Source organism: Lactuca virosa, chromosome 2, assembly GCF_052849685.1.
Source record: "Lactuca virosa cultivar CGN04683 chromosome 2, Lactuca_virosa_CGN04683_v6, whole genome shotgun sequence".
NCBI classification, from domain to species: domain Eukaryota; kingdom Viridiplantae; phylum Streptophyta; class Magnoliopsida; order Asterales; family Asteraceae; genus Lactuca; species Lactuca virosa.
Genome location: NC_136427.1, coordinates 5,732,548 through 5,804,636, shown reverse-complemented (window position 1 = coordinate 5,804,636; position 72,089 = coordinate 5,732,548). Strand labels below are relative to the sequence as shown.

The following is a 72,089-nucleotide window of genomic DNA, read 5'->3' as shown; positions in this document are numbered from 1 at the left end:
TGTTTTAATTAGATTCCATGTCGTGGCAACCATTTTGGGCCAAAAACCTTATCTCCGGACTTTTAGTTATATTCAAAGGAAGTTAAGGCTAGGGATTCCTTTACCCTTGGCCTCCATCACCCTCAAACGACTCATTTGCAAACTCTAAATCTTTTGGAAGATTCGGTGCTCTTTTGGTGGTTTTAAAGGAAGAAGAAGAAGAAGAAGAAGAGTTAGTGCCTTATCTCAGCAAGCAAACCTCACCTCCATTTGTGTATATCTTTTAGATCTTTTGCAAGTCCTCAAGTCCCCATCTTTGCTTGTATTTCTCTATAGATCTAGGTTTTATGTCATATTATTGTCCCTTTAAGGTAGTTTGAGTGGGTTGAAGAAATAAAGTTTGCAACTTTATGGTTTCTCTATGTTCCAAGAGCATTATACCTTATAGATATAGGAAGTGGTGGTGATTCGGTATCTTTGCTTGAATTTTAGGTTTTGTGCACTTTTTGACCTAAATATGAGAAAGGACATGCATGAGGTATGCATGTCCATAAAGTGCATTTTTAGGTTTCAAGGTGATATGTATGTACTTTTGGAAGTTTTAGATTGAAGATCTCATGGATTAAGTGCTTAATGGTCTAGTCGCTTGCATAAAGTTACCCTTTTGGACTTTTTAGATCCAGAATTGAGGAGATGTCTTAAAGGATAAAGTTGAAAACTTTATCCATTAAGACCATGGGAATGACCAGATCTGAGCTTTGGAGCTCTTGAAATTGGAAGGAGTTGGATTAAGCTCGTTTGAGTTGTTTACGGTGTAGCCTTAGGTTGCCACAACGTGGTGATTGTGGATCTATCGACTGTCTTGATGTTTTGTGCCCACGACGTGGCCAAGGAAGGCCACAACGTGGAGGACAACTTTTGGCATTTTTGACCTCAGCTTTGATCATCGACTTTAAGGGTTGGCTTTTAACCCATTGACTTTTAGTCAAATGCTAGTTTTAGCAAGATGGTCTAAGTATTTACTGTGTCTGATGTTATAGGTGGTGTTTAGCAATTGTCTCTTATTTTGTGAGCTGTTGACTTTTAACTTCATTAACGAGGTGAGTCTTCTCACTGTACTATGTAGGAAGCTAGCTGTCTATGTGACTCTTGCCTGTTATGTTGGGTTGAAATATATCCTAGGGCTGGGCCCACTAATATTATGTTGGGTTGAAATATACCCCAATGTTGTGCCCACTAATGTTATGTTGGGTTGAAATCATGGTTGTAGAAATCGCCAATCGGCTACTAACCGGTGGACTAGCGCTTATGGATTAATCGGGTAGGCGGTGATTAATCGGGAGATTAATTGGAGACCATTAATTATTAAAAAAATTATTCAAAAATTTATAAATATAACTTTAATCCTACAAAAAAGCGATTAATTGGCGATTAGGTCCGATTAGGTCCGACTTTGACCTGCATTGACCAAACCCGATTAGGTCCGATTAAGTCCGAGTAGGTCCGATTAATTCCGACCTTGACCTGCATTGACCAAACCCGATTATAGTGACCGATTAACAATATATCTTATCGGTGTAGGTCCGATTAGCGATTAATCGGCCGATTAGGCCGATTTCTGCAACACTGGTTGAAATAGACCCCATGGCTGGTGATGTGTAAAATTCACTCTAGTCTTAAATTTATAGGGTTGAAATTACCGATGCTAGAATTTACTACACGACTTAGGCAAGTGTACCTAATTGGAATTGTAATATAGCAATGGTAAGAACGGATGTCGAACACTTGGGGAAACGAGTATGATTTACGTTTAGACTATTTGTCGCTAATTAACTTAAAAGATAAGAAACTTGGGGGAATTTTTAGTAACGAGACAAATAATGAGAATTTTAACGATTAAAGTGTAAAAACAAATATAGAACAAGAATTGGTTTTAAGAATCAAGAATGATAAGGATGCTTTCACTTAGATTTAATTCCACCTTTTAATAATGAATGATTTATATTAAGTGCAATGGATATTATTAGTTATTTACCGATTTCTAAAATTGGTTAAAAATCATGATCTAATTTTTACCGTTTTGATAATAAAATTAATTAAAACAATTGTCATGCAATTAATAATTTTATTAACAATATTTAATTCGTATCATGCAAACACTTGATCAAACTATTAATTTTAGTGGTCGTAAAACTAATAGGAAATCGTAAGTTGGTCGTACGATATAAAATATACATGTTAAATTTTTAGTATTTTATTTTGCCCAATTCCTAGAATATTGTCCTTTACTAGTCATAAATATCAATGGTTATGAAAAATTTATGATTCAAGATAATATAATTAAAGTGATCTTTTAAAAATATTAACTTAGTTATGGGAAAATTAATTACAAAAACTTAACATATACAAATAAATGATCAAATATGCATGATAAAATAAATAACAATTAATATCCGAATAATATAAATCAAATCATATTTTCAAGGTTTCATTATCCAAGTGAAAGCAAAGAGAATTTAGCTCATAATTAAGGTTACAACATACATAGAAAACATATTGAGAATGTTAAACATGTCGATAAAACAAACCCGATGTAGTCCCTAATGCCACTGCAATCTTCAATTCCTTAGCTTTTTGACTCTTGAATCCCCAATTGTGGTTCAAAGGTTGGATGGAATTTGGTATAGTGGTGATATGGTAAGAAATTGTATGGAGAAATTTGTGTATCAAAGTGTATGATTCTCTCTTTTTTTTTCCCTTGTGGTGAAAAATGGTGGTATTTATAGTAAAAATTGGAAGAATTAAATACCAAAAAGAAATAAATTGAGATTGGATCTAATGAAAAAGAATTCAAAAGAAATAAAAAGATGGGAATAAAAGGTTGGAAAGTTTAAAGGTGGTGAATTATTGAGTATTGGTTGGAAAAGAATGGGTTTAAAATAGGAAAAAGTGGAGAAAAATTGGTTAAAAATGGAATGGAATCGGAATTGGCAAATCTGGAAGCCAAAACGACGTCGTATTGCCAATGAATAGTACCGGATCGAATTTGGGTCGGAATCCGGGTCGGAATCGGGTCGACACGCGGACCTTATGTGAGAGGAAACGAATCGGATCTTCGGGGCGGATCGGGTCGAAGTCGGATGGATCGGGTTCGAGTGATGTCATCGATGACGTCATATACGAAAAAAGCGCGGGTCTAAAACCCGGTTCGGATCTCTGGGTCGGGTCGTGTACCGGATCAGTTTGTGAGGCGAAATGGACGCGGGGCGGACTTCGGATCTCGACTCGGGTCCTCCGGATCTGGGTCGCGAATCAGGGTTTCGGATTTTGGGCTCCGGGTTTGGGCTCCGATTTGGGCTCTGATTTGGGCTCCGAGTTTTTTTGTTTTTTTTTTCTATTTTTTTTTCTTTTTTTTCTCAATTTAAATTAAATTAAATTAATTTAATTAATATAAATTATTTAGAAATTAAATAATTAATTCCCAATAATTTATTTTAATTAAACCTCATTAATTAATTTAAATTCTATTTTTTTTTATATTTTTATTTTGTTTTCTCGTCTTTCCAACGCGGCTATTTTTTTGAATTCTTTGACTTTTTGATCTCGTTTTTTTCTTCGTGTAATTTCTTTCACTTCTTTTTGCGGATTTTTGCACATTTTCTTCTCCTTTTTCTTCAGAAATGATCTTTAGCTGTAAAATGGAATTTCAAACTTTATAAGTACCTTTTATCTTAAATCATACCAAAATATAGCTAAAAATACATAAATATCGCTCGAAATATATGTATAATTATTGCGATATCAAAATACCCCACACTTGAACTTTGCTTGTCCTCAAGCAAAACTGACTTTAGCATGTCATCATATCAAAACTTTCATCACCAACATTGTTTAAGACAATCCAACTTGAACCCAACCATTACATCGAAACCTCAATGCATACATTTGTGTCTAATGATTCTTAAAACTTCCCCAATCCTAAATACTCACAATCTTCATAAACACTTGCCCACTTCTTTTGAACAACATTCATTTTATGCATCCCTCCGAATATATCCTCAGAAATCTTTCTTAACCTCAAAGTATTTTTACTAAGTCCCCAAGCATACATATGGAAAAATAACCTAGAAATAAAAATTACAATAACTAATAACTTGGCAAATTGCCTTTATTCTAGAGTCTTCATTGATTTTTGGAATTTTTCTTCATGATATTTCTTGATCTTCATAGCTTTGTAGACTTTTCTTTGTTTTTTTTTTTTTTTTTTTTTTTTTTTTTTTTTTTCAATCTAAAAATCCTAATAAAAACATATGCTTAAGCAAGGGAACTTAACTTCAACTCTTATTGGTTAGAGATATTAGTCTAGAGTGCAATGACTACATAAGCTCTCATGGATATATTTCTGGTACACGATGCTAAACATATTATGGCCCTCAAACTAAGCAAGGTTGTGTTTTTGTTCCATGATTTCACTAGGATAGGGAAGCCACAAATGTACTATAACATACTATTGGTTCAATTAAACATTTGAGTTCGCATTGGATCATCCTACACAACGTTTGCAACTTAAGTTTCAACACAATAAAACTTTTTAATTTTTATCAAAAATGCTTGGTTTCCTTATTCGACCCCCTACCCCACACTTAAATCATACAATGTCCCCATTGTATGTAAAATTAAAGCACATAAAAGTAAAAAGGGAGAAAAAGGAACAGACTCCCCTGGGGTATTGTAGTGGCGAGGTCGAAATCCTGAATTGCGTGGGACAAGTGTTGAGTGCATTTTTCTGTTTGTGATGTTGAAGTGCATGTAAATCTTTTCTTTTTGAACCAGTTGGAGATTTAGGCAAGTGTGGCATCTGAATCTTTTTCCGCACAATTTCTCTGAACAGGTGCATTTACGTGTTACGTATAAGATTTGTACGCATCGCGTAATGCAATTGTTGGGATTCTCTTCGCAATTCTTGAATTTAATGCTTTTTATACTGGCCAAGGACACATTCCGTTATTAGATCAATTACTCCTTTTCGCTGAGTGAATTGATTTGACTTGTGTCGGCCGAACACTTGCTTCATCCTTCGAATAATGCTCTCCCGTTGGTCAGTGTTAGCTTCAGTTCTTCATCCTGCTCTTTGTGGGGAATCACCCCACACTTATGTGATGCCATTGCTCCAATTGTAATTTGCACTTCAGAAATTTACTTTACACCATTCTCACCATCACCTGTTTCTAAGCTGAAAAGTAACTTTCACAGAAAAATAAAACCATTAAAAAGCACTTTTATTGAAAACACAAACTAAAAAGAAAATGCACACCAAACATACAGAAAATAAACACACCAAATTTAAAAATCAAAACAAACATCGGGTTGCCTCCCGCAAGCGCTTCTTTTTAACTGAGTCATGAGCCAGACTCTACCCCTCACTTAATTGTTTTCAGTGAGTTGGAGGGGTATATCCTCTTTCTCTTCTTCTTCTAACATTCCTTCCTGGTAATGCTTTACTCGATGTCCATTTACCTTAAAGCTTTCTCCATTTTTTCCAATTAGTTCGATTGCTCCATGTGAAAAGACTTCTTTTATTGTGAATGGACCGTACCAACGCGTCTTCAGTTTACCTGGAAATAGTTTCAACCTGGAATTGAATAGCAATACTTTTTCTCCAGGGGTAAACTTTTTGTCTCTGCTTAATCTTTTATCATGCCATTTTTTTGATTTCTCTTTGTAGATTTGGGAGTTTCCATAAGCTTCATCCCTTAATTCTTCCAGAGCATTCATCTGCATAAGACGGTTAGTTTTAATTTCCACAGGATCAAAGTTGCATGATTTCAATGCCCAAAATGCTTTATGTTCGATTTCGACTGGCAAATGACATGCTTTTCCAAAGACCATCCTATATGGTGTACTACCAATAGGTGTTTTGTATGCAGTTCGAAATGCCCACAGCGCATCATTAAGTTTATCTGCCCATTCCTTCTTGTTACTTCCCACTGATCGTTCCAGAATTCTTTTTAAAGCTCGATTTGTGACTTCAGTTTGCCCACTGGTTTGTGGATGATAGGCCGTTGCGATTCTATGGTGAACACCATATTTTTGCAAAACCTTTTCCAGTTGGGTATTGCAGAAGTGTGTACCCCTGTCACTGATCAGAGCTTTAGGGAAACCAAAACGTGAAAACAAATTCTTTAAAAACTTGACTACTACACGAGCATCGTTAGTGGGTAAAGCTTTCGCTTCAGCCCACTTTGATACGTAGTCAACAGCTACCAAAATATATTTGTTTCCTCTTGAGGAAGGAAATGGTCCCATAAAATCGATTCCCCAAACGTCAAAAATTTCACATACTTGGATGCTGTTTTGGGGCATCTCATTTCGGGAAGAGATGTTACCGGCCCTTTGACATGCATCACATTCTTTCACGAAGATGTGAGTATCTTTGAAAATCGTAGGCCAGTAAAATCCAGCATCAAAGATTTTTCTTGCTGTGTAATTAGCACCATGATGCCCCCCAGTCGGTCCAGCGTGACATCCTTTCATGATCTCACGACTTTCTTTTCCGAATACGCATCTCCTTACTACATTATCCGCGCAACTTCAGAATAAGTAAGGGTCATCCCAATAATAGTGCTTGAGGTCCGAAAAAAATTTCTTCTTTTGTTGATGTGTCATTCCTTTAAAAAGAAATCCTGCAGCTAAGTAGTTTACAATGTCTGCATACCAAGGTACCTCTTCACCTATCATCATCAAGGATTCATCTGGAAATTTGTCATTTATTTCAGATTCCTTGAGTTCTTCGATGTTGGGATTCTCTAATCTGGACAAATGATCAGCAGCCACATTTTCCATGCCTTTCTTGTCTTTAATCTCTATGTCAAATTCTTGGAGTAACATGATCCAACGAATTAATCATTGCTTAGAGTCTTCTTTCCTGAACAAATACTTCAAGGCAGCATGATCAGTAAAGACAGTAGTTTTTGACAAGATCAAGTAAGAGCGAAATTTCTCAAAAGCATAAACCACAGCAAGCAATTCTTTTTCAGTTGTGGTGTAATTTGCTTGAGCGGGGTTTAACGTCTTGCTGGCATAGTAGATTGGCTGAAAATGTTTCTCAATTCTTTGTCCCATAACTGCTCCCACTGCAAAATCACTAGCATCACACATTAATTCAAATGGCAAATTCCAATTTGGAGCGACCATTATCGGGGCTGTTGTTAATTTTTCTTTTAAATTGTTGAAAGCATTTAAACAATCTGAAGAAAAATTAAACTTTGCTTCCTTTAACAGAAGTTGAGTCAAAGGGCGCGTGATTTTTGAAAAATCTTTTATGAACCTTCTGTAAAATCCTGCATGACCTAGAAAACTTCTGACCCCTTTTACATTGGTTGGAGGTGGCAATTTTGATATTGTCTCTATTTTCGCTTTGTCCACCTCAATCCCATTCTTGGAGATTTTATGCCCTAGTACAATGCCTTCTTGCACCATGAAATGACATTTCTCCCAGTTCAAAACCAGATTTGATTCTTCGCATCTAGCAAGCATTTTGTCTAGATTAGCTAAACATGCATCAAAGGAATCTCCAAACACTGAAAAATCATCCATAAACACTTCCATAAATTTTTCCACCATGTCGTGGAAAATGGCTGTCATGCATCTTTGGAAGGTTGCAGGAGCATTGCAAAGTCCGAATGGCATTCGTCTGTATGCAAAAGTTCCGTATGGGCAAGTGAATGTTGTCTTTTCTTGATCTTCAGGAACGATAGGAATTTGAAAGTATCCTGAGAAACCATCTAGGAAACAATAGTAAGCATTTCCAGAAAGACGTTCTAGCATCTGATCGATAAAAGGAAGGGGGAAATGGTCTTTGCGGGATGCATCATTTAACTTTCGATAATCGATGCACACTCGCCACCCTGTAACTGTTCTTGTTGGTATCAGCTCATTCTTTTCATTGATTATGATGGTCATTCCTCCCTTCTTTGGGACAATGTGAATGGGGCTTACCCATGGACTGTCTGAAATAGGGTAGATCATTCCCGAATCTAAGAGTTTTACGATCTCTTTTCTCACAACTTCTTGCATTTTCGGGTTCAATCGCCTTTGTGGTTGGACTGCTGGTTTTGATCCTTCTTCCATCAAAATTTTGTGAGAACAATAGGATGGATTTATTCCTTTGATATCAGAAATATTCCATGCTATAGCTTGCTTTCTCTTTTTCAAAACTTCAATCAACCTCTCTTTTTCATGCGGTGAGAGATTTGCAGCGATGATCACAGGGAATTGCTCATTATTTCCTAGGTATGCGTACTCCAAATGATCAGGTAAAACTTTCAACTCAGTTTTGACATCGGAGTCAGAAGGTGTTTCTTTTTTGTGTGCTTCCTCTTTTTCTGATTTACTATCCGTGTAGTCTTCTTTTTGATTAATCTCCTTTAGCAGTTTTTCCAGTTCTTCCAGATCTTTTTCAGCATCAAACGTATCTTCTCCAAGTTGCATCATGCTTTCAATGTCTTTATCTTTTACTTCCAATATCTCATTTTCCAATAAGTTATCAAAAATATCAGCAAAGAAAACTTCATCATCACTCACCTTGGAGTGCTTCATTGCTCTATCAAGACCGAAGGTGATAGCATCAGTTCCGACTCTTAGTGTCAACTTTGATCCATGAATGTCAACTAATGCTCTTGCAGTGCTTAAGAATGGTCTTCCCAAAATAATAGGAACTTCATTGTCTTCTTCCATATCAAGCACTACAAAATCTGCAGGAAATACGAACTTGTCAACTTTCACCAGTAAGTCCTCCACTATCCCTTTTGGATACGTCACTGATTTGTTTGCCAGATGGATTGCCATTCGAATTGGTTTTGGTTCAGGTAAATCAAGTTTCTTGTAAAACGAATATGGCATAAGATTTATACTTGCTCCTGAATCAGCCAGAGCATGGCTGAGACCCAAATTACCAAATTGGCACGGTAAAGTCAGACTTCCTGGATCTCTCATTTTCTGAGGAAGTTTGTTCAACATGGCTGCTGAACATTGTTCGTTTAATACTACACTTGAAGCTTCCTCCATTTTCTTTCGGTTAACAAGCAAATCTTTCAGAAATTTTGCATATTTAGGCATTTGAGCCATAGCTTCAATGAATGGGATGTTGATATGCAAGGATTTGATATGATCGATGAATTTGTGATAGTCCTCCTCCTCTTTTTCCTTCCTCAAGCGTTGAGGGAAAGGAATTGGTGGCCTATATGGTTTGACTACTGGAGTGGATGTAGTTGTCTCAACCGGAACTGGTTCTTTTTCCTTCTCTTGTGATTGTGAAATAGTAGAAGGTTCGTTAGTATGAACTGGAACTAACGGCTCAAGAATTTTTCCAGTTCGAGTTGTTATTGCTTTGACATGAGCAGTCGGATTTGTCTCAGTGTTACTTGGTAATGTTCCAGGAAATCGCTCTTGTAGTACTCTCGAAATTTGCCCGATTTGGTTTTCGATGTTCAACATCGAAGCTTGCTGATTTCTTAGAGCAGTTTCAGTTGTTGATCCGATTCTTTTCACCAACTCTTCTGTATCTCGATGTCTTTTATCAGATGCTTCTGCAAATCTGGCCATCATTTCTTCGAAAGTTGGCTTCTTTTCTTGCACAATTTGCTCTAATGGTGGGTTTTTTTGGTAGAAACCTTGACCGCTTTGTCTCCATTTCCCTTGCATCTCCATTTCCTTCTTGTATTCATCAAATGGTTTCCAGTTGTTCCGAGGCTTCCTTTCATCGTATCTATCTCCAGATGAGTAGCATACATCAACCTTTTGATTCCCATCTTGATCTAATGGACAATCTTTTTCAAGATGTGGTCCACTACAGTTGTCACAGCCGACTTGGATAGCATGAATTGTCTGATTGACCTTTTTCATGTCTCTTCCTAATGCATCCAATTTTGCATTTAATGCTGCCAAGCCATCTGAGCTCTCTCCTGTTGATCTTTTTCGGAAAGATGAATCTCGTGAAGAATGTCACTGATGTGAGTGTTGGGCGAGTTCCTCGATTATTGCTTTCCCGTCAGCTGGATTTTTCTTAGGAATGGGTCCTTGAGAGTCAACTAACTGACGGGTACAAACATCGATCCCGTTATAGAAAGTCTGCACGACCTGATGTGGATTTAGATCATGTTGTGGACAATTTTGCAGCATTTCTTTATAACGGTCCCAAGCATCATACAGTGTCTCATCTTCAAGTTGCTGAAAATTTTGAATTTTCATTTTCATCTTCGCAATTTTGCATGGTGGGCTAAATTGTTTTGTAAATTTTGATCTTAAACCTTCCCATGTGGTAATCGTAGGTTCAGATTTTATCCAACGTTTTGCAGCTCCTTGTAGTGTTATTGGAAACACTCTAAGCATGACTGCATCCTTGCTTACTCCAACAATGTTGAAGTAGTCAGCTATTTCGAGTACAGCTTCGACATGTTGGTTCGCATCTTCATCTTCTCTTCCGGCAAAAGGAGTTTCTCGTAGAAGGTGAAGAAATTGTCCTTTTAATTCGAAATTTGTTTGGGCTGGTATCGCTGGACGAATGACTCCATGATCATCTCCGTCTCTAGTACGGCTTGTATATTCCTCTAATGAAAGGAGGGCTAGATCGGTCATTGTTTGGTTTTCTCGGATTAGTTGGTGAAACGTGCGTTCGGGCTCTTCTAACGGTGGAACGAAAGTGGAATTTGAACTTCGGGTCATATATTAGGGAAATTCTATCTTAAATTGATTATATTGCATAAATTATTTATTTAATTTTTTGTGTAATACTTTGACTATCAAATAGAGAACAGACAGAGAGAGGCAGCCGGGAGGCAGGATCATTTCGGTGTATATTATAAATATAACTTTTCTGAAATCCAGCAACCAAAACCAACGTACCAATTCCAAACTCTGTTCTGGTAAGTAGAATTACTCGTATTACACGCGAATTAAATAAGGTTATTCACGCAATATAAACATGGCTCTGATACCATTTTTTTTATTTTTAAATTTTTTTTTTTTTTTTTTTTTTAATATTTTTAAATATATATATTATAATATTTTTAAAATTTTTTTTTTTTATAAGTAAATTTAACAATCTATAATTAACTAAGGAAATTTAACAACCTATAATTAACTTACAACTAAGGAATTTTATGCAAAAAATAAAAAAATAATAATTTTTTATATAAAAAAAAAAATTTTAATATATATATTTTTTTTTTAAAATTTTTTTTTTAATAAGTAAACCTAATATTTTTAATCAATTTCGTCTTTTTTTTTTTATAAATTTTGTTTTTAATATATATATATTTTTTTAAGAAAATTAAAAAAAAAAAAGTTTTTTTTTTTTTTTTTTTTTTTTTTAAATTTTTTTTTTACGTTAACTAACAAACAATAAGACTAAACCAAATAAAACCGTCTCCCCGGCAACGGCGCCAAAAACTTGATGTGTAAAATTCACTCTAGTCTTAAATTTATAGGGTTGAAATTACCGATGCTAGAATTTACTACACGACTTAGGCAAGTGTACCTAATTGGAATTGTAATATAGCAATGGTAAGAACGGATGTCGAACACTTGGGGAAACGAGTATGATTTACGTTTAGACTATTTGTCGCTAATTAACTTAAAAGATAAGAAACTTGGGGGAATTTTTAGTAACGAGACAAATAATGAGAATTTTAACGATTAAAGTGTAAAAACAAATATAGAACAAGAATTGGTTTTAAGAATCAAGAATGATAAGGATGCTTTCACTTAGATTTAATTCCACCTTTTAATAATGAATGATTTATATTAAGTGCAATGGATATTATTAGTTATTTACCGATTTCTAAAATTGGTTAAAAATCATGATCTAATTTTTACCGTTTTGATAATAAAATTAATTAAAACAATTGTCATGCAATTAATAATTTTATTAACAATATTTAATTCGTATCATGCAAACACTTGATCAAACTATTAATTTTAGTGGTCGTAAAACTAATAGGAAATCGTAAGTTGGTCGTACGATATAAAATATACATGTTAAATTTTTAGTATTTTATTTTGCCCAATTCCTAGAATATTGTCCTTTACTAGTCATAAATATCAATGGTTATGAAAAATTTATGATTCAAGATAATATAATTAAAGTGATCTTTTAAAAATATTAACTTAGTTATGGGAAAATTAATTACAAAAACTTAACATATACAAATAAATGATCAAATATGCATGATAAAATAAATAACAATTAATATCCGAATAATATAAATCAAATCATATTTTCAAGGTTTCATTATCCAAGTGAAAGCAAAGAGAATTTAGCTCATAATTAAGGTTACAACATACATAGAAAACATATTGAGAATGTTAAACATGTCGATAAAACAAACCCGATGTAGTCCCTAATGCCACTGCAATCTTCAATTCCTTAGCTTTTTGACTCTTGAATCCCCAATTGTGGTTCAAAGGTTGGATGGAATTTGGTATAGTGGTGATATGGTAAGAAATTGTATGGAGAAATTTGTGTATCAAAGTGTATGATTCTCTCTTTTTTTTTCCCTTGTGGTGAAAAATGGTGGTATTTATAGTAAAAATTGGAAGAATTAAATACCAAAAAGAAATAAATTGAGATTGGATCTAATGAAAAAGAATTCAAAAGAAATAAAAAGATGGGAATAAAAGGTTGGAAAGTTTAAAGGTGGTGAATTATTGAGTATTGGTTGGAAAAGAATGGGTTTAAAATAGGAAAAAGTGGAGAAAAATTGGTTAAAAATGGAATGGAATCGGAATTGGCAAATCTGGAAGCCAAAACGACGTCGTATTGCCAATGAATAGTACCGGATCGAATTTGGGTCGGAATCCGGGTCGGAATCGGGTCGACACGCGGACCTTATGTGAGAGGAAACGAATCGGATCTTCGGGGCGGATCGGGTCGAAGTCGGATGGATCGGGTTCGAGTGATGTCATCGATGATGTCATATACGAAAAAAGCGCGGGTCTAAAACCCGGTTCGGATCTCTGGGTCGGGTCGTGTACCGGATCAGTTTGTGAGGCGAAATGGACGCGGGGCGGACTTCGGATCTCGACTCGGGTCCTCCGGATCTGGGTCGCGAATCAGGGTTTCGGATTTTGGGCTCCGGGTTTGGGCTCCGATTTGGGCTCCGATTTGGGCTCTGATTTGGGCTCCGAGTTTTTTTGTTTTTTTTTTCTATTTTTTTTTCTTTTTTTTCTCAATTTAAATTAAATTAAATTAATTTAATTAATATAAATTATTTAGAAATTAAATAATTAATTCCCAATAATTTATTTTAATTAAACCTCATTAATTAATTTAAATTCTATTTTTTTTTATATTTTTATTTTGTTTTCTCGTCTTTCCAACGCGGCTATTTTTTTGAATTCTTTGACTTTTTGATCTCGTTTTTCTTCGTGTAATTTCTTTCACTTCTTTTTGCGGATTTTTGCACATTTTCTTCTCCTTTTTCTTCAGAAATGATCTTTAGCTGTAAAATGGAATTTCAAACTTTATAAGTACCTTTTATCTTAAATCATACCAAAATATAGCTAAAAATACATAAATATCGCTCGAAATATATGTATAATTATTGCGATATCAGCTGGGCCCATTGATGTTATGTTTGGGTTGAAATATACCCCATGGTTGGGCCCATTTATATGTTTGGTATGTGGTATTTTGGGAACTCACTGAGCTTTATGCTTACAGTTTTGTGGTTTAACATTTTAGGTACTTCCAGTTCCAAAGGGAAGGGCCCGGTATGACTACACAACATCCCACATGATTTCCGCACTTATTACTTTTGATTTACTCTGATTTATTTGATACATCATATCATGTTGGTTTTGAATATTTGATATAAGAATTGGTGTTTTAAAAATGAAAATGTTTTAAAAATGAAAATTTTATTAGTATTTTTGGAGTATTACATTTGCTCGTTTGTTTCTATTTTGTTTGTGTATAATGTTTTGAAGAAAGCAGGGTCGTATAGCAGAATATTGAATGTAGGGGGACCAAAAGTGCCAACTCCATAAACTTGTGTTGAAAAAACATAAGGTATCACATTTGGTAAATGTTAGGGACCAAAAGTGTCAAAGTCTTGAAACCTTTGTGGCTAGCAGAAGAGAATATCGAAGTTGGGGGACAAAAAGTGCCAACTCCACAAACTAATTGTAACACCCTATTTCGAGTCGTTTCACAATTTGGGGCCGTGACCCGAAGATCAAATATCATAAGGCTATGGGCCTTGGGGAATGAGACATTTAGACCCTTTGGATGTGGATAATGTAGAGTAGGTGATCTGAGAGTTCACTTTGTGTTTTGGAGCCTAAGGGTATAACCGTAAGTGATAGTTCAGGCCTTTTATGAATTTTGGATTTAATCTTGGGAAGTTTTAAGGCAAAAGAGAGTTCATAGAATTGTAGAGCTTCTCATTACCGTTCTGTGGATATAAAGAACGTCGAAATCAGACTTAGAGCGAAGAAGTTATGGCCTTCAGAAGATTGGTGGTTTTAGTCCATGGTTGAGTACTGTGGGCATACGCTATGAGTACGCTAGGCATATTGGGTCGAAGTTGGTCGCGGATGAAACCCACGTATGTTGGACGTATGTGAAGGTATGCTGGGCGTACAGTCACCAGAGGCAAACCCTAGAGCTTATGGATGCAGAATCATCATCAATTTGGAAAGGTTTTTGAGGTATAAAGCTCTTAACTTGATGGTTCATTTTGTTAGATCTAGTTAGGGCTTGTTTTTGTGCTTTTTATGGTCTTTTAAGTCATGCATGACAGTATGAGCTAATCGAGAAGATAAGGATGAGAGATCTTAGCATTTTTGAGGTCCCTTGTTCATAACTATGCAATCTTGATGAGTTATATTGGACCATGCATGAGTTAGGGTGCTTATTATGGATTTTATTGAGTATTGGGTCCCATTAAGACATGCAAATGAGTAAAGTTTCCAACTTTACATGTTAAGACATCATTTAGGATCATATTTGAGAATTAGACATAATGGCTTATCTGATTAAGCAATTAATGGTGATATGGGTTGGTTGTCGAGTACGTTGGGCGTACCCATCTCATACTCCGTGCATACTGGCCAAAGATGGCATACGATGGGCGTAAGTATGAATATGTTGGGCATACTCAGCGGCCGTTGACTTTTGTTGGCATTTGAGTTTTGGGCCATTTTAAGCTTTTAGGTATCTTTGGGCAGGGCCCGATTATGATTTATGTCCTGATTATTAATTAGGATATTATTTGATGATATTTAGTGTGGAGGATTCCCAGATCATTTGTAACACCCCCTTCCAATCCAAGCATTTATCTGGTTGTTTAAGCAGTTTGAGGTGAGTCTTTTCCCTGTGCTTGTGAGTCGAAGGCACCAATGTCAGCTCACTAAATTGTGTATGTAGGATGCTAGCTGTCTTTGTGACTCTTGCATGTTTGTATGAGTCTGTGTGGTAATATATATATATATATATATATATATATATATATATATATATATATATATATATATATATATATATATGCTAACCAGTTGGGTCTTGCTTGTTGTTACTATGATATGTATTATTGTGTACTGAGACTTCGGGTAGTCTCCAGGGTTGTTGATAACCCACCGGGCGTGCTGTTTGCCCATTGAGACTTCGGGTAGTTTCAGGGTTGCTAATAAACCACCGGGCGTGTTGTTTGCCCATTGGGACTGTTGATAGTCCCCAGGGTTGTTGATAACCCATAGTTATTTATTTGTGTTGTGTTGTGTGTTGTATTTTGGGGAACTCACTAAGCTTTGTGCTTATGATTTGTGGTTTACATGTTTAAGGTTTTCTTATATTAAAGGAAGGGTATGGCTCGATTGCATCGTATCAATGGGGGACTTGTGCACATGATAACTTTTAAATGAAACTCTGATAAATGTTTTAAGATCTTGTAGTTGTGATTTGAATAAACACTTAATGTTTTAATTGAAATTTTTGGGTTGAAATTTGGGGCGTTACACTAATGTGGAAAAAGTTGAGAAGGGACCAAAAGTTGAAAAGTGGAAAAGTGTTAAAACTTTTAAGGTAAAACTTTGAAAATTTCAAGAGGGACCAAAAGTAGCAAACTGTTGAAACTTTTGTGGCAAAACTCTATACCACACAAAGTATACTATTCATAAGGGGCCTTGGAATTAATATATACTAGAAATATTTCCCATGCTTCACATGGGTCAGGGTCTTCAATTTTGATTCAATTCCATCTATTACTTCATTCTTCAAAGCAAATATTATGAGCATATACAGGTCTTTAGAAGTAACTTCTTAACTTGGTCTTTAAAACCTATGACCAGGAAGCAAAATGCATAAAATATAGAAGGGAACTGTGCTAAATAGCAATGAACTTTATCATTTTTACAAAAATTAGTAATGTTATTTAAAATTAAAACTATATTTTTTACAAACTTATAAGTTCAATGCTATAAATAGAGATTAGAATGTTGGTAAATAATGAGAATGAGAATGAATCAAAAATGTGTTTTCCTTGTTGAGAAAAGTCTTTAAATGTTGTTCCTAGGCCAGGGTATGGTCAAACAGTGACAGTTTGTATGGTCAAGGCTAACCACATTAAGGCATAGTTTTTACAATTATTACAGCAAAAAACTTGATAGATTTTTGTCAAGAGCAATTTTATAGGATTTTGACATTTTGATATCAATTTGTTTATAAAACAGTACATTTTCACAGCTAGATTTTAGCAAAATTTTCACATATTTTGATAGCAAGAATTTAAAGAAACTTTTACAGCAACAATTTAATGTATTTTTAACCACAACTTAATACTTAATACTTTATATTAACTAACTAATTATGCGTAGATAATGAACCCCATTTAGAAAGAAATGAACCTTACACTACCGTGCATTGACGAATCTACAACTAAAAATCATGTGGTTCCCTCGTTGAAAATTAGGTAGGTCCTTAATTTTTTCCAATACTAAAAGGTAGGTCCTAAATTTTTTTTATATAGTTTCTAGAAAATATTAAAATTTAGGTAGGTTCTAGGACCCACCTTGGATGTATGTAGCTACGTCCCTGCTACTATGTAGCACGTGAAATCCTATTCGAGTATATCAACTTATTAGTTGTCAAACTCCCTGCAACATAAAATAATTAAGTGATTGAACTTTAATTTTCAATTTAAAAAATTAATTTTAGGTTAAAAGGTTTCAGTTAAACTTGAATTTTCCTCTAAAAACTTCTTGTTATGCTGCCACATTTGCAAAAAAAAAAAACAAAAAAAAACAAAAAAAAAAAAAACAAATTTGGTTAAATGGAGATCGCAGTTAGTTTTTGTAACGTAAGGCATAAGTAATGTCACCAATATCAATGTATGGATGCATACATTATAAATTATAGTAGTGGTTATAATTATTAAATAAGAAATCTACAGCAGGTGGTGCCCAACACTGAAACAAAACATAAGTAATAGAAAATTTTGATTTATTTGGAACCCTTTAGAATTTTCAACTTACTAATTATCTTGGCTTTACTTAGCCATACCTGAGTCCTCCATGTGCCCTTACGAGGGAAAATTTGTTTCCAAACTCCAAACTTTATAACTTCTTATTACATTATTTTGGTCACTACACTATTATAATCATTATTCTTGGGTGGTTGAACTAAAAAAATCCAAATAACATTGTTTTTTGTGGAAATTGGCTGACATTCAAACGATTCTTAATTTTCACAAATATTTGAAGAGATACTGGACTACAATTAAACTACCAAGAAGAAAGCACATTGGAATAGACTCTCAGAAAACTAGAATAGTCTTTAAAAAAAATCCCTCTCATCAACTTGCCAGTGTTTGAGAGTCAGTTAATCATGAAAGCATAGTTCGTTTTTTCTGGAAATACCTACAAATCAATAGAACATAGGGCCTTATGTTATATTTTAATTCAATTTTACATTGAATTGAAGTTAGTGTATTTACAAAAAGGAAGTGCTCATTATAGTGATAACTAAGTTACTTGTTGTTGGATTAGTGTCTAAGTCTATAACTATTTTGGTTTGTACTTGACCCGATTATGAGCATGGTCCTTTTGGGTTGCCTTCACCATAGCAATATGTAGGATGAATTAAGGAGAGAAAGGTTTAATTATGATTTATTAATATGTTATAAGAATAATATATTAAAGGAGAAATCATAATTTTTAATTAATATTAGTCAAGAATTAATTGATAATTAATTTTGTGGCTAAAAGAGATTAATTAAACTTAGAGGACTGGAGTTGTAATTATAAGATAATTATAATTGGGCTATGGATCACCTAATAAAATATAGGTTGGACGAATTCTATGGGAAGTCCATTAGAAATTGTCCAAGGGATATGTTAAAGGAGTACATGGGCTGCTTAGGGCTTAAGCAGCCAAATTAGGGTTTCCTAGTTGAAAACACTAATAGCCTACATGTATATAAAGGACCCTTAAGCCCCAAAAACGTGGACAAGTCTTCCTCTAGGGTTTCTAGACATTTTGGCCAGCCTCCTCTCTTCTCCTCTTCATTCAAGTTGCTTAGTGGTGTTTGTGACTCCATTAGAGGTGCAACAATTGAGGCACTAAGCTTTTGAAGCCAATCAAAGCAAGGAATTGATTGTTATTGCAATATAACAATCAAAGGTAATTACTAAACCCTTATTTTAGTTCTTATATGATAGATCTAGGGTTTATAGCTTTGGATATTCAATTTCATGTTCATTAGACAAACTAGATCCAAAAGCTATTAGGGTTTGCATGTACACCATAGGATTGATGTTTTTCTCAAAACCCATCAGTGGTATTAGAGCCTAGGGCTGTTTGTTTGATGTATTTGATGCAATTATGGTTTATTCTTGCTTTAAAATCGAAATTTAGGGTTTCTGGGGGCTGGACTCGCCGAGTCCATGGCTGAACTCGCCGAGTCCATGTGAACTCGACGAGTCCATGCCTGACTCGACGAGTCAGCTGGTTAGAAAGAGCTAATTTCGGGATTTTGTGCTTCTTTGGCTGTGGGATAGTTACCAAAACGTCTTTTATTGATATAAATCAGTTTTTTATGATATTGGGGGATTATCTTTGCCAAATTTAAAGATATCTTCATATTAATTGAATAATTACTTCCTTATATGATTAAATTTAATTATTTGAATTATTTGGTGAATTATCTTGCAAGAATTTGGACTAGGTCAAATTAGATAACCACCAATTAATTGTTAATTGCCTTATTTGAATTTTGTGATCTAGAATATTCTTGATAAAGTTTGGAAAAGTTTCAAATTACTCCCTTTAGGTTTTATAGTTTAAATTTGAACTTAAAAGTTTTGTTTTTGAAATTTAAATAAGTTAAACCCTAATGTTTTGAAATGTTTCAGAACTTTCCCTCAAGTTTTGGAATTTAAAAGTTGATTAAAAGTTTAATTTTGAAATGTTAAATTCTTAAAACCCTAGTAATTTGAAAAGTTCAAATCACACCCTTATGGTTTTATTAATTAATTAAAGTGTATAATTAAAAGTGATTTAATAAACCCATAAAGTTTTGGTTTACATTTAATTAAATTAAAAGTATAATTTACTAAATTGAACCACCTAGTATTTTAAAAGTGTAAAATACACCCTATACTATATATAACATTAAAAGTCTAATATATATATATATATATATATATATATATATATATATATATATATATATGTATGAGTAAACAGTCAGTCTTACCGTTAGTAGGCCTCATTCACGAAGCTGGTCTATAATGGGTGTTTAAGGAAATTGCCTATAAAATGGAGATTGAGTGGGTATCCACTCTTACCCACCGTACTCTTGACTAGTGGAGAGTCGTTAGCTGAACGTGTAGGATAGGACAGAAACCTTCCATTATAAGTATAATGAAGTACAAAGTAACTAAATGCTTATACAAATTCCCAAATCATAGTTACTTTAGGCAAAATGTGAAATTTTATGTAAATCCATGGAATTACACTTCGTACCCTTGTCAAACGTTAGTGGAGCGGGTGTGGTTAACCGGCACACTAATTTGGGGATGACATTGGTGGCGAAGGGTGGCTCGATGTTTGTTATAGATCAATGGAGCGTGTGTGGTTAACCGGCACATTGATTGGATGATAGTAGCATTGAGTGCACCACGCGATTCGTATGGTTATTCACACCTTATTTGTGATCCTCGGCATCCCAGTCACAAATAGTAGGGCATAATCGAGATTAAACATGCCATTGAAAAGTTCAATGAATCTCAAAAGATCTAGGAGTTTCAATTCAGTTAAAACTTAAACTTCCTTTTCGTTTTTCATGGTGGAAATTGGTAAATCGTCATTTACCTACCTTCAAATATTCTGCGACTAGATTACGACATCCCTCTTCTAGGTTGTAGAATATTGTGTTGGATCCTAGCCTTAATAACTCATTTGGGTGTTTTATTAAGGACTCAATCAACTTAACTTGAATTTTCTCCCGTTTTGTAGATGTCTAGTTCTGACAATCATGGTCTTCCCAAATCCCATGGAACAAGCTTTCCAAATGAAGATGATGTTCCACGATATGATCAAGGAACGAGAGATCATGCTTCACTTCCTCCACCTCCTCCAATTGTTCTCCCTACCCCACAAGTTCAAAGGCTTGAAAAGTTCGAGCTCACTCAAGCCTTATTGGTAATTAAGCATGAAGATGGAAAATCAGTGTGTGCACACGTCTTAGAGATGAAGTCACTCATTGATAGGTTAAGGATGTTGGGTGTCGATATCTCAGAGATGTTGACTGTTGACTGGGTTCTTCAGTCACTTACTGAATCATATAGTGAGTTCGTTAGAGAATACTATATGATGGATCACGACGTGACCCTCATTGATCTCACCTATTTGCTTATAGCTGCTGAATCAGCAATGATTCCCATGCTGGTCAAGCAAATTTGTCTGGTGAATCAAACTCCCAAACTTCAATGGACACTGGCAGCATTAGAAGTCCAGAAAGAACTAAGTCTATGATCGTCCGATGTGCTGTGCCAAAGGAGTCCATTTGCTTTTATTGCTAAGAGAAGGGGCATTGGAGACGAAGCTGCCCTAACTACCTGAGAGATTTGAGAGATGGTAGAGTCAAGACATATGGCTCTGCTTCAGGTAAAATCCATTAACTAACTCTTTTAAGTTCCTATTCTAGCTTCTTAATACATGATGTGATAAGATTACATTTTGATGTTTTGTAGGATCGAAGAAAAGAGAGGAAGCTTAAGGGAAGAAGTGAGATGAATCTAATCGTGAAGAAAGTGGATTTCGATCGCATTGTTTGAAGATTGGATTTTTGAGCTACTACTTGGAGTTAGAATAGATTGTTAAGAAATATGTAATAACATAGTTTTTCAATTAAATTGCATTGTAAGGACAAATTTTTTCCGCAATAAAATGAATTTTGATTTTATCTTATTTATTTATCCTTGCAATGGCATGTATGAAAAATTGATGTTTGAAGGTTTCTATTATTAGCAATAATGGATTTGATTCTTGATTATGTTATTTGTGGAGATGTCAAGAATTCACCAAATAGGGAGAGTTTCTCATCGCCCAAGTTTCAATTGGACGGAAACTTGGAATCATACAACTTGGTTGCGTGATGCATGAAAACTTTCATATTTGGAAATTAGACTAGTTCTTTGACAAAGTGTCAAGTGAAGGACTAGGAGATCAAGTACACTAGGTTGTGCGTTGATCAAGTCCACCACAAAGAGAGATAAGATATTCGTCATGATTTTCTAAAAGTTTAGTAAATATTATTATACTTATAAGATTAAGTGTAATTCTGAGTTAATTGAAAGAGTTTCAATGAATAGAAGAACGAATAAAGAAGAATCAAGTAGGCAGAAAGATAAAAGTTTCTCTATTCTAAGAAGAAGGGAGAGTACCTTTTATTGTGTTTTATGATAAGTGTTAATGATTAAGAACCATATCTCAATTGATTCTCTAAGTGACTCTTAGTGCATTTGAATGTCTAAGAAGAGGAATCGAGAATTGTGGAAATAGTTAAATCAAGAAGTCAATCATACTTCGTTCCAATATCGAATCTTAGAGTCATACTCCAAGATTGCGAATTGAGTGACAAGTCTTAAGTAGGTTTATAACACTCATCAAATGTGGAATTTGGAAAAGGTTTTCTTATTCTTGCACATTTGAAATTGGTAAGTTGTGATGTCTTGGATAAGATAAAGACCAACTAGGACCAATTTGTGAAGTGTTTTGTCTTGATAAAAGCTACACTAACTCTTGAATATTTGTTTGTCAAGAAATGTTTCTTGAGAAGAGAACTTTATATGTCAAGGAGTCAGTGTGAGTTTTAATGTTTTTGAAAAAGTTTCAAGAACAAATCAAGAATAAACCTTATCGATCATCACTAGCACACGACTTGAGGTTTACAACCTATCGTGTTGAGATTATGTTGTTTCTGTCCCATTCCAATTAAGTTAATTATGCATGTGAATTCTATGAGTTCTCATTTGAATGCATAAAGACAAAATACCTTGATCGATGGAAAGTACATTGATATGTAAGGATAAGTTGATAAACTACTTGGAAGACATGGTGGGCACTCGTGTTACCATAAGGCAAGAAATCAAGATTAAGAAAGTTCAGTCCATATGAGTTTGGATTTGTCGCCAACTTTGGTTTTGGAAAATTCACATGGATAGGAACTCATACACCATAAAATCTAAGTGTCATAAGATTCCCTCCTTCATGAAAATGACTGTGAGGAAATGCTTTCACTAAGAGAGATTTTAAGAAGATAGCAATTGTGAAAATTGTATTCTCAAATTCAATTATGGTTACGGCATCCCTTTCCATAGTTCGAATTGTGAGATTTGGCAATTAGTTTGAACATTTGGAACTTAGTAACATAAGTTCTGAATTGTTTAAACACACATATGAGCTATCTAAGGCAAAGGTTTATAAGTTTAAGAAGCTTAGATAAAGGCTTATCGAAGCATCTGGTATTAGAAATATGATTTTCAAAAAAATTCAATAGGCATTGTTTTCTGGAAGTTCATTTGTTTTCTGAATACATGTCAAAGCTAGTGGGAGCATAAGTGTTATGCTTATATGATAATAATCATCATGATAGTGGTAGCATAAGTGTTATGCTTGTATGATTATTATGGCGAGTATTGCAAGTTAGCAATATTAATTATAGAAAAATAAAGATTCAATTTGCAAAGTTGCATGGGTTGAAAAGTTGTTTTGCTATAATTAAGGGAGAGAATATTATACTTCGTTTCAAAATCTAAAGCTTAGATTGAGAAATTTTAATAAATTTAGTCAAAGGATACATAGTGTGTTCTCAAATTTCGATTATGATTACGGCATCCCTCTTCATAGTTCGAATTGTGAGAACGTGACACATAAAATATTATGGCAGAAGATTGATAAAGTATCATATCTTTATGTAAGACATTATGCATCGTGTCCCATACGCTTCGGGTATAGAATCGATTGCAAATGCTATAATATTTGACCATTCTAAAATTTTCCAAATGTCTAGCGCATTAAGAGGGAAAAAGGACTAGAATCGGTTTTGACTAAAATAATTAAACAACTATCAAAGGACGATCCAAAGTTCGCTGAGGATTGGTCTCTTGTGAGTAGTTGGAAGTATGGCATTGGATGGACCATATTGACATTATTATGAATATATAAGATTCTATTAAGAATGAGTTGTCATATGGAAAATATGGAAATGTTTCCATATTGGGAGTTGGATATTGAGAGTTATTGTCTAGATTAGAAACTTCTATGCAAGAAGGATGTTCAAAGGAATGTACTTTGAATGTGAGACTTCACGTCTATGGAATTGTCTTGTAACAATTTCTAAGAGAGTACTTTGTAATTTCGTTAGCCAAGTCTTGGTGACTTTTGTGCTATGACTTTGCGAAAGGATCATTGCATAAAATGTTAGAATATAGTATATTCTAGTAGTGGCAAAAACCTTGTGTTCTAACACTAATGATAAGGATTGGGAATTGTGAAATGAGCGTCATTGGAAAAGTTTTTCAATTGATCTATTTCACAAAGCATGGACCATAGGAAACAAAGTGTGCGTGCTTGGAGCATGGAACAATTGTTGTTATTCAAGTAATGAGTTGATTATCCGAAACATTAAATGATAAATAATGAGTAATCAATATGGTGGATAAATGGAAGTGTTTTATTTACTCTCACAAGTTTGGGGCCATATAGGATTAAGTATTATTGTTATGTTTCAGTTTGCATCTTTTGACTTCCAGAATAACTAGGTTATTCAAACATCCACAGTCGGTCATACGTTGGGAGTAGGTATGAAGAAAGACTGTCATGAATCTGTCTGTAGATTGTCTGAAGTGTTTAGACATGGCACAAGTTTGCTGCAGAGTTCATGAGTGCTTTGATAAGATTGGAGTATTGGATTAAACCCACGCTCACTTGGATCACTTCATGGACTTATCACGAGTGATTAGTGAGACGATAATATTGTATATTCTTGAAACCGAGACGTGTGAGTTGTTATTTCTTGGTCGGTTGCACATTGATAATAAGTAAACGCACCAGTAACTTGGTGTCATAAAACTTATTGTTGTGTGTGATTCGATCAGTGAATGCAAGCAAGCATTAGAGTCAAAGTTTATCCATTCCTTTTACCCAAAGTGGGATAAAAGCGAGATGACACCTAAGCGCTTGGCCAAGCCGGGACTAAGTTGATGTGTTCAATTGTAGTCTGTTGGCAGTCGTCATAAATCGGAAGTCGGGAAACAGTATAGAGAGAATGATTGAAATTCATGTCTTATGTCTATACGATATCTTGAGAATGGAGGAATATATAATCCCTTATCTAAAGGACACGCGTATCTGATAAGATCAGAGTTGACAGCGGCTTTTGAAAGCTACGATTGTTGATCAAGTTCTGAAGTCATATGGAAAATAGTTATTAGACTTATCCAAATGGGAGACTGTTGGATTAGTGTCTAAGTCCATAACTATTTTGGTATGTACTTGACCCGATTATGAGCATGGTCCTTTTGGTTTGCCTTCACCATAGCAATATGTAGGATGAATTAAGGAGAGAAAGGTTTAATTATGATTATAATATATTATAAGAATAATATATTAAAGGAGAAATCATAATGTTTAATTAATATTAGTCAATAATTAATTGATAATTAATTTTGTGGCTAAAAGAGATTAATTAAACTTAGGGGACTGGAGTTGTAATTATAAGATAATTATAATTGGGCTATGGATCACCTAATAAAATATAGGTTGGACGAATTCTATGGGAAGCCCATTAGAAATCGTCCAAGGGATATGTTAAAGGAGTCCATGGGCTGCTTAGGGCTTAAGCAGCCAGATTAGGGTTTCCTAGTTGAAAACCCTAATAGCCTACATGTATATAAAGGAACCTTAAGCCCCAAAAACGTGGACAAGTCTTCCTCTAGGGTTTCTAGACGTTTTGGGCTGCCTCCTCTCTTCTCCTCTTCATTCAAGTTGCTTAGTGGTGTTTGTGACTCCATTAGAGGTGCAACAATTGAGGCACTAAGCTTTTGAAGCCAATCAAAGCAAGGAATTGATTGTTATTGCAATATAACAATCAAAGGTAATTACTAAACCCTTATTTTAGTTCTTATATGATAGATCTAGGGTTTATAGCTTTGGATATTCAATTTCATGTTCATTAGACAAACTAGATCCAAAAGCTATTAGGGTTTGCATGTACACCATAGGATTGATGTTTTGCTCAAAACCTTTCACTTGTAACATCCCAAAATTCAAGACCAAAAATTTCATTTTTGATTAAATTGTTATAAAAACCAACAGTATAAAAACATCCATAATAACATCCCATGTCAAAACCAAAGTGTCAATAATCAAAACATGTCATCATAAAACAATATTAGAGTGTAATCCCAAAGATCTCATGTGTAGAAAACATAGTGTGATGCGCTGCGATCGCCGACTCCTTTCATTTGAAAACGAAGTACCTTAAACCAAAACTGAAAAGCGTAAGCATGAAGCTTAGTGAGTTCCCCCAATACCACATACCATACATATCAACGTGCTGCCTAGCATATCTGGGTGTTGGCCTACCCCTTCGGTCTCTTTCAACCGCATACTACCATACATAATTGTGAGCCATACAAAACCATCATATATCATAATCAAATAAAATGCTATGTGCCAAAACATAGTCTTGCCATTATGTCACGGGCCGCCACGTGGTCTTTCTTGCCAAGCCGGGGGCCACCCCCTTCGGTCTTGCAGACAAGTGCCAAGAGCCACCTCCTGGTCTTCCATGCAAGCATCATAAAGACAACTAGCATACATACTGTTCTACTTAGCTAATCAGCATACAGTGTGCCAGGAGCCACCTCCTGGTCTTTCATACATATTACCTAGGGCTAACCCCCGGGTCTTCCTACCATACATAATAAGATACAGTATGCCAGGAGCCGCCTCTTGGTCTTTCATACATAATGCCTAGGGCTAACTCCCAGGTCTTCCTACTATACATAAACTAAATGGGTCGGCATTGGTGCCTTGGATCCATACAAACAGTGATGAGACTCACCTCGCGCTACTGAAGTCCCGCGAATAAATCCCTGGATGCTGGCTGACAGATCCCCAAACTGTCAATCATCAAAACAACACGCAATTAATAATTCGGTTATAATACATAAACATATGTACACACTTAGGATAAAAGGACCTTTTTACCCTTAACCTAGCTTGGTCTAAGACCAAGGCCCAAACTCACACTTGAAGACCCAAAAGCCAAATAATCAACCAAGGCCCCTTTATGGCCCAATTTTCCAATTTGGGCCCAAACCCCCTTACATGGGCCTTACCCTAAAGCCCATTCAAAATCCTAGTCCGTCCACTTAGCATTTCAATGGTCCAATATCTCATAATTATTAAGGCCCATTTATGGCCCACCCATGGCCCAATTTTCCAATTTGGGCCAAACCCCTTACATGGGCTTTACTGTAACGACGCAAATTTTCAAAACAATTTTTCATTTTTCAAACAACATAATTATCATTTAAACATTCTCAAATCTCATGTTCAACAATTGTCATCAAATAAAACATATCCCAAGATCACATATAAAATCCTCGGTCTGTGTGTACGGATCATGTCGGCGCCTTCCCGCGATCGTCACTAGTACCTGAAACACATAACACATAACACTGTAAGCATAAATGCTTAGTGAGTTCCCCAAAATACCACATACAACACATATTAGCCACTCGAGGCTATAACTTTGTATGACCCTCTCGTCACAGTGTCTCAGTGGGACCCTCCAGTCCCATAACTCTGTGGACCCTCTGGTCCTAACTCTGTGAACCTTTCGGTCCTACTCTGTAAACTTTGAATCACATATAGAACAGAATCACATAGATATCACATCATATAATAGCATACGACATACTCTGTCACATAACTCTAATTACCACTCTAGGTAAAGTATAGTGAGAAGACTCACCTCGGGTAACTCGGTAAATCTCGAACTCGGTAAATCTGGTCTAGCCTCCGCCTAGTTATATGGAACAATTACTCTAATTAATACACTTTCAAAGGCTAGACTAATCCCTCTCTAAATTCTCTCAGAAGGGTAAAAGACCATTTTACCTCTCTTATGGCTCAAAGATCCAATTATTGACTAAACCCTAAAAGTCAACAAAAGCCAACCCTCCGGGTTACGCTGCGCGTACCAAAACTGTATGTTGGGCGTACCTGACGACTTCATAGAATCGGGGAACGCGACCCCCTACGCTGCGTGTACTGGGATTAAGCCCCGTGTAACTCCCAGTTTCATACTCCTTTGATTTTGGGTCTCAACTGGTTAAGACATATACCCAAACTTCATATCTGACTTCTCTAAGGTCACTTAATCCATAAAGTCGAAACCTTTAAGCCTTTGCATGGCTGTAAAGGTCATTAATCACTCTAACACCTTTCCTCTTTCCTCATAAAACCTAGATCTCATGCATGGCTTAATATTCACGTCCAAGATTGGATTTTTATGAACGTTCAACTCATAATACTCAGAAATACAGCATATCTAAGCCTATGGAGACCTTTTGCTCATAAAGTCTCCACCTTGGGACCAAAAACCCTAAAAATTGGTCCATGCAACACAAATTCACAATAACAAGGAAAGATGTGAGCTTTTTACCTCCAAGTGAAGCTCTTCCCTCTGAAGAACTCAGATCCAAGCTTGCACTACCACTTCTAGCCTTCACAAGAACCTCCTATTCTTCTTCACTAACACACAAAGGCACTTTTAGCTCAAGAACACTCACACACAAGCTTTGAACGAAGGTTGGCTCTCCTTTAGGGTTTCACTCTCTCAAATGGTGGCTGAGGATAAGGCCATAGCTTTCTTTATATAGGGCTCAAGTCTCATTTAGGGTTTTGAGTCTGGACCCGCTACGCCCAGCGTAGCCTAAGGTACGCCCAGCGTACCGGGTGGAATCCGCATCCAAAACATGCCCATGAGTACGCGCAGCGTACTCTGTAGTACGCCCAACGTACTCATTTGACATGGTCTACTTTTAAGGGCTAAATAAGACAACTTAGAAAGAAGGAAGGGTTAAACGGATATACCTGAATCTCGGGATGTTACATTTACCCTAAAGCCCATTAAATTATTCTAGTCCACATGCTTGTTCTTGGATGGCCCATTATTAGCCTAATCACCAAAGCCCAATAGGAAGGCCCAACTTAAGGCCCAAGCAAGATGAGGGGTTCTCACATGAAATGATGATTAGGGTTAAGTGTTTCTTACTTAACCCATTAAGGACTTAATCCATTAAGTCCATCACTTTACTAGATAAATCGTAGGGTGTGGTCGGCTTAATACATAATCCCAATTCGGTCATCCAAAATGAGGGTTCCGACACTCCAAAACCCATATATCCAAAATTAGGGTTTTCTAAACCCTAATTAGGGTTTCCAACCCAATCACAACCCTATTAGGTCCAAAAGCTAAGGGGTCGTTTGATAGTTGCTAACTGGGTTAGAGCTGACTGGGTTAGAAGCTGACTGAGTTAGAAGTTCTGACTGAGTTAACTTCTGACTGAAACTCGCTGTTTGATTTTGCATCACTGATTGTGCAAAATGACTATATTACCCTCAAACAACATACTTTATAATAACTCCTTTATCATTTACAATTTAACTTAAAACATTACATTTTTTATAAAAGCATTCAACTTTTGTATAGATATACAATCATCTCCTGCATCCCACATAAATTCAAGTACCATAAGTTCATAACAACAAATTTTAATCTTAATTACAACCTTCAAAATTTAGATTTAATACAATATTTATAAATTAGAAATGGTAAAACATAGATGTACTATTTTTTTTAATGTCAACGATTAATTATTAGACTAAAAACCATATTTATTGAATGAAATAAGATTGTATAAATACAAACTGAAACAATTACAACAAAACTATACCAAAAAGAACCACATAATAGCATATACAAAATCTATTACATTCATCAACAGCCATCGTTTCATCTATTTTTGTAGAAGCTTAATCATCATCAGCATGAGTCGCTTTATATTTCAATATATAAGGATCCGCAGCAATAAAACTCATAATTGACCTGAATATTATTAGGGGCAAAATGGTTAACACCTTTTTGAATATCTTTCCTAAGATTCTGTCCAGGAACAAGAAATCTTTAATCACTTCAGCTGTGTTTGCTACATCAAACAATCAAAACCCAATCAACAAATAGAATTCCAGTTTTTCCTTTTCCCATGAATTCAGTAACCTAATCAAGCAATTTAAAAGATTTAAAAAAAACCCGAATCATATTCCACGTAATATACCCAAAGCACAAGAAAAACAATTATATGCATCTGATAGGAAAGAAGGTAAAGTTTCAACTTCATTAACCTTTTGTCGGTGAGAATGCAGTTCTAAGTTTAGGAAGTCAAAACAGAGGGTAAATTGGAACCAAAACTGAAACGATGTAAACAGGTAAGATTGAAGTATTACAATAACCTTTTCAACCAATTCCTCAAACCCTATCGGTTATAATAAATTCTGATTTCATACATACCAAACTATCAACAAATTTTGATTTCATACATACACAAAAAGCGGCTTTTTTCCTTATTTTGGTTCATAAAACATACTAATAGAATTCTGATTTCATACATATCTCATACAATTATAATTCAGATTTCATACAAGGAAATTAAAGCTCAAACAACAATAATTCTGATTTTTGATTTTCATAGTTCGTACAAGCAACAATTCTAATTTCTTACATTATAAACAAAAATGGAAGAACAACCAATAGATCTAGTGGTTAAAAAAGACGAAATAAAGAGAGGCTACTTACTTGTGTTGACGCAACTCTGGCCGGAGAAGGCGGAGGTTTGAGTGAAGGAAAGACGACATCGATCTTTGGAGGAAGAGGTTTGAAATCGTCGGAGGGAGCTGTATTGAAGAAATAGCGTCATCTTCTGTTGTTCTTGCTGCGTGATTTTCTCAGATTGTAGAGGGCACCAAACGTGATTTTTTTCAGTCAGCAGTATTTTAGAGTCGGACCGAGTAAGAAGCTAGGTCAGTTAATCCTGACCGAATCAGCAGATTTCGGGCTTTACCAAACGGGCTGATCGGACTGAGTCAGCCAAAGATGATGACCCGGACCCAGCCAGTTCCCTATCAAACGAACCATAAGTCTTTAGATCAATTAGGGTTTCATTAGGTCAACTAGGGTTTCATTAGGTCAACCAGGGTTTCATTAGGTCAAATAGGGTTAAACAAGTCGGACACCACCCACTACCACCTCGGGTAGTGGCGGTTAACAACGGCTCACGGTGGTGGTTATGGTTCTAGTCTAATTATGTCCAAGCATCCCAAAAGCAATCCAAACACAAGCAAAATCACACCACCACCCAACACGGTGGTTGGTGGCGGCAGCCACCACCTCACGGTGGTGGTTATGAGTTTTCTTTGATTATTCCATCACCGATTACATCATATAACACAAAATCCCAATTAAACCCATACACACACACTAAGATAAACACATACACACACAACAACCCTTGTGATGGCCGACGGTGGTACATGGTGGCAGCCACCACCTCACGGTGGTGGTGGTTGCATTTTCTCGGTTTTCTGGCCAAACAAAACGACCACACACACAAAATAACACACACACCACACAAAATTGAAGCAGTAGCACACTCGTACTCACGTGAAACATGAACACGGCAGCCCTTCGGGGTGGTAAACGATGACCAGAGCAGCAAGGGAATTGCACAGGCGACGACGACGGGTTGTGGCTGACGACGGGACAGGAGAAGAGGGGAAGAGGGTGGCGACTTCCACCGGAAACAGCAACAACGACACCCGCGGGTGTGTTCCCTTTGATCTTCCACTGCCATGAACTCTAACGGTAACTTCTGTCTTCAATGGAACGACACAACGACGATAGAGAGACTACGGAAGAGATAGCAGCGACTAGGGTTCGACAACGTCCTTCCCTGGCCTTGACGGATTCCTCCCAACAACCCCGCTTAACCCATCGTCGGGTGCAACATGCTTCATCTACGCCGACAACGAATGATAACACTGCAACGGCCGATGGCCCATGGTGGTGATGCAATCGGCGGCGACGGCTGGAACGGGAGTAGTGAAGGTGGCGGCTGGAGTAAGGTTCCTAGGGTTAGGGTTTACCGAGGTGACGGGTTTATATACCCGGTCCCCTTAATCTTGTTTCCATAATGACGAAAATAATCCCTCCTTTCCCTTTTTCTTTCAAAGTAAGTCTATAATTTACCTTTTTAACCCCAGCCATCCAAAAACCTTTCAACTGAAGTCCTTATATTACCAAATGGCCCCTCCTCTACAAAACCTTTTCAACTTAGGTCCATAAATTACTCTTTAGCCCCTGCTTCCATAAATCCTTTCATATTAAGTCCAGATGATACCAAACACCCCCTGTCTTCTAAAAACATTTACAAAATAAATCTTGAATTTACACTTTAACCTCCGAATAATCCAAATTATAACATTTGGCTCCTGGAAACCAACACCCCGCTAAAATTATGGATTTTAGGGCTACTATTCATATTAATTTTATCTATTTATTTATTTAATAAATGGGGGTGTTACATTACTGATATGTGTATTTTTATATATATTTTTATGCATTATATCTTAATATTTTGGCCTTTATTATTCTCTTTTAGAACTAAAAAGTACTTATAATGCTTTGAATTATGATTTGCAGCTATTCGTTGTCGATAGAGCACAAAAGAAAAGACTGAAGTGGAAATCGGGCTTAGAAGCTAAAAGAGAGGAAAAATGCTGGAGGAGCCATTTACGCCCCGCGTAATGAACTTGTACGCTAAGCGTAATGGCTAAATTAGAGTTACGCCCAGCGTAATAAAAGTGTACGCCCCGCGTAACGGCTGGCATCAGATAACTCCAATCGCGTAATAATCTTCACTACGCCCAGCGTAATCCGATTTACACCCATCGTACGTAAGTCGGTTACAAGGGTTATAAAAGTCGATTATCAGCTAACCAGAAGGGGGGATTTGACTTCCAACTTAATTTAGTCGATAATTAACTTCTGTTAAGCCGTTTTGAGGGTCTAGAAGGCGGTCGGAAGGCCGTTAAGCTAACGGGAGCGGAGATCGGAAGGATTGGAGAGCGGATACATGTTGGTAATCATATGGGTTGTTAACGTGACCATGTTTAGCATTCCATTGTGTTAGTATTATGTGTTTAGTTTCTGATTTAGGTGTAAAAACCTTTTACTTTGCGTTTATGATTGAATGAAGCTTTGATTATTAGACTAATTGCTATATTGAATTGTTTATTTATGTTTAATTTATCTTGCCAAGCTTGTTAAAAGATCCTTACGTGTTAATGATAATGATTTGCTGTTAATTGTCAAGTAAATTGAGTTGTATGAACATCTGCTTGATTACTTGTCTCTTATGATTTTGATGACCATCAAGATTATATGAATAGGAATAGCGTATGTGAAACTAGGATTAACTCGGAAATAAGTAAGTTAATGCGTGAGCTTTGTTTGATGACCATCAACAAGAAGTTAATTGAACGACCAATTTGATTAACTATTATTACAAGTCTTGCTTGATACGAACTGAACACTAGGAAATATGTTAGTTTAATCAACTGATCACTGTTTGAATTGACTTGTTTGCTAAAGGATTAGTTATAGTGAACGCGAATCTAATCATTTTAGGAATCGGTGAACATGAATAAATGAATTTGTGTATGCAATTGTCTATGTTTTTAAGGTGTAATTTATCTAAACCAAAGTACCTGAAGAGATTTGCTTTCCTGTTAGTTTATTGAGAGTTGTTAATTAATTATTCCTTTGAGATTTATTAAATTACTTCTTTATTCTTTTCGTGTGACCTGTAACCTATAATCAAATATTTTAAATTAATTCACCACCGTTCCCTATGATCAACACCCGACTTACCTAAGCTATACTGTAATCTGACTAGGTACACTGCCTATAAGTGCATAGTTAGTCTAAGTTTGTTAGGTTATAAATATTAAAATTAGTGGGTACTTTTGTGCACATCAAGTTTTTGGCGCCGTTGCCGGGGAACGGCGTTTAATTAATTTAGTTTATTTGATTATTCGTTTTTTATTTTTAGTTAGTTTTTATTTTTAGTTTTATTTTCGTTGATATCATTTCACTTGTCGGGAAGGTTCTTGTTGTTAATTGTAGGAATTTGGGATCGTACACATTGATTGACCTTACCTTTTGCATGGGTTTCGATAATGCAAGCGATTAGGGAATTCTTGACCTGCTTAGCATACTACTTTGTTGATTTGTCCAACTCAATCCATGGGACGTAGTATAGCAAGGCGTATTGTGGTGGTTAAGTAGAAGACCGAGCTCTTGTTGTTCTTGACTAGTTAGGTCACCTCTTGTTCTACTTTTAGTTAAAGGTGCGAAGAAAACAAATGAAATATTCTAACGGGTCCCGAAAGTGGTTGTTTTCGCAAACCAATTCTTGCGTGCAAAGGTTTTTGATCAACCGTTGTTGTTTGACCTCGACAAAGACAAGTGATTATGACGTCTCATTTTTTTTAATGTCACTCATCGGAAAGTCATGGCTGTTGTTGAAGCAATTAAAAGAAAAAAAAATTAATTAATAATAATTATAAATCTCCCAAATTAATTAGTTGAAAAAAAGGGAATTTCAAATAAGGTAAAGGAAATATTTCAGCTAAAATTACGCCCAGCGTAATTTTAATTTACGCCAAGCGTAATGAACCATTGATCGCGGATGGCCTTTTCACGGAGTTGGGGTTACGCCCAACGTAACTTTTCCTTACGCCCAGCGTAAATCAACGACAGGTTATATCTGTTTACCCTTTGACTTTTTTTTGTTATTCTTTCAATTCTCTTTTCCTTCGCCGCGTACTGTGACGACAAGCTCTCCCAAAAATCTTCGATTCTTCTTCTTTTCTTGTAAAATTTGACACACAGGTATGTTATTCGGTTACTCAATGGCTTTGATTTGTGTTTAATCGATGAAATAAGCTGCATTATGCCTTTGTTCGAAATCTAGGGTTCATGTATTTTTCGAATTAGTGGACGATTTCACAAATGTATGATTGATTATGGCTTAAATAGACCGATTTCGATCAATAGACTAAACCCTAGGACCTAATTTGGTCTTAATCCCGTCCCATGACCGTCGATTTGAGCTTGGGGACGGACGCCTAGCGTACGCCTATACTCTCTTCGATTTTTTTTACTGCCTTGAACCACGCAGTTGTATGTTTGAACCACACATGAATTTACTACCTGCGTATATGCTTAATTTGAAAGCTTTGTCATGGGTATTGATTTTATAACAACAGGGGATTTTTACCCCATTTTATTTGAATATCTTGTAGAATACTCCTGCGTAGTTTGTTGGAGTGTATTTTATGGCCTTTGAATGAGCAGGGGGACAGCTTCGTGAAACAGGACGTACGCCCAGCGTATGCTGGATGTACGCCCATCGTATAGCCCATACCAGCACCCATATTTTTCATATAATTCTGTTTAATGTTGTGGTATTTTGTTTTGGTTTTGTGTTGTTTGTATTTTTGCAGATTATGGCTCATAGAACTCAAAGAACCAACCCACCCGAGGACGTGACCGATCACCGTTTCTTGCAATTCCCGCAAACTCTAAACAATGAAACCCGAGCCAAATATGTGAGAAATCTGAGTCTGCTGCTTACTAAGGAGATTGACATAGCACCTTCATTTGATTGGGAATTGGCGGTCCAGACTGGACTTGATGCGCTGATCCAGAATTTTTTGCAATACACCCACTCGGACGCGAGTGGCGTGCCTTTGTTCGTATGTCAGGGTTGGGCAAGATTGTTCAGGATCCAGGAGCCTGTGTATAGGGAATTTTTGCTGGAGTTTTATGCTACAGTTTCCTATGACCCTAGGAAGACACCCGATGATAGGACAGCCTTTTCCTTTAGACTGGGTGGTGTGAGTCGGGAGTGCAGTGTGATTGAGCTTGCCACTCGAGTTGGGATATATACAGTAGACGAGACGAGGAATGTCCACTTCCCGGCATTCCTTGCTGATTGCCTCACGGGCCGGCCAGATGACTACAATGAAAACACTTTCTGGGCAGAGATTACTGAGGGAGTGTACACACCATCTACTGCACGGGGGAGGATGATTCGGTCTACCACATATAGATTGCTCCACCGTCTGATTTCCATGTCTCTCACGCACCATAAGAATAGTGAGAGAGTGCCTTCTACAGACTTGTATTTCTTATGGGCGCTTGTTACTCCAGGGAAGCACCTAAACCTTCTAATTGCTTTAGCTGCTTATTTGGGTAGGAGGGCCAGGGGACTTCGGGAGGATAGCCCGATTTGCGGGGGGCATTTTATCACACGATTAGCTCGATCCTATCAGTTGTTGACCCGCGAGATTACGAGATCGATGGTGTATCATGATATGAGGCCGATGAGCTTTCAGTTGTTGGAGTCGATGCGTGTATTTGAGCGGGGCGAGGATGGTGTCTTACGGGTACGACCAGATGACATGGCCGACGAGGAGGGTGCAGTCGAGCCACAGCCACGACGAGCCCAGCGGAGTAGACCTGCTCCTCGGGGAGCACAGCAGGGACCTGAGCCGGAGATTGATATGCGTTACTTAGCTCAGCGCATTGACCGTATTGACTTGGGGGTTCAGAACCTTGGTGAGCGTGTTGCACACGTAGAGAGACGGCAGCAGTGGTATGGGGATGCGCTGAACGCATTTTTTGCCCACCGGGGATTTCAGTACCCGGTTCCTTTTCCTCCGCCATTCCAGTCACGCTCTGATGGAGCCGGTACATCTGGGACACAGCAGCACGGTGACGAGGATGACGAGTGATTTAGTTTATCCTTTTTATTTTTTTATTTTTTTGTGTTATTTTTAGTTTATTTTTTTTGCGTTGCTTAGTATTAGTATTTTTATTTGGTATGTAATTAGTTTAATTTAGGTTGTTTTACTTTTGCTTTCCATGTTGATGCTCCTTGGTTGTTTAGATCTTTGCAGAATTTTCGCCCTTAGAAAGCTGGCAGTAAGTTCAGCAGCTAGGTCCGACTGTTGCTAGAGAGAGACGTGTGAGAGTTCGAAGATTATGGTCAAGACCCACGATTTTACATAAGTGTGGGGTGCGTGTTGATTTCGTGAGAGATTATTTAGAAGAGTGGCATTTTTACTATATTTTGAATCTTATGGTATGGATGAGCTGTTCCCACACCATAGTGTTTTCTTTTGACGCGAGGTAGAAGTATCATCCCGGCTGCCACGATATGGTTGACACTTTCCTATGTCGTGGGGGAGTTTTCATCGCGATAAGAGGCTGCCATTCTTGATATGACGATGTGACCAACGATTTTCACATTGTGGCCATGTTTAGATTTCACATCTCTCGACGAGACGACGTGGTTGACACTTTCCCACGTCATGGTTACTACATATTGCATTTATTTACAATCTTTGCACCACATCTTAGAAGTCGGCGTTCTTGAAAATTCAGAAGTAGTAGTTCCAGTTTCCAGTCTTTCAGCAATGTTTGGAGCAACTTGTAGCAGCCCCATTCGATCTCGCCACAACTACCCAGGGGAGTCTGTTCTTTTTCTCCTTTTTTATGTGCTTAATTCGTTTTAGCATACAATGAGGGCATTGTATGAAATAAGTGTGGGGTAGGGGGTCGAAAAAGGAATTTAAATTGGAAAATAAAAAATTGCTAGATTAGGTAAATTTGAAAATTTAAAAACTTGAAATAATAGTTTAATTTAGAAAAATCTAGTGATAATTTAAAATATTTGCTAATATTGTATGAGATAATCCGATGAGAACTCAAATGTTTAGTTGAGCCAATACACGTTATAGTGCATTTGTGGCCTCCCTTATTTTAGTGAAATCATGGAACAAAAACATAACCCCGCTTGGTTTGAGGGATGCAATATGTTTAGCAGCCTAAACCTGAAATGTATCCAGGAAAATTATTATCATTAACCAATAAAGGTTGAGGTTGAGCGCCTCTGCTTAAGCATGTAGGTTTTGAGTGAAAAAAGCGAGGTACATGTAATAAAAAAAAGAGAGAGAGAATTGCAAGAAAAGTTTGAAGAATTTTGGAGCAAATAAAGCGAAAATCAAAAGATCAAAATTCCAAGAAATTCAAAAAGTTGAAGATACCAAGAAATCAAATTAAATAAGGTGGTGAATTCAAAGAAATCAAAGATCAAATTATCAAGAAAGTGAAGAATTCCAAAAGAGCTCCATAGTGGTATCATAAATTGTAATTCTAGATTATGTATGCTTAGGTTGCTCAACTAAAAATACCTTGAGGTTAGGAGGTTTTCTGCGGATGGATTCGGAGGGTTGCATAAAATGAGCGTTGTTCGGAAAAAGTGGGCAAGTGTTTATGAAGATTGTGAGTATTTAAAGTATGGGGGGGTACTTTAGGAAAATTTTAGACACAAATGCATGCGTTGAGGTCTTGACATAATGGTTGAGTTTTAAATGGATTGTTTAGTACGATATTGGTAAAATAAAAGAAAAATTTGCTTGGGGGCAAGCAAAGGCTAAGCGTGGGGTATTTTGATATGTGTATTTTTATATATATTTTTATGCATTATATCTTAATATTTTGGCCTTTATTATTCTCTTTTAGAACTAAAAAGTACTTATAATGCTTTGAATTATGATTTGCAGCTATTCGTTGTCGATAGAGCACAAAAGAAAAGACTGAAGTGGAAATCGGGCTTAGAAGCTAAAAGAAAGGAAAAATGCTGGAGGAGCCATTTACGCCCCGCGTAATGAACTTCTACGCCAAGCGTAATGGCTAAATTAGAGTTACGCCCAGCGTAATAAAAGTGTACGCCTCGCGTAACGGCTGGCATCAGATAACTCCAATCGCGTAATAATCTTCACTACGCCCAGCGTAATCCAATTTACACCCAGCGTACGTAAGTCGGTTACAAGGGTTATAAAAGTCGATTATCAGCTAACCAGAAGGGGGGATTCGACTTCCAACTTAATTTAGTCGATAATTAACTTCTGTTAATCCGTTTTGAGGGTCTAGAAGGCGGCCGGAAGGCCGTTAAGCTAACGGGAGCGGAGATCGGAAGGATTGGAGAGCGGATACATGTTGGTAATCATATGGGTTGTTAACGTGACCATGTTTAGCATTCCATTGTGTTACTATTATGTGTTTAGTTTCTGATTTAGGTGTAAAAACCTTTTACTTTGCGTTTATGATTGAATGAAGCTTTGATTATTAGACTAATTGCTATATTGAATTGTTTATTTATGTTTAATTTATCTTGCCAAGCTTGTTAAAAGATCCTTACGTGTTAATGATAATGATTTGCTGTTAATTGTCAAGTAAATTGAGTTGTATGAACATCTACTTGATTGCTTGTCTCTTATGATTTTGATGACCATCAAGATTATATGACTAGGAATAGCGTATGTGAAACTAGGATTAACTCGGAAATAAGTAAGTTAATGCGTGAGCCTTGTTTGATGACCATCAACAAGAAGTTAATTGAACGACCAATTTGATTAACTATTATTACAAGTCTTGCTTGATACGAACTGAACACTAGGAAATATGTTAGTTTAATCAACTGATCACTGTTTGAATTGACTTGTTTGCTAAAGGATTAGTTATAGTGAACGCGAATCTAATCATTTTAGGAATCGGTGAACATGAATAAATGAATTTGTGTATGCAATTGTCTATGTTTTTAAGGTGTAATTTATCTAAACCAAAGTACCTGAAGAGATTTGCTTTCCTGTTAGTTTATCGAGAGTTGTTAATTAATTATTCGTTTGAGATTTATTAAATTACTTCCTTATTCTTTTCGTGTGACCTGTAACCTATAATCAAATATTTTAAATTAATTCACCACCATTCCCTATGATCGACACCCGACTTACCTAAGCTATACTATAATCTGACTAGGTACACTGCCTATAAGTGCATAGTTAGTCTAAGTTTGTTAGGTTATAAATATTAAAATTAGTGGGTACTTTTGTGCACATCAATTACTAACAACAGAACTTCAATCTTAGTTATATTTGAATAATTCAGACCAGAGCAAATGAACAAAATTAGTGCTTACCAGATGGACCAGTTTGGTACCCAATAAATGAGCATCCACCATACAATCCACACGACCTGCCATCATCAGGTTAACCAGACTTGCCGCCCAAATCATGGTCATGGTCAGCAAGGTGGTCATTATACTATAGGGTTAACCAAACATACGCCTTCTTTGTTCCATCAGATTTGTGTTTTAATAAACAAACAATAAAAAAGTTGAAAAAAGCATCAAATTTTGATCCATTTTATAGATAAAAACATGACAAAATGATACATGAGCAAGGTGTTGATTTTCTTGGTGTGGATGTCATATGTCTTGTTGACTGGATCTTTGATTTTCTTCTTGTCAGCACAAATGTCAACAATGAAGAGAAGGGTATTATTGTCTTCAACTTTCTTCATTGTAAATTTTGTGGTCAAAGGGTATTTCAAATCCAGAAGACATCATCCCAATGAAATCCTCTGATATTGTCCATATATTTGCAATATTATCAGTAGATACAGTTTAAATCGTACAAATAAAGGAGAAAAAAAACCTAAATTTGAACTCAAAGGATACATAAAAAAACCAATTTTTGTGGAATTTATAAAAGAGGATACTAACTATCTGTTTACATTCGGGATTCCAACTTACAACGTATACTAACTTTGTGGGGTTCTCTATAGATAATTCAATCTTCACCTCTTCAGTTTTTCCATCATATAACAACCTCTTTTTGTTAAAACGTACATCAGTTAATTCAAGTAATATAATTATTTATTATCACATTTCTTAAATGATTTTTTTAAAAAAAAAAGGAAAAACCATTGTATTTCTTATTTTTAAAATTTTTAAGTAGTTAATAGCAACGTTAAAATATCATTTGTTAAGTTTTAAAATAAAATTTTTACCTTTAGCATCAATGATTTGTTCGTACTCGACATCTCTTTCTATCAAGAAATTAAATATCCTTATACTTATCTTCCTACCCGTGTTAAATGGTAACAAGTGGATTAAAATATTATTAACAAAAATTAAATATGATACATGTCATCATTTGACATTGGTAGGAGGATGGTAGGAAGAAATTATAGGAGGATATTTAATTTCTCTTTTCTATATAATATACAACAATATATGTTACCAGGTGATTAACAATAGTTAGCCAAATACTCCTACACAAACAAAATACATCACAAATTATATTTGGAGACTAAGTAAATAATGACAGATATAGAAAAAAAAAGAAAATCATAATTAAGACCATTTTGGTTAGCAAATTGATAAAAGTATACCAAGGAAATCATAATTCCAACGACAATCGGTATAACAAAAGAAACATTTATAGGGAATGGACGGATTATAAATTCATGCGGCTGGAATAAAACACAAAACGTGTTTACTAATGCGGATCACACACATTCTGACTGTAAGTTTAAAACCCAAAAAAAAAAAAAAATGCAACTCACCTTGGCACTAAATCGAGCACCTGGTGGGCATAGCCACCAAAAAGAAAAAAATCATTGATTCAAGTAATGGGATTTTCATCGTAACATATCATAACAACAATTACCATATGTTATGATGAAAAGCCCGACTGATAGAAGATTGGTCTTGTTCTCTTTTGCAATCTAGAAAAATAAGAAACATAAACAGTCAAAGTGTTAGAAAAAATTGTTGGAACTTTGCTTTACAATGTAGGACTTATCCCACATTGGTGGAAGAGAAAACCTTCTCCCACCTTATATGTCTTGTCCCACTCATTTAATTAAATGGGTCAAGTAATGGGTTAAGCATATTGGGCTTGGGTTGTGGTGTTGGATTAGCCTAATTTGACTCATAATCGGCTAATATCAAGAGAATATTTAATGGTCAAAAGATGGGCCTTGGGCCTTGGGGTCTTCCTGATTAATTTTTAATTACGAAATTAATTTTTATTCTTTATTTTTATTAAATTCGTAATTAATGAATGACAGGTTTGACAGTTATTTTCGGCTTTGACAGTTTCCAACTGTCATAACTAATACCTATAAATACCTGTTTTCATTCATCTGTGAGGGGTTACAAAAATCATTTTACACCACAAAATTCTCTTTCAAATTCGTTCTTCCTGAAGATGAAGGGAACATAGAAATTTCGTCAGATTCAAGATCACTTCTTGGATTGATTGTTGTATCCTCTTGACAGATCCTTACCAGGGAAATTTCTGTCTTAGGACACTGCAAGACATGCCTCAATCTCTACAATTTCGTGATTATATTTATGTGTAATCATCAAACAAGTATGTTTTCTATAAATTAATTATTGTATTTTATATATATTTTAATTTCGTTTGTTTTATTTCAATTAGATTTGTTGATTGTATACTTCTGTCATAACAATCTAAGACAGAAATCAAAGAGTGAAGAATGGATCAAAATTCCATCATCAAAACACATGTGGAAAAGCCTGAGAAATTCAAAGGCTTAGATTTCCGGAGATGGCAATAGAAGATGTTGTTTTATCTAACAACTCTTCATGTTTCCAATGTTCTCACTGATGATTCTCCCTCTCCTCCATCTTGTATAACCACTGCAGAAGGAACAACACCATCCAGTGAAGCCCAATTGGCAGAACATCAAAGGGCAGTGGAAACTTGGAACACAAATGAATATAATTGCAGAAATTATATTATGAATGCCCTGGATGATTCTCTCTACGATATCTACTCTACCATGACTACTGCAAGAGAGATATGGGAATAACTGGAAATGAAATACAAAACAGAAGTGGCATGTTCCAAGAAATTCGTGATTGGAAAGTTCATGAATTTCAAGATGGTGGATACCAAATCTGTCCTCAAACAAGTGGAGGAAATTCAAGTCATTGCACATGATCTTGAAGTTGAAGGTATGGGTATAAACTCTAACTTTCTTGTTGGTTCAATCATTGAAAAACTTCCTCCTTCTTGGAAGAATTTCAAATTATATCTTAAGCACTTAACTAATGACATGAGTTTTGAGCAACTTGTGTTGAGAATTCGTGTGGAAGAAGATAACAGATTGAATGATAAGGCAGATGCAAATTCCTTGGAACCAAGTGCAAAATTTGTTGGAGAAGAAAGTACTTCAAGGACAAAGCACAACAACAAGAAAGGGAAGCAAGGCTCCAAAAACTCTTCCAAATATGGAAAAAATCATGGCCCTAACAAGAAGAATTTCAAGAAGAATTCTGGTTCATGCTATGTCTGTGGAAAAATTGGACACAAGGCCAAAGATTGCAGATTCAGGAGGGGTCAAGGAGGAAACAATGGAGAAAATAATTGAGGGAACAACGGAGGGAACAATTGAAACAATGGTGGTAATTCTGGTGGAGGAAATTCTGGTCAAACCAACATGGTTGAATCACCAAATCAGTTTGTTGCTGTGATTCAAAACAACATGGTTAGAAATTGTGTGGATTGGTGGATTGATACTGGAGCCATAAGGCACATTTCCAACTCCCGAACTATGTTTTCTACATACCAGAAAGTCTCGGATTCTGAACCAATGTTTATGGGGAATGTCTCTACTGCAAAAGTTGAAGGAAAGGGAAAAGTGAAGTTGCAACTGACTTCTGAAAAAGAACTCATTTTAAGTGATGTTTTTCATGTTCCTGAAATTACTAAGAATTTGATTTCTGGTCCTATTCTTAGTAACAAAGGTTTCAAACTTGTATTTGAGTCTGATAAGTTTGTTCTCACCAAGGGTGGGGTGTATGTTGGAAAGGGATACCTTAGTGAGGGTCTCTTCAAGGTCAGTGTCTTACCTTTGTACTATGGTGTTGAAACACCAAACAATGATGTAACCAATGTTAATGCTAATGCAATAATGGGCACTACTAGCCCTTCTTCTATGTATATGCATGATCCTTCAATTTTGTGGCATTCTCGTTTGGGACATGTCAATTTTCGTTCTATTCAAAGAATGGCAAAACTTGGCATGTTACCAAAATGTTCATTAGATAAAAACATAAAATGTGAGGTTTGTGTAGAATCAAAATTTTCACAACATCCTCATAAATCAGTTGAAAAATCTAATGAAATACTTGGCTTAATCCACTCTGATTTATGTGATTTTAGAGCAACACCTACAAGAGGAGGAAAGAATTATTATATATCTTTTATTGATGATTACAGCAAGTATTGTTATATTTATTTGTTAAATACCAAAGATGAAGCCTTTAATTATTTTAAGAATTACAAGGCTGAAGTTGAAAATCAACTTGACAAAAAGTTCAAACTTCTAAGGTCTGATCGAGGAGGAGAATATGAATCTAAAGACTTTGCTGAATTTTGTTCTTTAAATGGTATTATACATCAAACAACTGCTCCATATACTCCTCAACAAAATGGAGTGGCAGAAACAAAGAATAGAACATTGAAAATCATGATTAATTCAATGTTAATTACTTCTGGAGCACCACATAATCTGTGGGGAGAAGCATGTCTTGCAGCAAATTCAATACTTAATAGAATTCCTCATAAAAAGAGTGATAAATCACCCTATCATCTGTGGAAAGGGAGGTTACCCTCTTATAAAAGGATGAAAGTGTGGGGTTGCCTTGCTAAGGTATGTGACAACCATCAAATTTCGGTCAAGTCAAAGTCAAACAAAGTCAACTAGTTAAACCGGTCAACTCCATTAACCCTTGTATGATAGGGTTTACGTTATGTAATCACTGTACAATTCGCTATTTTAATGAGAAAACATCATTTGGAAAGTTCATGTGTTTGATTTTCCTTAGCCTTAACAGTGCTAAACAATGAACCAAAGCGATAAAACACTATTGCACAATCATCGGGATTGTGTAGGACACTAAATCATGGCTTAACGGGGTCTATGGACCTTGCGTTGCGAAGCCGGACACTCAAAAAGATCACAAACGAAACCTCTCTCAATCTCATTCAAACCCTACTCAAGATTACTTGACGCTAATAGGATCAAAACCCATACACTACGATATAAATTGACGTTAATAGCAACATAGTATAGTACAACGTTATAACTATAATCAAATTAAATTATGATACCATATTAAAATCAAATCAAAGTATAATGCTCTAATTAAATTAAAAGAATCAAACTTGAATGCTATAATTAAACTTCAAATCAAAGTAGATTGTTATAATCAAATCATAACCTATCTTTTATAAAACTCCATTTTTATAAACTTTACATTAAATTTTATAAAACTCTATTTTTATAAACTTTACTAAACTCTTATATTAATTATGTAAAAGATGCTTGTGTTAGTGGAAAATTATGAAGACCACCAAAAGCAAAAAGATTATTCCCATGGTCTCCCACTCACACCTCCCATCTACTTTCCTTTCATTTTTCTCCCAACACATTATTCTCTTCACCACTTAAACCTTCTCTATTCTTTCTCTCACTCTCAATCTCGAAATTCATCCAAGAAATACTCATATTCCAGCCAAGAACAATCTATTATACTCAAATCTTCATCCCTCTTGAAGCAATCATCAAGGTATGTTGTTAAAAGTTTCATATTCATACAAGAAACAAATTAAATCCACCAAAATATCTAAAACTCATTTTATGCATAAACCTGATTTTTCTCAGAATCCCATCAATAAAATAAGAAGTTCTGGAAATTTTCAGAAAATAACTTATTTTTATTGAATTACTATAATTATTGCAATAAAGTAGGGCAATAATTCACATAAAATACTTTTTGCATTCAATAAATTCTGAGAAAATTCTGGGATGACCTGTATACTGATTAAACATGATATATGAAGTTTCATGCATTTATATTACTTTTAGTATTAATTATGATTTTATTGATTAATTAATAATGAAATATATAAAAAATACTTCCCATAGTCACAAATATCTGAAACTTATACACTGAGCTCTACATCATGTTATAAAACTATGGTTAATTTTACAGATTTTTTGAGAATCATTTACTATTTTTCCCGAATTTTGTGTTGTTTAATCATTAAAATATTAAATAAATACTAAAACAGTTCAGAAAAATATACAAATTTTACAGTATTTCATATTGTATGAAATAATGATTTCCTAATAATTTCATAATTTTTCAATACTCTTTACTATTTAAAACTATTTTCCTAAGTATTTAAGCATGTAAAAATGCATTTTAATGATTATTTCATATAAATAATTGTTAAAATCTATAAATAATTATAATTGGGCAAGTTATTATTTTAATAAGAAATTATTAAAATCTGGCCTAAATTGAAAATATAAATTAATTATGCAAAGTAAGTAATTCAATTTAAAATTCATTTAACAAATAAATACCTTAATATTATAATCAAAATGAATTATTGTTAATTCATCTAATATAAGAATATGTGTCTAATTATTTGTATTAATACTCCATTCTCGTTTAGCAGTTCCTAAACCAAAACTATTAATTATATTAGGTTCTACACCATTTTGACCCGAATCGTCTATCGTACGACACACGCATTTCGTTTTGGGACTAAAGTGAGTAATCTACCCCATATTTTATAATTTTCAATACTTTTGGGGTGTATCATGTGGTTCTAATATGTTCCAACTTCATCTTATTGTTTTATCATAATTGAGACATTGTTGGGACATTTATACGTGAGTCATTAATTGTATAACTATTGTTTGTTTACGCTACATGTACTTGTAGTGCATTATCATTTTTAGTCTAATCTCCATGACTATGCCCGTATTCTTGAGGTACGTTATGGACAATAATAGCGCTATTGGGTTGACCACCCCGCCTTGGGACGCTAAGGTGATTGATCGCACGTGGTTGAGTGTGTATGATGATTAGATGCTACATCCTATATATATTTTTATATATATACATATGTATATATAGGGTGAGGACTTATTGTTGTTGTTATCATTTGTTAATCAATTTTTGATTTATAAACCGTTATCTCAAATACAATTGTTTGCCGACTTCAAAAGAAAACAAATTTCCAATTATAAAGGTTTCAACTTCACAATTTTCTCTACTAAAATTAGATTACTCACCAACTCTCGTAGTTGACCTGTTTTTACCCATGATGCAGATTTGAAGAATGAAGTTGATGAAAAATATGTTGTGCCTTAGAAATCCACAAGACTATTTAAATTTGATGTAATAAATGTTGTTCATATTTGGATTTGTATTTGTATGTTGTGGATCTTGTTTGCATACTTAGTACTTAATTGAATCTAATCATATTATAACATAGTTGTCATGAGACTTTGAACAATATATCACGCCTAGATCGATTCCGACAAGGATCGGGGTGTGACAGATTGGTATCAGAGACCTTGACTATAGGGAATTAGGTTAATTGCCTTGACCTAGTCTATAGCCTCTAGGGTCCTCTCGTATGCTAGTTTATAGAATGCACACACAACTGCATGCAATTCGCACTTAGAAAATCCTAGGAATACCTTTGTGTGTTAATTGCTCCCTTATGTGCATACGTATTACTCCTGACACTTATATGTGTGCATACACTTGTGAATATTCTCCACTTTCTCTGAAAATCACACACATACTCAAGTTGTTTAACAAAATATATATACATATATGTATTCCTTAGAGCTCATAGGAAATTCAAAGTCATCCACTCTAGTTGGGTAGGATCATAGTAATGGACACGTAGTAACTGGAAGGGGGAGGTGCCGGTAGCCCGAAAGTCCTGACTAGGTAAGCATTCGTATACATCCCAATCAACCGAGGGACCAGTTTGCTTATCTGGGGACCAAAGGCGAGAGTTCCCAAACCTATAGGCCAAAGCGCGTCATTCACATTACTTTTGAGCCATCAAAATACCCGACCTTATCAAACGTATCTGAAAGGATACACTCCAAAATGGCCAACTCATTGGACTATTAAGTTCCCTAATGGGCCTAGAAGTGGGAAAGAAATGTGAAAACTTAGTTTTGTGGGGGCCCACGCAAGTGCTACATGTTTCACATTTAGTAACCATGGAAAGCCCAAAAGGTGCCCAACACTCCTAACCATGGCCCAACAAGTGTTTTACAATTATTTTACCCAACAATGTCTAAAAAAAAAAACTTTATTTCCCTAATCAATTTACCAATAACTCACAAGTCCATATGCGTGTTTCTCATAGTTGACATGTTCCTTGTTTGGTTGTGGACTTAGGGTAGACTCATTAGGATCAACAGTCTAATAAAATTTTAATTACACATAACTGGGGGCATGTCGAGTGAATCTTAGGAGTGGATCAGACATGGGACAAATCACAAGATTATAATCAAGTTATTCCTACTAAATTCATAAGTCTATTTATATAGACCTCTGGTATAGAGTCGTCAGCGTAGTCGTGTCGGCAATCTATAATATAGCTAAATACATAATACAAACTATAATACCCAAATTATACAAAATTTTCTGCATAAAAAAAATCAATAGACAAACACAATGAAACTAAAAAGGGTATCAATCTATCAAGAGAAAAACACATACAATGTAGATTAAAATCCACTAATTATAACAAAATGGCTAAAAGAAAAGGTAAGGACTAAGGATTGTTAAGTCCTCTCTTCTTATAAATAGCTTTGAAGCAAGCTTGCCTAAGCTTCTTTGTTCTTTCTGTCAATTCCATACCTGATAATTTCTCCATCATCTTCTTGTGCCCTGCTAACGTCTCTACCTCCTCCTTTAATCCTAATTCCTAGTTTTTTTAGGTAGATGCAATATATTTTTCATGTGAGTTCACAAAATTTACAATGAGTTAAGTTTATGTAAATATAAATCAGAAATCGTAGTAAACCAATTGATTCGATGTGGCATATGCCTATGGCCTATGTTTATGTTATAAAGAAACTAATAATTAAAATTTTAGAAAATACCAAAACTACTTTGGTTACCAAGTGCATGCATACATGCATGAGTAATGTATATAAGGTTATTATCGTAGTTTACCTTGGCATTTTGAATGAGGGATTGAAGGCTCTTAAGTTTTCTATGAGGCCATCTGTTTATGTTTAGCTCTCTGCATCTTTTCTTCAACAATGTTGACCCTATCCCTAGTTCCTTTGCTGCCATGATTATCGGCATCTCAAAGTACTTCGCTATCTCTTCAAAATCCAATGGTCTCAATCTATTTGCCACCTTCCGGTCACCGTGATCAGTGGTGGCAGCACTAGAACTACCAGTAGCCTCACCACCGGATTTACAGTCTTCACTGAAACTAACCAATGGTAAATTACCATCCTCCCAACAATCCCATAAGCTTATGTCTTCAAGGGGATCAAGATCATGAAACTTATTTCTAGAAATGATGTTTTGATCTTTGTTAAGTACTGTGGAAACATTCTGATCGAGCACTTCATGCGATTTTTCTGACAACTCGAAATCCTGATGGTTGAGCAGGTCACCACTGCAAAAATCAAACCATGTTTTGATCAATATAAACAAAATCACTTTTCTGTGCGAAAGATGGTGTAATGAGTGACATTTATATATACCTGAACAGATCCTGATGATCAAAGTACTGAAATCGATCGAGGTCATCTATGGGGTTTTGATGATCTGCAGGCGGATCCATTTGTGAGGGAGAAGTTAAAGAGTCGCGGTAAGAATGTGCTGATTTATATAAGGGAAGTGGGAGAAGTAACGAATAACAAATAAAGAGGAAATGAATGGTCTTTGAGCCGTAACCTTATTCTGTGATGATTTATATAAGGGAAGTGGGAGAAGTAATAAATAACAAATAAAGAGGAAATGAATGGTCTTTGAGCCGTTACCTTCTTCTGTGATGATTTATATAAGGTAAGTGGGAGGAGTAATAAATAAAAAATAAAGAGGAAATGAATGGTCTTTGAGCCGTAACCTTCTTCTTCAATTCACACACATATACGTATATGTTGCTGCAAATTAGGACTTTTGTGCCTCGTGCATTTAATGCATCACATGCCTACTGCATATTCTTGACTTTGAAGCTACGTACCAGTTTCGAATTTCCCCAGTAGCACACTTTTCATTAGAAAGTACTCCAAGTCTTCACACATGCAAATTATGACTTGAGTGTCGCTATAGGTAACTAATAAAACTTTATTTTTTTAACCCCTTAAATATCAGTACAAGCATCTAACATCGACATTTAAATTCTAAATTTCTTTTTATTACTAAAACTAGCATCTATTCAAGTCTATAAACCATGAATCTTGGGAACACGGCAAAACCCAAATAAGTCTTATCATCTATGTAAAAACTCAGGGTTTTTACCAGTGAATCTATCAGTAGCGGAGCTTGAACAATTAACTTGGGGGAGGGGGGCCGAAAATATTATAAACTGAAATTAACAAAAAAAAAAATCAAAATCAAAATCTGAACAATAACCAATAACTCATTTAGCAATAACCAAATCTATAAGTTCATAACTTATAAATCAAATTGGAAAATCGCCAAATCACAAATGACATCCAAATTAAAAAGAAACTCAGTAAGACAGTAGTAACGCATAAATAGGCAACGGATTGACTGAAAACAGCAGCAGCAGTGCAATACGCCAACACCAACAATCAACAATCTTACAATCAGAAAAGAAAGAACAGCTGAACAGGATATGGGTCTCGGGATTACATACCTGATTTCTGTGAAGTGTGAATATGGATTTGGGCATTAGGCGATGGCGATTGGCGAGAGTGAGACCAAGCGACTGACTTGGTGAGACAGCGAGAAACGAACAGCAGGCGAGATAGGCAGCGAATTGGGCAAATAGGGATGAATCGATTTTGATTTCTTGATACCGGGCTTGGTAACACTTGCCTATAACCCAAGTGGGGTAACAAAGTGGATGTTCATTTGAGTTGGCCCGGTAGGCAATGTGGGCCTGAAGAGCCGAGGCATGTTATCTATCCACTGTCGAGAGAGAAGAGTTTTTGCAGCTCTGTGAAGCCAGCCTGACGCATTGCCTCTTTCTCTAAGACCCAAGCCTAAGCTCAAGCCACATGAATCAACCCTCGACTTGGATCGGGCAAGAGTATTGGACCATTCTGATTAGGAATCGGGAGGGGCCAAAGCCCAAGTTTGAAGATAGCAGGCTTATAACAATTTTATTTTGAACTACAATTCCTACTCATGGCCCCAATAATACTACGCCCCTGGAATCTATGATGGCTAGTGTAAACGTTATGGTCATATATCATTAAGATTCTATGGACTTAGAATGTGTGATTCCGCCTCATTCCCTGTTCCTTGTTGGGTTGTGGGCTTAAGGCGGGGTCACCCATCCAAAATGCCCTTGCAATATTAATGATATACGACTAGTTTACGCCAATCGACTATAAAAGAACTAGTAGGACTTATAATGCAAATTTCGTCAAAATTGGTTGAAACATTCGTAATGATGGAACTCGCTAACTACGATATAAAATATTCATAGTGGTAATACCAAGGATAAAACAGGGAGTATAAAAGCACACATAGAATACTCTATCATACCAAAACAATAAACTCCTTTTAAATTGACTCAGTTCAAGTTACAATAAGAAATTTTCAAGGTCGTCATGTGACATAAGGAGGGTTGTTCCTCACCATAATCAATTTCTTGTACTACGCAAAGTTTTCCACATCTTTTTCCAAACTCTTGAAGTCCCAATCAAAATGCAAATTTCGGGACGAAATTCCCTCTAACGGGGGGATGATGTGACAACCATCAAATTTCGGTCAAGTCAAAGTCAAACAAAGTCAACTAGTCAAACCGGTCAACTCCATTAACCCTTGTATGATAGGGTTTACGTTATGTAATCACTGTACAATTCGCTATTTTAATGAGAAAACATCATTTGGAAAGTTCATGTGTTTGATTTTCCTTAGCCTTAACAGTGCTAAACAATGAACCAAAGCGATAAAACACTATTGCACAATCATCGGGATTGTGTAGGACACTAAATCATGGCTTAACGGGGTCTATGGACCTTGCGTTGCGAAGCCGGACACTCAAAAAGATCACAAACGAAACCTCTCTCAATCTCATTCAAACCCTACTCAAGATTACTTGACGCTAATAGGATCAAAACCCATACACTACGATATAAATTGACGTTAATAGCAACATAGTATAGTACAACGTTATAACTATAATCAAATTAAATTATGATACCATATTAAAATCAAATCAAAGTATAATGCTCTAATTAAATTAAAAGAATCAAACTTGAATGCTATAATTAAACTTCAAATCAAAGTAGATTGTTATAATCAAATCATAACCTATCTTTTATAAAACTCCATTTTTATAAACTTTACATTAAATTTTATAAAACTCTATTTTTATAAACTTTACTAAACTCTTATATTAATTATGTAAAAGATGCTTGTGTTAGTGGAAAATTATGAAGACCACCAAAAGCAAAAAGATTATTCCCATGGTCTCCCACTCACACCTCCCATCTACTTTCCTTTCATTTTTCTCCCAACACATTATTCTCTTCACCACTTAAACCTTCTCTATTCTTTCTCTCACTCTCAATCTCGAAATTCATCCAAGAAATACTCATATTCCAGCCAAGAACAATCTATTATACTCAAACCTTCATCCCTCTTGAAGCATTCATCAAGGTATGTTGTTAAAAGTTTCATATTCATACAAGAAACAAATTAAATCCACCAAAATATCTAAAACTCATTTTATGCATAAACCTGATTTTTCTCAGAATCCCATCAATAAAATAAGAAGTTCTGGAAATTTTCAGAAAATAACGTATTTTTATTGAATTACTATAATTATTGCAATAAAGTAGGGCAATAATTCACATAAAATACTTTTTGCATTCAATAAATTCTGAGAAAATTCTGGGATGACCTGTATACTGATTAAACATGATATATGAAGTTTCATGCATTTATATTACTTTTAGTATTAATTATGATTTTATTGATTAATTAATAATGAAATATATAAAAAATACTTCCCATAGTCACAAATATCTGAAACTTATACACTGAGCTATACATCATGTTATAAAACTATGGTTAATTTTACAGATTTTTTGAGAATCATTTACTATTTTTCCCGAGTTTTGTGTTGTTTCATCATTAAAATATTAAATAAATACTAAAACAGTTCAGAAAAATATACAAATTTTACAGTATTTCATATTGTATGAAATAATGATTTCCTAATAATTTCATAATTTTTCAATACTGTTTACTATTTAAAACTATTTTCCTAAGTATTTAAGCATGTAAAAATGCATTTTAATGATTATTTCATATAAATAATTGTTAAAATCTATAAATAATTATAATTGGGCAAGTTATTATTTTAATAAGAAATTATTAAAATCTGGCCTAAATTGAAAATATAAATTAATTATGCAAAGTAAGTAATTCAATTTAAAATTCATTTAACAAATAAATACCTTAATATTATAATCAAAATGAATTATTGTTAATTCATCTAATATAAGAATATGTGTCTAATTATTTGTATTAATACTCCATTCTCGTTTAGCAGTTCCTAAACCAAAACTATTAATTATATTAGGTTCTACGCCATTTTGACCCGAATCGTCTATCGTACGACACACACATTTCGTTTTGGGACTAAAGTGAGTAATCTACCCCATATTTTATAATTTTCAATATTTTTGGGGTGTATCATGTGGTTCTAATATGTTCCAACTTCATCTTATTGTTTTATCATAATTGAGACATTGTTGGGACATTTATACGTGAGTCATTAATTGTATAACTATTGTTTGTTTACGCTACATGTACTTGTAGTGCGTTATCATTTTTAGTCTAATCTCCATGACTATGCCCGTATTCTTGAGGTACGTTATGGACAATAATAGCGCTATTGGGTTGACCACCCCGCCTTGGGACGCTGAGGTGATTGATCGCACGTGGTTGAGTGTGTATGATGATTAGATGCTCCATCCTATATATATTTTTATATATATACATATGTATATATAGGGTGAGGACTTATTGTTGTTGTTATCATTTGTTAATCAATTTTTGATTTATAAACCGTTATCTCAAATACAATTGTTTGCCGACTTCAAAAGAAAACAAATTTCCAATTATAAAGGTTTCAACTTCACAATTTTCTCTACTAAAATTAGATTACTCACCAACTCTCGTAGTTGACCTGTTTTTACCCATGATGCAGATTTGAAGAATGAAGTTGATGAAAAATAGGTTGTGCCTTAGAAATCCACAAGACTATTTAAATTTGATGTAATAAATGTTGTTCATATTTGGATTTGTATTTGTATGTTGTGGATCTTGTTTGCATACTTAGTACTTAATTGAATCTAATCATATTATAACATAGTTGTCATGAGACTTTGAACAATATATCACGCCTCGATCGATTCCGACAAGGATCGGGGTGTGACAAGGTACGAGTACCTCTTCCTAAGAGGACTAAACTTGGACCAAAAACCATAGATTGCATCTATCTTGGCCCTGCCATGAATAGTGCAACCTATAGATTTCTTGTGTATAAATCACATGTTGATAATATCCATAACCAAACCATCATGGAATCAGCAGAGGCTGAATTCTTTGAAAATATTTTTCCTTTTAAGGATAAAGGGAAAGAGGTTACCTGCTCTAGGAAAAGACCTCTAGATGATGGACTAAATGATACCATTCCAGACAAAAGTTTACAAACAAATGAAAAGAGTTCTTCTAAGGTTCAAAAAGAGAACTTAGAACCCAGAAGAAGCAAACGGGGCAAAATAGTCAAAGATTTTGGACCTGATTACATGACCTATGTAGTGAATATGGAACCACAAACATACAAGGATGCTATGGATTCGTCTGAAGCTCCCTTTTGGAAAGAGGCAATCAAAAGTGAGATTGATTCCATTGTGCAGAATAACACTTGGAAATTGGTAGATTTGCCACCTGGGCAAAAACCAATTGGGCACAAATGGATATTCAAGAAGAAGTTTAGACCTGATGGTACCATTGAGAAGTACAAAGCTTGTTTAGTAGCTAAAGGGTATCATCAAAAAGAGGGTCAAGACTTCTTTGACACCTATTCACCAGTTACAAGAATTACATCAATTCGCACATTAGTTGTTAGGATCGAGACACTTAACACACCACTCTAAACACACGAACAACAAAGATTTAAGGTGGTTCGGTCTATTTCTGACCTACATCCACACGAGGTAACTAGGAGTTTATATTTCTTGGTGCTAATCTGCACTCACTCTTTGTTGCTTAATTTTACAATACAGATGAGACTCATATATAGAGTCTGAAATGATAATAGAATAAGAAAAGCAGCCATGAAACATGCATCCGGGAAATATGGATCACCTCTCCTTTTCCACCTTTTTGACTTGCTTTCCTTCCATGTTTTCTGCCACTAATATTGAGTGGCTTCACCTACTCAACAATCTCCCACTTGAAGCCACTGAACAATCTTCACATGTGCTTCACTGTGCATCTGTATTTCCGTAAAACTTTTCATCTTAGCTCCTTCCTAGTTACCCAGCCTTCTCTTCAATTTACCTGAAGGCTAGTTGAAGCTTCCGTTAGCTCCAACACATCAATCATGACTAAGTCTGCCACTAACCTGTTCTCTGTCTCCACCGGCTCCCACTGAAATGAACTGACCGATCCTGGAACATCTTGAGAACAAACGACACTCTCCATATGAAGCAGATAATCTGGAGAGACTTTTACAGATGGAATACTGGTTCTCTTAACCCACTGTGTTCTGGGTATTCTAGCTGAAGCACAACCCTTGCTCCCACTGCTATGAATGCCCTTGACTGGTTTTTCTGAACCGTTCCAAACACGTTCAACCTGAATCTGACCTGTGACTCTGGGTTTGCCATCTGCAAAGCAAACCTTCTTCTGTCCACGAGACTCTATGAACCGGATTTTGTTTTTCTTCTGAACTGGGACGGTTACTCCCTCAGATGGTAATCTGACCATATATAATGAACCCTTCTTATGTCCACGAGCTATCACAAGATTTCCTTTGACAACCTTCCACTGCCCATTCCTGAACTTAACCTCGTGTCCCTGTTCATCCAACTGCCCAACAGAAATCAACTGTTTCTTCAGACTTGGAATTACCCGGACATCCTTCAAAGTCCATGGACCAACTGGAGTCTTCAAAACTAAGTCACCTATGCTCGTCACATCAAGAACCTCATCGTTCACCAGTCTTACCTGACCAAAATCTCCTTCTTTTAGATTCTGCAGTGCTTCACGGCTGTGGGTAGCGTGAAATGAAGCACCCGAATCCATAACCCAGGAATCCACATTGCTCTCCACACTACAGATCAAAACATCATCATCTGAATGGTCTACTGCAGCGTTAACTTCTTTCTTGTCTTTTGGACATTGATTCCTGAAATGTCCAACCTCTTTACAGTTCCAACAAGTCACATCATTTCGAGTCCTCGACTGACTCCTTCTCCTGTTCCCGCTCCCACTACCTCTGTTATTTTTTCTACCTCTGACCGCATTCAATTGTTCACTTGATGATTCCCCGGAATTTCTTCGTCTGACGTCTTCGCCTACAATTAAATCCCGAATTCCCTCAAAAGTGAGCTCTTTCGATCCTGAGGAACTAGTAACGGCTGTAACTGTTCCGGACCAACTGTCAGGTAATGATGATAACAGTAGTAAAGCTTGAACTTCGTCCTCAAATTTTATTCCCACTGACCCAAGTCTGGATAAAATCGAGTTCAAATTGTTGATGTGTACTGTAACTGAACTTCCTTCCCTCATCCTCGTGTTGACTAACTCCCGAATCAGGAAGACTTTATTTGCTGCCGACGGCTTCTCGTACATATTAGACAATGCCTCCATGATTCCCTTTGTCGAGGTCTCCTTCAAAATGTTGAATGCAACATCCTTTGACAACGTCAGTCTAATAAATGCCTTGGCCTTCTTATCCAAAATCTCCCAGTTTGCCTGTGTTATCGCCTCCGGTTTTTCACCTAAAACTGCGTCCAAGTCTTTCTGCACGAGCAAATCTTCAATTTGCATCTTCCACCAACCAAAATCTTTCCCATCAAACTTCTCAATCTGAAGCTTACTGATTTCTGCCATTTTCTGAAAGATTAGGGGCTAAACTGCAATTTTCTGAAAGTTCAGGGGCTAAACTGCAATTTTCTGAAAGTTTAGGGGCTAAACTACAATTTTCTGAAAGTTCAGGGGCTAAAATGCAATTTTCTGAAAGCTCAGGGGCTAAATTGCAATTTTCTGAAAGTTCAGGGGCTAAACTGCAATTTTCTGAAAGTTCAGGGGCTAAACTGCAATTTTTCAAATCTGCTACAGTGTTGCTACAGTTCCTGCTGACGTCACCACTGGCGTCGTGCTACAGTGTCGTCTTCTCCGGCGAATCTCCGGTGTACAGTGTCGTCTTCTCCGGCGGAACTTCGGTGCTACAGTGTCGTCTTCTCCGGCGAAACTGGTTTTTCCGGTAACTATTCCGGCAACCTTTGACCGGCGAATTGGACGTCTTCCGGTGGTCAAAAAATTCAGAAAAAAATATTTTCGGAATCTTCGGAACGAGACCTTTCCAACGGTATACACCAAAATCGTTTTTGACGAAAAAAAATTTCGACCAAAAACTTAAAATCACCTTCTGGAGCTACAACCTTGCTCTGATACCACTTGTTAGGATCGAGACACTTAACACACCACTCTAAACACACGAACAACAAAGATTTAAGGTGGTTCGGTCTATTTCTGACCTACATCCACACGAGGTAACTAGGAGTTTATATTTCTTGGTGCTAATCTGCACTCACTCTTTGTTGCTTAATTTTACAATACAGATGAGACTCATATATAGAGTCTGAAATGATAATAGAATAAGAAAAGCAGCCATGAAACATGCATCCGGGAAATATGGATCACCTCTCCTTTTCCACCTTTTTGACTTGATTTCCTTCCATGTTTTCTGCCACTAATATTGAGTGGCTTCACCTACTCAACATTAGTAGCAATTACAGCCATTCACAATTTGGAAATACACCAAATGGATGTGAAAACTGCCTTCTTGTATGGTGAACTAGATGAAGAGATATATATGAACCAACCTGAAGGGTTTGTGGTTAAGGGTCAAGAAAACAAAGTTTGTAAGTTCGTTAGATCACTTTATGGACTAAAACAGGCTCCAAAGCAATGTCATGAGAAGTTTGACAACCCATTACTCTTTAATGGATTTAGAATTAATGAATGTGATAAATGTTTTTATGTCAAACAATACAAGAATGCTTGTGTCATCATATGCTTGTATGTGGATGATATGCTTATAATGGGTACTAATTTGGATGTAATCAATCAAACCAAGAAAATGCTACACTCCTTCTTTTCCATGAAGGACTTGGGAGTAGTAGATGCGATCCTTGGTGTAAGAGTTCAAAGAAGATTAGATGGTTATACTCTTACTCAGTCCCATTATATTGAAAGTGTACTTAAGAAGTTTGGACACTATGATGGCAAGCCGGTAGTCACCCCTTTTGATCCTTCAAGTCATCTTAAGAAGAATAAATGTGATAGTGTAGCTCAGTTAGAATATACTCAAGTTCTTGGTAGCTTAATGTATATTATGAATTGTACTAGACCGGACTTGGCTTATAGTGTAAGTAGATTGAGTCGTTACTCCCACAATCCTGGGAAAGATCATTGGTATGCGTTAGTGAGAGTGCTTAGATATTTAAAGCATACAATGAATTATGGACTGCATTACATGAAATATCCTCTTGTTCTTGAAGGGTATTGTGATGCAAATTGGATTTACAATAATTCAGAGGCAAAATCCACAAGTGGATATGTGTTCACTCTTGGTGGAGCTGCTATCTCTTGGAAATCATTTAAGCAAACTGTGAATACTCATTTTACAATGGAAGCAGAGTTTGTTGCTTTAGACAAAGCTGCTGAAGAAGCTGAATGGCTTAAAAGCTTCCTAGAAGGTATTCCTCTGTGGCCTCAACCTGTTACTGCCATTGGCATACATTGTGATAGTATGGCTGCTCTTACTAGAGCACAAAAACATATATACAATGGCAAGTCGAGACACATTAGGCGCAAACATATTACAATAAGAGACTTGCTGAACAATGGAATCATTTCCATTAGTTACATAAAGTCAAAGGAAAATATAGTTGATCCCCTGACAAAAGGCCTTAGTAGAGAGCAAGTTCTCTTCACATCAAGGGGAATGGGCTTAAAGCCAACACAATGTGTCACCACCTGGCGGAAACCTAACCTAGCAACATTGGAGATCCCATGGTCTAGGTTCAATAGGAAAAACTAGTCGGGGAAGACTCAAAGAAGCACTAACATAAAGGTATGCTCACTCCTATGATATTTATTTTGTGTTTTCCGTTGATGATATAGGGATGAATTCTTTATTCTTAATAATGTTGATAGCTTTTATAGTGGAATAGTACGAATTGTTCCAGATTAGCATTACCAATGTGAGATGGATGTGAGGTCGCATCTTTGGGAGCTGATATGACTAAGCTCTCTAAAAGTCTCATGAAGAAAGGATCGTTCACGACCGAAATGAACACAACGGTAAGAAATGATCTATGTTTAGATATGATATGTGTGATACTTCTTGTTTTATTCTACTATAAAAAGTGGTTAGTTCAAGACTCTAGTTCACTACCCACAAAGTACATCCAAGTAGCAGTCACTATGAAAGGTTCAAGTTTTACAACACCTATTCAGATGCATGTCATATCTAACTTCCCTTATTTGAATATCAAAGTTCACTTATTTTCTATTCAAATGTGAGGTATTCTTGGAGTTTGAATAGAAAATGTGGGGTATTGTTGGAACTTTGCTTTACAATGTGGGACTTATCCCACATTGGTAGAAGAGAAAACCTTCTCCCACCTTATATGTCTTGTCTCACTCATTTAATTAAATGGGTCAAGTAATGGGTTAAGCATATTGGGCTTGGGTTGTGGTGTTGGATTAGTCTAATTCGACTAAGAATAGGCTAATATCAAGAGAATATTTAATGGTCAAAAGATGGGCTTTGGGCCTTGGGGTCTTCCTGATTAATTAAATAATTTTTAATTACGAAATTAATTTTTATTCTTTATTTTTATTAAATTCGTAATTAATGAATGACAGGTTTGACGGTTATTTTCGGTTTTGACGGTTTCCAACTGTCATAACTAATACCTATAAATACCTGTTTTCATTCATCTGTGAGGGGTTACAGAAATCATTTTACACCACAAAATTCTCTTTCAAATTCGTTCTTCCTGAAGATGAAGGGAACATAGAAATTTCGTCAGATTCAAGATCACTTCTTGGATTGATTGTTGTATCCTCTTGACAGATCCCTACCAGGGAAATTTCTGTCTTAGGACACTGCAAGGCAGGCCTCAATCTCTACAATTTCGTGATATATTTCTGTGTAATCATCAAACAAGTATGTTTTCTGTAAATTGATTCTTGTATTTTATATATATTTGAATTTCGTTTGTTTTATTTCAATTAGATTTGATGATTGTGTACTTCTGTCATAACAAAAATGAGATAATGAAGGCCTCACACAATATGTAAGAAAATTATGAATTGTAGAGTATTTATATGTACCAAATACATGGAATCATCGTGCCCCCATGGTATGATAACATTCTCAACGCCACATCCTTGTGAGTAAATTCCATATTTCAAATTTTAAGTGCATCAGATTACGTACATTAGAAAACAATTGCAGCTTACGTAATTCTATCTCTTTAGGTTATGTTCCTCATGACCTCCTGTAATTGGAAGGAACGCCAACGGAGAAATAGAAATCTCCATCAACAGGATAAGCCCAATTGTTGTGAATTATCTGCAAAACACACACAAAAAGACATGAGTGTGTGCATAATGTAAGATAAAGAAGTCGGGCATGAAAAAAAGCAACTTTGCTATGATATTTCTTATTTGATCCATGTTATCTGAGACACGGGGTTTTTATTAGGAGGCAAGCATTGAAGATCAACTTTATCAATTAAAATCTGATATTTTCATTATCTGCATGTCAATAGGTCAAAATTAGTATGTGAAACTTATGATGAAATCGAGAATAGCCAATGCTATCCGATGTCACTATGCATATCAAAATATCATAGTAAGGAATGTATCATGTCAGCATAAATCACACACAAAAGAATAGAAGCAATCACTTAAATAATCCATTTATTCATTTTTGTTTTGGGTTAAAAATATGTGCACAGTGACAGGTGTAAACTACATGTATTCTTACATTCATATTACCAAAAAAAAAAAGTGGATAGATGATGAACATTCAAGGTCCGGGTGTTATGTGTGTGTTTTGAATTGCAGGTATTGATCATTTGCCCTAGACCCTCTTTTTGCTCCATCAGGAAGTGCAACTTCCATATCCAACAAATTGATTTTCAACTGTCTTTTTTGTTTACTTTCTTCTGCAAGCTTCAATTTGTTCTTGACAAAAAAACTCCAATAAACAAATAACAAAAACCAATTAAGGGAGTGCACAAAAGGCGAAAAATAAGAAAGGACGGTATGCCTCACCCAAAAGGCTATCCGATTGGAAATTTCTGGTGACAGTTTTGAGATCGTTCAAGCTAAAGGCTTTGAGGTTAATTGGGACATGGAGATTTTCATTTTTGGGTGCTTTTGAAACTTTGTTGAAGACTTTGAAGGTGACTGTTTTGTCTGAATCTTAGAATCTTTTGAGCTGGATTTTCTCTTGTTATTGATCATATTGTCTACAACAAAGAAGTTTTCAAGTTAGAAAAAATCAAAACTGGTTAAGAACATACGTTACGTATATTCATTTCTACTATCTTTGCATGTTAAACGCACTTGAATCAGTTAATCATAGAAACTTAAAAGCAATGGAATTCGTAAATGAAACAGAGATTTTTGAATTCAGAAAGCTCGGAATCCAAGGGGATCAAACTGAGAAACCTCAAAACTGTGAAGTCGTCGTCGGTTGTTGAAGATGTCCGATGAAGGTTAGGGGTGCTTGTTAACCGCGACAGCACGTGCTACTAGAAAAGACAAGGAGGCGGAAGATTAATGAAGGATGTTGCAGAGGAGCTATTAGGAGAGAGAGGAAAGGGGTGTTTCAAATGTGTACCTATGTTAAGGCGGTGGGATATCTGTTGAGTTAAAATTAGAACAATCGGGAATGGGAAGATATTGAATGAGAGAGTTCGGGAAGTAAAATCCTGATTTGATGTTAGACTATCCTATCAGCAACCCAACCCAAAATTTCTATTAAAAAAATATTTTTTTTTTTCGCCTATGCAATCTAATCCAACAAAATTTTTATCTCATTAGCAACCCAATCCAAACAAACTATTTATTATAAATAAAAAATTAAAATTAAATAGGAAATATATCGATATTATACTCTATTTAAAGAGAACCTTTTTTAATGAAATTTAATATTTTTTGCTAATTTTTTTGAGATAATATTTAATGTATAAATTATAAATCAATAAAAAAATGATTATAACATATAAAAAAAAAAGAAATGGGGTGAGCAAGTGTGAGGTGAGGTTGTGGTGGTGACCTAGTTTCACCAAAAATAATTTAATTTTCAATTTTTTTTATTTTGTGATGTGATGTGAGCGCTCCTTCAAAACCCCCAATGGGATAGTCTTAGGGGAGGCAGGGCCAAACTACAAATCCCACAAACATTTTGTGGTAAAACTCGGAAAAGCAAAAGTTCAATCTGCATAAGCGGCCTCTCAATTTATTATATATATATATATATATATATATATATATATATATATATATATATATTACATTGTTATTTAATTAATTTAGCCTAGAGTTAGTAGGGTATGCATTTTCAATGAATTTGTGAGTAAAAGCTAAAACAATCAAATATAACTAATTTACAAGAAGTCGTGTCAAATTATAGAAATAGTCCTTACAAAACTATAAAATGGTCCCTTTGTTTGATAAAATTATAAAATTGTTCCTTGTGTAAAATTATGGTTTAATCGGTGATTTTTATTTTTGAGAAAATTACAGAAATGGTTCTTGTAAAATTATTTAATAAGTCCCTATATTTGAGCAAATTATAGAAATTGTCCTTGTGAAAATACATAATAGTCTCTTGTTTGATAAAATTAGAGAAATTGTATGTAAAAATTGTGTTTTGTTCCCTATGTTTTGAGAAAATTATAAAAATCGTCAATGAAAAATTATGTAATTGTCCATGCATATGAGATAATTATAAAAATGGTCTCTATGTAAAAATTATGTAATTGTGTATGTATAAGACCAAGTTCGAGAAATGGCACGGTGCAATAGCTAAATTACATAAAATGGTATCACTGAGACAAAATCCCAAATATTAGTCCTTTGTGTAAGACAAACATACAAAAATCATCCATGGGTAATAGTGATTACTAAAAGGTGCCTATAATAGCATATCTACAAAAATGGTACCTATGTAATACCGAAAGTTACAAAACTGGTTCCTATGTAAGATTAATATACACTAATTGTCCGGTGTAATGACGAAACTACATAAATGGTCCATGTTTAAGAAAACATTAAGGACATATTGTCAAAAATATAAGACTAACGAACGCCGCAACGCACGAGAATACCACTAGTTATAGAAAACAAATTACAAAGATGTCAATATTGGAAGCAAGGTTAAAGTATTATGCTAATGCTATATCTTTCTAGTATTAGGATAAAACATAAACAAGTTACCAAACAACTTGACTATCATATATTCAACTTTTTTTTTTTTCTATTTCACAAACTATATACAAGAGTCACATTTTATGACAAAAAACCATCATTATCATTTAACGAAACAGTTTATGTCTATAATAGTTAATAAAAAGATCTTCAAATCCACAATGCTCTTTAAAAAACTTATACACTTCTATAAGAAGCTTCGGAAACCTCCTTCTAAAATACTCATCAAATCCCGTGGGGAGCGACCCTAACGCAGTTTTCAAATCTGGCGAGGATTCTGGATAGTGATTATATTTGTTCCTTATGAGTCGTATTAAATGGCATACACTTTTGTAGCTGTAAAAGTACTTTTTGATATGTAGATCTACGTCGTTGCGGAGTGTGTCATCTAACATTGTGTTCCATTCACCACTGAAGACATGGAGGGCCCTTCTATCGAGTGATGTAATGAGATTGGAATTGGTTTCACACTCATTTGGTTTTCTTCGTTTTACTTTTTGACTTGCTGTTAGTAGGAAGGAAATACGGGTCTCGGGATCCCAGAATAGAGGGTGGTTGTATACTTCTCCAGCTTTTGGCCTGAATATGAACAAATTCAGATGTATAATCTCTTGAAGTATACATGGAAATTAAATAGCTATATAACGAAAAGAACAACATACTTCCATTATTTATCGATGTCCACTTAACTAGTTTAATTTGGTTGTAGTTAAACCATTATATTTCATCTTACCATTCAAAAAAGTACTTTTCGTGGGCACCTGGTCTTGGGGAAAGGCTAAATACAAAACTTTCACCATTTAATAAATCATGTAGTAATCAAATCATTATACTATTTTTTTGACCATTTAAAAAGTCTGTTTTTCCTTGTTTACCTGGTTTTATAAAAGGAGAAAATACAGAAAAGCTTAATCGTACCTTCACCTATTATCGATTTCGATTTGGTGAATTAACTATGATAAAAGTACGTTGTGGCTTCCTTTTTACTATTATTTTTTTGTATTTTACCCTTTGCCATATCAAAATATAATAACTGCGAATATTTGTTTTTTAGACGAAAAAAAGGTATAATCACTATAATGGTTTATTAGTTAAGTAGCTATATCGATATTACGGTAAAAATACAAATGCTTTTCTGTATTTTTCCATAACATAAAAATGCAAGTTGAAAGCACTAAAACATGAAATCAGCCTATATACTTATAAACTCAAGCAAATCTAATCAATACACTGCCCATGGTGCTTTTGATATTTGACTAGTAGACCAAAGTCTATTTACACTACTTTCCCCATACTTCATCATGTTGTAAAGAATTTTAGATAATTTTACATGAATCATACCTGGATTCTGGATCGGGATGTAGGAGACGAGAGATAAGATCATAGGCTTCTGGAATATTTTCTACCAGTGACAGATTTTTCATGTCATGCAAAATATTATTATCACGATCATCTATAATGTCACCAAACGGGTGTCGACCACCAGTGATACAAAAGAAAAGCAGACACCCAAAATTGAATAAATCCGCAGCAGGCGTAGGTTCTTCATTCCTAAGTTGCTCGGGTGCTTGCCACCTCACACTCCCATAGCCTAAATGAAAAGGGAATAGAGTGTAAAGACATTTAAAAAAAGCTGTCCTTTCTCTCATCTTCACCATAATTTTTTTAAATAGAAAATATGGACAGTTTTTTATAATAAAAACATTACAATATTTTTTTCGATGTCAGCATAATATCGCACATTTATGTCCTATGTGGACAATGACATAGCATGAAAAACATGTTAACTTGTGCCATGCCGTCATAATTCCAATCTCATTGCTAACATGGGTAAACTTTCTAAAGTGCAATGCTCTAACTAGAAGTAATAATTTTTAAAGTACAATGTTGTAATAAGAAAAAAGGAAGTACAATGCCATAATACGGAATAATTGTAAACTATATTTCTTTTTCTTGCACTTTTCGCATTCAAATATTATTAAAGTAATCTCTCATGATGAAAATATAAAACAACTTGCCTGTTGTGCTTTTGGTTAAAGCTCTGTATTTTCTCGTGCCCATATTTGAGACCTTCACTACACTAGAAGTATCATTGTGTATTAAGACATTTTGAGGCTTTAGGTCACCGTGATTGATTCGAAGCCCATGTAAATAGCCAAGTCCTTCAACTGTATCCCTGTAATTTATATTTGCCAAAAGATATTATGAGTTTATATAAATTCTACAAGAGTTCCATTTATGATTTATCACCCCAAAAAAGGTAATAAGTTGTTTCTTTTTTACTTAATGATGGCAAGGGTTAATCTGGTAATCTATATATGAGTTTCTATTTTACTTAATACACAAAGTGCAACTTATTGAGAAAGTTAGGGAAATGAGGTCTTCCCCATTAAAGAACTACCCAATATAGAAATGTCATTCAAATACAACAATTTTTACTACTATAATTGAGTAGATTTTTCAGAGTACAATGTCCTAATATGAAATATATATATATATATATATATATATATATATATATATATATAATGCTTTAATTGTGTTAATTTTTTAAAGTATAACGTGTTAATATAACATTTGAAACTACAAAAAAAAAATGGAAGTAAGATGCTACAAAAAAAACAAATAAATGGAAGTAAATTGTTATCTCTCGCATTTAGCTCTTCCTTTTTTGCTTCCATATTCCCATGTTTGCCGTGAAAAAAATTATGTATCTTTATCTAGAGAGTACTTTATTCAGATAACACTTAATGGAGGGGAAAAAAACTACTTAATATAATAAGTTAGGGAAACGGTTCTTTCCTCATTAAGTCCCAACTTTTTTGCAAATTTACTATGATTCATTTTTGGGTTAAATGCAAGAATAGCTAAGTACTTTCATTCATTTATTTAATATAGCATCCTACTTCCATTTCTTGCCATTACAACATATTTTGAAAAATCTATCAAATTATAGTAATTTGAAATACAATGCTATAACTTCTCAAAGTAAGTACAATATCCTAATAAGTAAAAAGAAAAAAAAATTAAGTACAATGCTATAATTGGGTAAATTTTTTAAAGAACAATGTATTAGTAAGGAAAAAAAAGGAAGGACAACGTTGGAATGAGAAATATGAAAGTAAGATGTTATAATAAAAAAATAAATGAAATTACATTGCTATTTCATGCATTTACCCTCTTATATTTTCCTTCCAATCTTCTTATGTTCGCCATGTTTTAATCGTCGTTTATCCACATAACACTTAACAGAAAAAGAAAGAGAAAAAAAGAACATGGTCTCACCTCATAAATGTGAACAAGATCGGTGGAGGATACCTACTAGGCTTCGACAATTCCAAATCCTTAAAAACTTTCACTGTTGGTTGAGATTCGGCACTCGAATTGCCATGTGACAATATCAAATCATGTAAGCTACATATACACCTGTCAAGAGCAAGATAAACAAAATCTTGATCGTACTCCACACCATACAACCTAACAATATTAGCATGTTGATCGGATACACGCGGATTTTGTATCACTTTTAATGCCACATCATGATGCACCTTTACAATCTTTTTCACAGCAACCGACTTATCGCCATAAATTCCCTCGTATACAATTGTCTCATTACTCCCCTTCCCAATTTTTTTATCATAGACCACTAACTTTCCAATTTTTCGTCCTTCTCTATGAAGGGTAGTGGTGTCTTGAAATTTTGATAAACAGATGAGACATTTTTTACCAAGATCATTCCAATTAAGATCAGCACCATCAGAATTACCAAATCCTTCCTTATCATGCAACACATACTTTGCTCCATTCACCCATAAGGTCTGATCTGTAACCCTAACCTTGTATCTATCCTGCTCCTTGTCAAACACTGCTATAGTTAAATGGGACATAGTAGTTCCACGATTCGTACTTCCATCTTCTGATATACATGGACTTGTGCGTGCCTGAATTGCTAACAGATATACCTCTGTTTTACTTACCGTATATGAGGAAAAGTCAATTCCAGTCCCAGGTTCCTGTTTGAATTTCTGGCGCAAATCTTGCTTGATATTCACTGTGATTGGTTGAATCAGGTCTTCTTTTGTTAGATCATCATTATAGCCGCGTCCCAGTTTTTCACCGAAACGAAGGGTAATACTGCCAGGAGAAAAGTATAAAACTGATTATCTATGAAAGAATAAGTAATTACCTGCCAGCAACATAGGCATCATAAGATCTACAAGATGCATAACTGGAAAGATGTAGACGAAAAGTTCAAATAGAAAATGTTTCCAATGGTTATGATTATATATGTAATAATAAATACTTTACCTGCCAGCGCCATAGGCATCATAAGTGAATTCAACCAGGTATTTTCCAGGGTATTCTTGATCAGGCTCAATCTTCAAGGATTCTTTATAGATATGAATCCCCTTGTTTAGACCCACAACCTCTTCATGCCCACAAGGATACCTACCATCGACCAACGTCTGCGCTGCAGGGTCCATATTGCATGCTCCAGATGGGTCCACGTCGTGCAGGGTAGTTTTGATTGTTTCCCGGCTACTCCCACCACCGCCGGCCGTTTGACCTGTTACTTCCAAACCCAACCATTATCAGACCAAGACCGAAGAAATTTAGGGTTGCAAACAAAAATAAAAGACTGACACCGTGGACTGAACCTCGGGAAGGAAAGAAATAACCAGTGAGAAAACATTGCTCTGTTTCATGACCGAAGCAGTGTTTGAAAACATAAAACAGAGTTATCAAGAGAAAATCATCGTAAAGAAGAAAACACGGTTTTATCCTAATCCTAAAAGGAGATATAAAGCGGATTTTGCTGCTACAATACCATTTTAGTAATCTAAAAAAAACAACATCGTTCACAAAACAAATCTAAACAAGTTTAAGAGCACAAATTAGTTTACAAAAATTCTGAATGAACGAAAACACTTAATTAACTATAAACAAAAAAATCAATACTTGAATAGTTAAACTTAACTGATGGAAAGAATCTACAACACTATCCTGAACTATGTCAAGTGCATCTCCAACCCAAGCACCTTAATTTATAGAATTAGAAAATAATTAAATATTCTATCTAATTCAATTTTAAATGTCAAGTTGCTTAGATAGAATTATATACATGCCATTAGTATTTTGGTTCAACCTCTTGTCTCAATTCAATCTAACCGATAGCAATTTGACAATGATTTGTAAGAAACATTTTTGTAAATAATGGCTTGAATTCACACTGTTTTGGAACATAAATTGATAGTTGTTTATGGATAATTGTTAGTAAATGATTGCGGTAGATGGTGGTAATTTTTATAAAATTAATTGATATTGTCTTAATTGAAGTCAAAACTTCAACAGTTTAAAAATGGCAGAGAATATGTTTTCTCAGGTAAAGAAGAAGATGAATTCGGGTATTGTGAAATTGATTTTGGATAAATGGGTCAAGGGTCAAACCAATTAAGGGGTCGTTTGATAGTTGCTGATTGGGTTAGAGTTATTGGGTTAGAAATGCTGACTGAGTCCACATCTGACTGAGTTTATGTTGTTTGATTATTTATATGACTAATTGTGCTGAATGATAAAAATTACCGTATTACCCTTGTGTTGTCCCTTGTGCTGGATAAAATAATTACAAAAATACAAATTATCACATAAAATCCAAATTAAACATACATCATTTAAAATCCAAATACAAAATGTAATACAAAATCCAAATATAAATTTTCATACATAATAAAAAAAAAGTACATCATTTAACGTGAACAATTTGAAATTAATTGATTAGCATTCTGATCATGCAAAGTAGTCATATAGCCAACGACTTCTGAACCCTATTTTATGCCTTGTATGTTTTGGCCCTCACTTCCTCCTCCTTCCACATCAGGAGTAACTATAGTGTTTTGTTCAAAGCTCGTAAATAAGTCATCTTGAATATTGTATTTCTTTATAAAATTATGGACTGCAACACAAGCAATGACTACGTCTCTTTGCATTAGAAAAGGATAAAGAGCTATTTGTTTTAAAATTGGAAATCTCTCCTTCAATACATCATAAGCACGTTCAATGATATTTATAAGTTGTGCATTAGCATGATTGAACCTTTCTTCCTTAGTTAAAGCTCTATTTCTTCGAAAATCGGCTAACCAATACCTAGTATTACAGTAGGGAGCCATAAATCCACGGGTGTTGATGTATGCGACATCACAAATGTAATATTTATCTGTCGATGATTGACAAATTTATCATATAAATAATACAGATAATAAACCTTATAAAAAAAATTACAAACCTGGTGGAGGGAATGGAAATCCAGAAGTCATATTAAATGCAACCCCTTTCAAAAATTTAGAATCATGTGTTATGCCCTCCCATCCAGCCCGTACAAAGGTGAATATCATATTAAAATCACAAATTCTGATTACATTTTGATAACATTCACTTTTTCCTCTTCCCCTGTTGCGAGTTTGTTGATCAACGGGCACAACTACATGTATAAGTATTCCATCTAGTGCACCTATTGCTCCGGGAAATACGTGTATTAGTCGTCTATTTCGTTATGATGTATTTCTTGTTGGATTAGACGATGTTGGTACTATAATTTCTCTAGCAAAACACATCATTGCACGTAGTCATGAAAACATTGATGAATCGTTTGTGTGGAGTGATGAAATGTTTCTTTAACTGCTCGAAAATGTTCATTATGTCCTATAACATGTAAAAACATAGCCATTTTATCTTCAACGCTTATCGTCCTATTACATTGCAACCAAATTCTTTGTGTAAAATGATTGCATAACAGTACAAATTCATCTTGTGAAAGAAGCATCATATCATAACATTGTATATGATATACGTGTATCAAATCTTATGTATACACATGCCCATTTGCTACCGGTTCGCTAGCACTTATTCTTTTAATTATTCTTTGCCTTTGCTGGACCAACATCAACCAATACCACGAGAATATAAGGAAATATAAAAAGTCACCTTGTTTATCCATGTGACCTGTTAAATGTCAAATACAAATTACATTTACATCAATAACATAACAATCAATAACATAACAATCAATACCATAACAAACCGTAACATGTAAATACTAAACACATAACATTCCATAACATATAAATTCATATATCATAACTGCACCTACCAAAATAATCCCTAACACATAACAACTCTAAACATAAAAATTGATCAACTGAACCATAACATACTAAAGTCAAAACAATGAACCATAACATACTAAATTCAAACAATGAACCATAACATACTAAAGTCAAACAATAAACCATAACAAGTTAAAGTCAAGCAACTAATCCAAACTTTCTTCCCGCATTTGTTACCCACGACTCACAAGTCGACAAGTTAAGGCGCAACCAAATTTTCCTATTACCCGCACTTTCAGCAAATAACGTAAGAGCAGTGGTGTATTTCGGATGATATTCTCCCCACTCCAAGCTTGCCAACTTTTCCATACAATCATCAATCTCCTTGTCAAGATTATTTGCTTGCGTGAATGCCTGTGCAGCCTTGACAGTTTCTCTGCCAACTTCTTTCACATCATCATCAAGTGTGGTTTCCTTGGGACCATTTCGTTTGCCCCCGCGGTTTTTGTCCGTTCAAATGATTCTTCACTTGCAGGTGAAGCACTAGTAGGTTAGGGTACTATTGATCTTGGGGTATCTGCATGAGGTGTGTTGGCTCTTCCATCTCTGTATCCTCAAAATCATGTATAGTAAAGACTTCATTGGGATGAGGTAGTGTCGAAGATGGACCCCAACTGTGAACACCAGCCGAGGTCGCCCCATGAAACAGTTGGGTACAAAGATCAGGGCAAGGGAGATGTGCATTTCTCAGCTTATCTACATACTTGTTCAACTGTATGAAAATTTAATAAGTATTATCAAAGTAGTAAAACAAAATAATCTAATTATAAAAAATGTGTGTGTTTGTGTGTGTGTGTGTGTGTATATACTTTCGCTTCCGCTTCCCATTCTTCATTAGTCATGTTAAAAGAATTCGTTACGGGACTATAAAGATTTTCGGTTTTATTTTTAAGTTTTAACCTCACTGCATACTTTGCTTTTAAATAGTCGTATCGGTTTTTAATTTGTTTTTTGTCGACAACAAAATTATGATCTTTTTCAATTTCTTCGCGACTACAGTCCATGAGCTTGCTTTTAGGCCACTACCCTCCCGACCATTACTTGTTAATTCGTGTATACATGCTTCCAAAAAAGTTTGTCCATAATCTCCGACTTCCAACTAATTCTAGTTCTTTTATCTGTCGTGTCTATTGTAAAAATAAGAAAATAAAAAAAAAGCTAAATCATCCACATAACACATATTTACAACATAAATCAAGCGTAAATATGATTTCATCACATTTTTAACAACATATACAACATAAATTTTGATTTCATACAAATAAATTTTGATTTCATAAGCAAATAACAATTTCCGATTCCTGATTTCATACAAACATGTACAACATATTCAACATTTTCTAATTTCAACTACCTAAAATCTGATTTTATGCACACATTAGTTCATGTTAAAATCACACATTAGTTAATATAGATAAAATCAGATTTCATACACAAATATTCATTAGTTCATATAGATAAAATCAAATTTCATACACAAATATATATTATAAATTGATTTTATGCACACCCTTTAAACCATTTCAATCCAAGAAGAATGAAATCAGTAATTTCAAACTTTGA

At 35.2% G+C, this 72,089-nt stretch overlaps 1 protein-coding gene and 1 long non-coding RNA gene across 2 annotated transcripts; both read right to left on the bottom strand.

The window, feature by feature from the left end:
- Positions 1–60,216: 60,216 nt before the first annotated feature.
- Positions 60,217–61,837, bottom strand: LOC145156235 (uncharacterized). Its single transcript, XR_013736555.1, has 3 exons — positions 61,600–61,837; positions 61,201–61,397; positions 60,217–60,493 (listed from the first exon to the last, which is right to left on the bottom strand). It is a non-coding gene; the product is annotated as an uncharacterized LOC145156235 (long non-coding RNA).
- Positions 61,838–63,390: 1,553 nt separating this feature from the next.
- LOC145158848 (serine/threonine-protein kinase/endoribonuclease IRE1b-like) lies at positions 63,391–68,381 on the bottom strand. The gene is made up of 6 exons (XM_079077704.1): positions 68,342–68,381; positions 67,672–67,930; positions 66,649–67,497; positions 65,382–65,539; positions 64,705–64,954; positions 63,391–63,942 (listed from the first exon to the last, which is right to left on the bottom strand). Exons 2-6 carry the CDS (start codon positions 67,845–67,847, stop codon positions 63,471–63,473), a joined length of 1,905 nt encoding a protein of 634 aa, XP_078933830.1. The 5' UTR covers positions 67,848–67,930; positions 68,342–68,381; the 3' UTR covers positions 63,391–63,470.
- Between the last annotated feature and the right edge of the window lie 3,708 nt (positions 68,382–72,089).

Coding starts and splice junctions, on each gene's coding strand:
- LOC145158848 (XM_079077704.1), bottom strand. CDS start 67,847: ATGGACCCTGCAGCGCAGACGTTGGTCGATGGTAGGTATCCTTGTGGG. Junction 67,498..67,671: donor GATGCCTATGGCGCTGGCAG/GTAAAGTATTTA, acceptor TTCTCCTGGCAG/TATTACCCTTCGTTTCGGTG. Junction 65,540..66,648: donor ATCTTGTTCACATTTATGAG/GTGAGACCATGT, acceptor TATAAATTACAG/GGATACAGTTGAAGGACTTG.